The 51,122-nt window shown below is 42.1% G+C and overlaps 4 protein-coding genes across 4 annotated transcripts; all 4 read left to right on the top strand.

Annotated features, from left to right (window-relative positions):
* The first annotated feature begins 11,267 nt into the window (after positions 1–11,267).
* On the top strand, positions 11,268–15,263 carry pthlhb (parathyroid hormone-like hormone b). Its single transcript, XM_085778185.1, has 3 exons — positions 11,268–11,786; positions 11,998–12,116; positions 12,681–15,263. Exons 2-3 carry the CDS (start codon positions 12,013–12,015, stop codon positions 13,069–13,071), a joined length of 495 nt encoding a protein of 164 aa, XP_085634311.1. The 5' UTR covers positions 11,268–11,786; positions 11,998–12,012; the 3' UTR covers positions 13,072–15,263.
* A 755-nt stretch (positions 15,264–16,018) lies between these two features.
* LOC146985291 (galanin receptor 2a) lies at positions 16,019–17,594 on the top strand. The gene is made up of 2 exons (XM_085780533.1): positions 16,019–16,246; positions 16,627–17,594. The coding sequence occupies exon 2, from the start codon at positions 16,649–16,651 to the stop codon at positions 17,570–17,572; it is 924 nt and encodes a 307-aa protein (XP_085636659.1). The 5' UTR covers positions 16,019–16,246; positions 16,627–16,648; the 3' UTR covers positions 17,573–17,594.
* Positions 17,595–33,150: 15,556 nt separating this feature from the next.
* Positions 33,151–36,972, top strand: LOC146985290 (shaker-related potassium channel tsha2-like). Its single transcript, XM_085778216.1, has 2 exons — positions 33,151–35,206; positions 36,472–36,972. The coding sequence occupies exon 1, from the start codon at positions 33,743–33,745 to the stop codon at positions 35,183–35,185; it is 1,443 nt and encodes a 480-aa protein (XP_085634342.1). The 5' UTR covers positions 33,151–33,742; the 3' UTR covers positions 35,186–35,206; positions 36,472–36,972.
* Positions 36,973–38,147: 1,175 nt separating this feature from the next.
* On the top strand, positions 38,148–44,440 carry LOC146985289 (potassium voltage-gated channel subfamily A member 1-like). Its single transcript, XM_085778184.1, has 2 exons — positions 38,148–38,792; positions 39,439–44,440. The coding sequence occupies exon 2, from the start codon at positions 39,703–39,705 to the stop codon at positions 41,170–41,172; it is 1,470 nt and encodes a 489-aa protein (XP_085634310.1). The 5' UTR covers positions 38,148–38,792; positions 39,439–39,702; the 3' UTR covers positions 41,173–44,440.
* The last annotated feature ends 6,682 nt before the right edge of the window (positions 44,441–51,122 follow it).

Below are 51,122 nucleotides of genomic sequence, written 5' to 3'. Positions count from 1 at the left end.
AAGTCAAGTGATAACTGTGTGGGTACATACAAGCAGTCATATGATCCACTTAATATTACATATTGATCAGTGCAGCTGTAAACTGTATCCTTAAACGGAGTAAAAAGCAACATTATTTTTGGGCTGGTGTGGGAATCCCCCTTTCCCTAACGTGGACAGAAATGCCAGCGACCTGTGAAATGAACACATCGCACTTACACAGCCACTTCACTCCCACCATTAACACTGAACTTTAAAGGTCTACAACAGCTCTTTTCCCCCTGTAATCCATCTGCACCACAAAGCTCAACTCTCCTTGGGGACAGTGTAATATAAACATATTCAGCATGCCTCAGTATTTCCAAAGCCACCCACACAAGCCATACCCCATCTGAGAGAAAGGGGATCTAGGTCTGAATCAGTGCTGCTTTATTTACAACTCTTACAAAACAAACTTTTAAAAGCTAATTCCCTTTTGCTCATGCAGTGGGGAGGCAATGAAAGCCCGGCCTTATGTTACAGGGTTGTGAGACCGTGGGCAGCACAAAACAAACAGTTGTGAGCTCTGCCTTCCTTCCTTTGCTTTACAAGGGGATGCAGATTGGAGAAATATGTTGGCTGTTGTGAGCAAATCCGCTTCATGGATTTAGACTGTTGGAAAACCACAGTCGGACAGAAAACAAGCCGCCTGGCCACAGCCCATGTTTGAATTACACTCAGTGTTGATTTATCTCCTGCCCGGAGTATGTAATCGAATGTCTAATGGTCTCACTGTTCATTAGTGAATTAACACTTTTGAACATTTACATCATCAAGGCCGAGCACGTGTTTCCAATTTGTGTAAGAAAAAGTTATTTTAGAGGTTTCGCTCAGAGGGTGGGGATATTTTTCTTTGTATGAACCATTCTTAAAAATATAGAATTACAGAACAAGTTTCAAAAACTACAAAAGGTCAATGCGAGACCACAACAATCTAAAAACTATGCCTTATAAAGATTTAAAAGGAACATTACCAACAACTTTAAGGGACCAATCTGTAATTCTGTGGCCTGCATTTTCAATCTCAAAACTAATCACAGCGCTATTGCATTTACTCACTTCAATGGACACAACTTTATGTGTTACCTTTGAGGGAAAATGTGCATGTCCTTGATCCTCCCTCATTGTGTACAGAGCCACGGATTAACAACTTTTGTTGTTCTTCTAGCGTCTGTTTTTAAGAGACATCATTCTGTTTTTAGATTTAGTTATTTCTGTCATCAAAAAGAAACGCCTGTGCAAATAACCTGAGGATATTTGAAGCGCAAATTATACAGCATTAGTAATAGTGGACACCATTTTTATTTGCTCCTACAAAAGTCCCTTCACATCTAGTTTGGGTCTGCAGAGACATACATAAGTGTCCTCACTCATTATGGTCATTTTTTGTAGTGCTGCTTTCATTTATTGTGTCTCAGAGAAAAAAAAATTCTTAGATGACTGAGCTCATGTTATTTTAAATGTCTGTCTGTCTGTCTGTTTGTCTGTGTTTGGGGAAATCTTCAGCAACAAAAGATGTGGCCTTCAATAAAAGGACGTGATGTCACTGTAAGCCACATTTGACAATTTTAGCTTATAAACCAACTGGAAAGCATTTTCAATAAAATAACAAATCCTCTCTTTGAATATTGCCGATTTAACAGTTCCTTATATAAGGAGAGTTTGGTTAAACGAGACCACATACTGAAACCTACCAATTAATAATAACTTATCAAACATGACATATCCCTTCATTATTTAGCGCCAGTCATTCTGACAATGAAGCGTCTCCCTCTGAAATTTGCTTTGCGACAGTCATAAAAAATTCACTCGTATATCCCATTTGCCACGGCACTGACCCACTTTCATTTCTCTTTTTTTCCCTCCTGGATTCCCCCGTATGATGATTTATCCAAAGGCCACAACAAACTTCTCATAAGCATCTTCAATAGAGCTACGTCTGACAGTTGCTTTCTTAAATTCAATGATTAATTGATTTATTATTTGGTAAAACTGATATCAACATAAAACTTATTTATACTATTAGGAAAAATTGAAGATATTTATACTCTTACATAAGACAAAGGAAAAAATTAAGATTATCACACTAAATATTAAACCATTGATAAACATAATTATTTCTTTTCAAGTCTGTCATTTGAATGACTCTACCGCATGTACTCTACCATCACTCAAATTAAATGTATGTAATTCACTTATTTTCCCCCTCAGTTGGTGAGCTTTTTAAGGCTACACTAAGGTCGAGCCTCCCTATTCTCTGCTTGGCCTTGATATCCTTTCATGGTTGCAGAGCTTTAAAAAGTCTTCAGTGTTCTCCAGTTTTCTTGGAGAAGCAGAAAATTGAGAGGTGAAAACTGAGGCCGGGGAGCGCCGTGCCAGTCACTGTGCCCTGGTGAACACGAAGCGGGTGGCCTCGCTCGGTGCAGGATAAAGCTGTCCAGAGGCTGCCTTCAGCATCCGTGTCTGTCTGCCAAGCGCTGCTAGCATGTCCCAGGGCAGGCCGGGAGAACAAGACCGCTCAACAAGACCTCTGCATTGAGTGCAGTCCATTTAAAATAACCTATGGATAAATAAATAGTGGACCTAAGTTCACTGTACAGTAATTGGTCAGGAAACCAACAGAGACAAGCTCATTTACAGTAAATGGATCAGCTTTGAGTCAGTGAAGTGCACTTGGCTCAGGCCGCGCATTATAACGATTTGGAAATTTCAAGTGAAGCATTTTTTTTCTGTGTTTAAATAGTCACTGAAATGTCTCCTAGATATATTTTTTCACTGGGAAAACAATAATCAACAAGTATCTGTGTCGGAGCAAGTAAATATAGAATGATGTTAAATATAGAAACATTACAGTCAGCGCTTATAGATGATGTAAGAGCAAGTTTAGACTCGCAAGGAAAGTCAAAGAAGTCTGATAATATTACTTCAGTTTCTGTATGTGATGGTTTTTCTTACTTTTCAAGGACATGAAGAAACATGTACACAGAGTTTCTCTCTCTCCTTTTCTCTCTCTCTCTCTCTCTCTCTCTCTCTCACACACACCCACCCACCCACCCACACACACACATACAGTGGTTAGTCTGGCCAACCTTGTTGACCCACTGGCTTAGCTGTGGTTGCACGCTGGACGCAAAGCACTCATTAACGATTTGAGCCTGCTCTTCACTTAAGCAAACAAACAGACTCGGGCCGTCATTACCGTAACACCGTGCGTGTGTGGTCTTCTCAATCAGACCTCTATTGATTCTTCAATTTTCGCCGAGGCTGAGGCAATGCGAAATGGCACGATTTGTCAAGCGAGTTAGAGACGGAGGGAGCACGCAGACTTGTGGCATGTTTCAAAACGGTTAACACGCTGGCAGACACATTTTTCATCGGCCTCAAATACTGCACAGTAGTTGTTGCAGTGGGCAGGAGTCTGTTCCACAGGCAATGCCACGGCATCACCACAAGCCACAAAACATAAAACACCACAGTAGGTTTTATGTCGTGTGTAAAATGCACATCATAACCGAGAGCGCTTACCCTTCTCCGCGAGCTGCGCTTTTCTGCCCCAGACAGAGCTATCTTTACATGGACGAGCAGTGCACGGTCTCCCTGTGAGCCCTGCTGTGTGTGTTGCTTGGCAGCGGGGCAGAAGTTTATGGTAATGTTTTGGGTGATAGGTCAGGGGCAGGAGGGTGGCGGCTATTGGTGGTGGCTGTGTGGTGACTGTGTGGGGTTTCAGTCCGCGTCCAGCTGGCCTGGGGTCTGGCCTCTGAGGTCAGGGGAGTGAGAGGGGGGGCATCAGACATGGGGCAGCTTGTGGTTTGGGTTTGGGGGGTGAGTAAGGAGTAAGGAGCCCCCTCCTCCTCCCCCCTCTTCTCCTTAGAGCCATAGAGCACAGGGCCACTGCAGAGAGGTTGGCCACAGTCAGACACCCCACCATCAACATCTGCCAGGAGCGAAATGCTGATGTGGTGGGCGCTTCATAAGGCCGGGTCAAAGACTCACGCTTTGGACTTGTTTTTCTGCTTTTTGGATCACATCAAACACACGGTTTAATCATAAGACGGACAACATTTGAGGTTTTCACTACAAACACGCTCCAACACTGAATAGATGAGTGTAAAAACACACCATTTCAGATGAGAGCAGAGCTGTGCCAGGCAGGAATCATTTCATCTTAGAAATACATTTTACAGGCAAAAATGTCCAGTGGCAGATATTTCCTGTCTGAAAAATAATGATTTAATGTACCTGTGCTCTAGACTGAGTCTGGACAACATGCTTTTGTCCTGGTAGGACCTCCCCCGACTCACTGTCTCCAGGAGCTTGACATTTATGGTTAACATAAAAAAAAAATCTAGTTGTAAATAAGGAATCAGCCCCGTAGCTGCACCCGGGGTGGATTATCATATATCAAGCAGGAGAAACAGAAACAGACAAATCTTGCTGCTACTTTCAGATCAAATAAATGCGTGACGAAGGAGGCCATGTTTGGGTAACCCTGGGCAGGAATTAGGTAATGTTCAGGATGTACGCCTCTTAAAGTGTGGAGCAGTGACCCTTCTCTGACATCCTGACTAAACTGCCTATTGTGCATTGTGGCTCAAAACCTTAAAGTCCGCATTTACTGCTGGAAACATCAACTTAAAACCTTTGAATTTATACAATGGAGGTGTCAATCTTGTATTAAACATAATGGTTTGAGAAGTGAGAGAAATGCATTCTCCTAGTGATGCCCTGATACCAACACCAAGCATCCATGGCTGACAGGATCATGCCCTGCAGATGGTATACATTATATCAGTCTCACACACATGGCCGACATGTTGTTTTGTTTTGGTGCGTGTTGTGTTGTGTTGTGAGGCGGGACTATACACCACACAGCACACACACACCAGATCACTCACCATGTGTGAACGCTTTTAAGATGATTGGTTACTAGAAGCATTCATTCTGATCTATCAATCACATATTTCTAATGAAAACTGTCTAACAATGATCAATGGACCATTCATCCCACGTTCTCTCAATAGACAATCCTTACAACAACAGTATGAGTGGGATCCAGATTGAACCATGACTAACAACAGTACTGATGTTCTCATTTGAATATTTGAACATTTGAATTATTTGAACCGTATTAACCTGGATCTAATATTTAATTATTTGATTAGCTGATTGATTGATATTTTATTTTAAATTGATTGTTCATCAGTCTTTTGTTGAGTGTTAATTAAGTGCATGTTCATGAGGATGAAAATACAATCAGCACTAATTATTTGTCATATATTTCGTATACATGGTGTCTCCGTATAGTTAACTGAACATTAAGGGGCTGTAGACTGTCTGAAGACGGCACCTTGTAAAGATTTACTGGTCAATGGGGAGCAGCAGAAACACACTGTGAACATATCACCATCTTTCAACCTGGTATGCTAAGCTTTAGCCAACAATTGATCTCCAGTTATGAAGCAACACTACACATTAGTCACCCAAAAATGTCCAATATCCTTTTTTTTTTTTATCCCTGTTTTGGTCTCTACCAACTCCTGAGAAAAATATCTGTTTCATAGCTGACTAGAATGGCACGCAACTCTCCTAAGACCCTACCATTTGTCTGCATGATACAGATGATTGTCTGAACCTAACCAAATTGTACAAAGTCATAGATTTCAGCAGCACTTGTATTGCACAATAAAATAAATAAATAAAGTTCAGCAGTGTAAATATATGACACTGTTTCTTTGCACCACTGGAGGTACTGCTGATGTGGGTGGTGTATGGTTGGTGTCAACAGTTTTGATTGAAAAAAGCTGCTCGTCATGGCTACAATGACCCAATGAGAACTGTGGGAGTCAACTTTAATAGACTTTTTTCTTTTATTTGATTATTGCTGCTTAAATAGATTAAGGGGACTACAACTCTCTTTCATAGATGATTACCTAATTCTGGATGCTACGTTTATTTGGATTAAGTTCCAAACCACAGTGAAACCAAAGCGATCATAAAATATTTGGGAATAAAACTTTTAAAATTTAATCACAGTGACCGTACAAATGTAGACGTAAGTAATCATGACTTTTAAAAACATTTCTATACTTCAATTAGTTCTTTCATATATTCTGTTAGTAAACATAAAATATGTTGTTTAGCCAAAAATCTCAACTCAAAATCCACTAACTAGTTTTTTCCATCTCAGTCTGTTTTGGTCGATATTTCCATTGTCATCATGTGGAATTAAGTGTTTAGTCATGTGACATGTGACCTGAAAATGTGTTTTGATCCCAACAAGTCACAGTTCAGTTTCACCCGACAGATAAATATAGTATGCAACACTTTACAGCCTCTGAATATACAAATGCCTCGCAGCGATTTAATGGAAAGCTCAGACAACTGATTTCCATTTCAGAGCCATCTAACCAAATAATTTACTGTCAGAAATGTCAGCTGGGGATTAAAGCATTCCAACTGCAGTTGCATTAATGTTTACTATATTTCAATGCATAGTTTTACTCTGTCCTATAGTAAATTTGATGAAGAGCCCTCTGTCTTCTGCATACCACTGTCGAAGGCCCGGTTTTAATGCTGCAGTAGCAGCTCTTGAAAAAGTGACACGTTTTAAGCACCAATAAACCACCAACTGAAAAGAAAGCAGAGTGCATCAATTTTAAATTTCGTCTCCTGAGCTTTTATATAAAAATGCTGCCTCAGCAGCTGAGCTGTTGAAAATAGCTGACCCAGAAGAAGGTAAAGGCGAATAAAGAGCATTCCTGGGATGACAGTTATGATTGGTAGGTGTGAATGATTAGCAGAAAACTCTTCCAACTGCCCACAATACGACATTATAAAGCATGCCTCAAATGAACTAACTGAAACAGCCCGTACAGTAACTCGCCGTTAAAAAACCATTAAGGGGGGAAAGTAACTCTGCAAAACCCATTTTTCAACTGAGGTTTTCCAGGATAACAAACCTGAAGTTCTCATGTGAACAAATGGCCAAGCGATCAAAGTCCTGCCTGCATCATAAAGAGACCATTATCAAATACACTGTAAAACCTGAGTCTGTTCTTTGCAGTTAAATAAATGGTTATGGGCGCCATTTGGCCGTTGTCATGTCCAACAGAAACTGCACTGAACTATCTTATTTTAAACAGATATTTGATGTTTTTAGTCTATATGTCGTCAATTTTCACTTTTCTTCAGTGTTCAAAGTTCACTTGGAGAAGTGTTCAGAGCTAAAGGGGAGTGGTGCTGTGACATAGTAATAAAATAATGGAGGATACTGACAACGTCAGAGTGTGACTTGTGTGGGAATTAAAACTGACTTCCTGGCACGAACAGAAGCGTAATGTACACGCCAAGTACACAGTGACTGCGAACGTAACTCCACAACAAAAGCAGGAACTGTTACTGCAACCGAAGCCAGGGTTTATGACATAATAGGGTGGGCACATATAGGGAATTAGTACAACACATCCAAAAATAGATGCTGAACTCTGAATTCAAACATGAAACGAGGGTGTTTCTCTGAATGCAGAGTGTGTATGAGCTGGTTGCTGAGAACAGGAGGGTACAAATTCTTTGAAACGAGGGTGGGTGTGTGTGTATATGGTCTGTACCGTACGTGTGAATGTGAAGTAAGTGCAGTGTGAAAAGGATGAAAAACGGACAGGAATACTGTTCTGTGTTGAGAGTGCAATTTAGCATGAATCAAAAGCAGCTTTCCTGGCTCCCGTTCCATATGCTGCTGTCTGCCAGGAAATGGGATTTTTTTTATATATATATTTTTTCGCAGGTAAAGTCTTTGCAGAATGGAATCAAATGAGGTATTTTTTCCCTACCGAATGTTAAAGTGTTGGAAGTTTGAGGCAGACTCGCTGGAAACAGAAGAAAGCTGAGTTCTGGAGACAGCAAGGGGGTCTGCCATATATTTGTCCCAGCCCCAAACCCCTTCTGGACCCCTTGCTGAATTGAATCATGACTGCTTATAAAATACTGAGCCCTCTATTAAGTAATTTACCACCAACTGCTCTACAGTCTAGCCTAGAGTGATTCTACTAATCATCACAGCTTAGAGAAATAATTTATGAGTTTTATTCATGAGGAGAAATACAAGTTATTCCATCCCGTAATCCAGTGCAAGTAGGTACAGTAACCACAGAAGTGACTCAGGATTTTGAATGGACTGTATTCATTTTAATCAGTGCACTGACAATTTTAACAATGGATCTCTATGACACACTGGAAAAAGACTGTTTTTCAGAATCAGAGAAAACTGTATTATTTCACACGGGAATATGTTACTAATCAAAGTGCAAAGAGAGTTAATATAACAGAAGTACTTTTTAAAAACATGTATTTGTTACAATGTATACCTAAAATTTTAGTCTTTGTGAAATTACTATTAGGATGTGACCAGTAGACACTTCACCAAACAGGAATCACTAATGTTTATAATGTATAATAATGTGTGTATGTGTCACTCTGTATTGTGTATAATTACAAAATATCAGCTATACCAGATATAATGAGTATACATTTCTACAATGTAATACTGAGCTTTCCAGTATTGATTAAAAGACAATCTTAATCAAAAGACTGAATAAACTGAGCCATAACATGAAAAACACTGTAACCTCTATGAGGCTGTACAGGCAGGTTGGTATTCTGAGCAAATTCCTGAGGAAAAAAAAGCATGGCCATAATAATAATGCTAGTATTCATTATTTTTAGTGTAGCATATTATGTTTATGTCATTTATTTGGTGACTCTAACACAAATAGTTCTGCTGCTAAGCAACACCAACACTTTCCTGACCCGCACACTAGTTTGCGACTTTGTCTGCATGTCAAGTGTCCAGGTTTCTCTCCTTCCCATCATCCTTTTTTGTCAACCGGGCATCATTTAATTTGAATGTTATTTCTGGAAATTCACCCTGAATGTGTTAAACAATCCTCCTAACAATCTAGGACAGATAATAGCCTTGAATAGAACAGTAATTAACAGTAACACTATAATGCATGTAGGGTGGAGCGATACATGAAGCTATATGGAAGGTCTCTTGTCCAATCAAATTACTTGGTTGGAACTAAATTCTGTGTGATGCAGTGTTAAAGTTCACTAACAAGGTACAGCTGGGTCTTTAGCTTTGCAGGTCTTTGGCCAGCTAGGGTGAGGGATCAACACAATGACATGTGTACCTGAGGGGAACATAATTAATTGCACAAGATTTCTATTAGGATCCATTTCATTGTTGTTGAGCTATATGTTGAGCAGTGAACCAACTGACTGACTGAGTGACAGGTAGAGCCGCACCGCTAAAAAAGATGAGGTGTTCAGTGTAATAAACTGGGCACTGGTAGTTGGTGCAGTGGCAGAATTTATTCACAAACGCTCAGACTTTATCAGCACAGACTGTTCCATTGTTTTTCAACTGACGGGTCGTGACCCAGAATGAATCACAGGAACATTTAACTGGGCTGACAACAGTCCGCTGCCAAATGTGAACTGACTAACTGCACTGAGAGACTCCCCAAGCACACATAGAGTAATATCCATTTCCATATTAATTATTATCTTTCATTCGAGTCCAATTACATTTTACACAGGGATCACGTTGAACAAACTCACTCAACTCACTCCGAGTGTTGTGGACGGACACGGCCAACTGTGTGACTCAGGATTTCACAGGTGGGACAACATGCAGAGTCTTATATAAGACTTCAGTTTGAAGACATGTTAGCAGTGTGGCTCTAGGGATCGTGGCACTGTCAACTGGATGGTTCTCTTCTCTGGTCCAGCCTGAACAGATGTGGACAGCTGTTGAATGGATTGGACATTCACAGTTCCCATCAGATGAGTCCTACTTGACTTTGGCGATCCTCCGGCTTTTCCTAGAAAACCAGCATGAGCTTGAAATTTGTGGTTTTGAGTGAAGCTTTCTCACTGAATTGATAGCCGCAGATTTTGTTAAAGACATTCATGTCCCTCATGATGAATTGTAATGACTCTGGTGATCCCCTAACTTTCCATCTAGATCCACCAGAAGTTCAAAGTTTGAATTTGTCCGGCACTGCAGCATCAGCGTCATCTATAGACCGAAATGTTAGAAAGCTGATGACCAAGAAGGTGCAAATGCTAAATATCAAACCACAGAATCTGTATTAGTATCAACACTGCTGTGCAACCAATAGCTCCTTTGTCCTGTCAAGTTATGCGGTCAATCATGTGACAGAGCCATTACAAGTCAGTTCCTGGTAACAATAAATTGGTTTAACATGTCCACCTGCAGCCAAGCATTATAACAACTAGAAACGTCTTCAATAACATAGGCTATATCCAAATAACATATTATGTAGTTTCAACATGCATACAATATAAATGCTGAAATCACTACCAAAATTTACATATCTCATCTTAGTTTTAATTAATTAATTAGTAACTAAGTCCATTTAAAAAGAAATTAGCCACATTCAAATGTAAAGCATTACGGTAAATAGATAAAATAACCCATCCACTATAGCATATGGTACTGTACTTGAGTATATAGCGTTCTGTCACTATGATGCTAAAAATAAATACACTTTTAGTCCCAGCACTACCTCCTACATTAGACTACTGACCTTTAGCACGTGATATTTATTACATTTTAGTAAAATTTAAAAAAGTGTGACAAGGATGACTGGGTTCAGTGCCTACACATGAATCTGGGATTGTCTGTGGCCGCCTCAATGCAAAGCTCTCCACTTTCCTTATTAGCTGAATATCAGAGATACCTCAGAGCCCACTGTAACCATTCGGTGGTGAGCTGGTTTGCTGAGGCAGAGTGGAGGTGAATTGAAAGGTCTGCAGTGAGAGGCTGTGGGTTAGGTTTCTCTGAGGTTATGGTCATTCTCCCCTGGGAAAGTGGTTAGGCCTGGCTGTTTACTTTGGAGTAACCCTGCCCCTCCCCTTATACTGTACACTCTCCGCTTGGTAACCCATGATTACCTCCATTGGTGCACACCTGTCATTTCTGACCTCATTATGATGCAGTTATTCACAGACCTTGTTTAGAAACTGGGGCTAAAATGTGGCAAAACTGATTAAAATTACATTTTTTTCCGACCCTCGTGTTCAGTATGCTTTGTTATGTGTTGCTCTGGATGCTGCATGGGCGCCACCTCCTTGTCACAGCAGGTGTGCGTGAGGGGCTGAGGGGCTGGGGGGGGAGGGAGAGAGGCGAGGGCTGGGACATTGGGGAGGGTGTTAGGACTGGACTTAATGGGTAAAGGCTAAGGTAGTGCCTGCATCTTCACCCAAAGAGGAGTTTGACTTTCTCTCTGTGCCTCTCTCAGCCACACTCACTCACACAGGCTCACTCACTGCGCTGGACTGAAAAAGCCTCTCAGCTCTGCTCTCGCTTCTGGCCACCAGAGAAGATGCTTCGCTGTTACTCTTCATGACATTACTACAGGATCGAGTGGAGTGGCAGCTCTGCAGCTGATGGGCTGCTGCTGCTCTTTCTATCTTTATCTCTCTTTTAATTGGGACGCTGGGGAGAAATAAATAGCTCAACACAGACTGTTGGGAGGCAAATGAATGGAGCAGACTGAAGGGGGATTTCCCCAGGCTGCCTTCACACCAATGGATCTGGACACAAGCTTTGAACTGGCCAAATTGTATTTGGCAAAATAATTTTTCTTTTTGCTTTGTAAACCAATTATTTTGCAAGGAGATCGTCTCTAAAGAGCCTGCAGACTGACCTTTTTGTGGATTTTCATTGTTCAAACTCACATCATGTAAGTCTTAAAGTTTCTTCTCGACTTCAATAAAAGTATTTTTTTGGCACAAGGAATGCCACCTGGGAGAGCTTACCTACTCAGGAACTGTCGTTTATCTGCTTGAGATGTAAATTATTAAGAGCAGATACATCATTCAGTATGAATTCATGAGACAAAGTTTTTCTTAATTAAGTAAAGTGACTGATATAATATTTCCTGTGTCCTTCAGATCTTTGGCTTAAGGATGTGCTCTATAGTCATACTTCATCAGTGGAGTCTGGCTGTGTTCTTGCTGTGCTCCCCAGTGACTCTTGATGGGAGTCCAATTGATGCACTTAGTAGCAGAACGTGAGTTTTTTTTTTTTTTTACATTGATTTGAAAAAGCATAGAAAAATAATTCAATGTTATGCAACATGGAACGGGACTAGTTAGTGATTAAATATGATGAAACAAAAATATTCCTGTTTCCTGATTTAGAAAACACAACCACAGTCTACCTGTACGGATTCAACTTGGGTACAGGAGGTTTTCTGTTTCAGCTCTGGCTTTTTTTGGGGTCTTCAGCTCTCAGAAACTTATTTATGCTGCCACCTACTGTACTGAGGTTTCATCGAGCCTGACCTTGAAATTCAGCTGCCAACACTTCTAAAACTGTTCCACACATAAAGTCAACGCCACAGTATCACATGAAATTACAACAGGGGACAAAATGTAAACAAGGAAAGAAATCTGCTTCCTTCAGTGGAAATCAGACAGAAATTTAAAAGAAAGAAGAAAAAGTGCAAAGCATGAACTCAAACAGCTTTTTTTTGGGTGGGAAGCTTGATTCAAATCTAAAAAAGAAGCTTTTACTCCACTTTCTGTGTTTTAGTACATGTTGACTGAGTGTGTCTCCTTTGTTTTGCTTTAAGGAGGAGGTCGGTGAGCCACGCCCAGCTCATGCACGACAAGGGCCGCTCCTTGCAGGAGTTCAAGCGTCGCATGTGGCTGCAGGAGCTGCTGGAGGAGGTGCACACGGCCGACGAGCGGGAGCCACCTGTGCAGAGCAGAACCCAGAGCCAGACCTTCAGCGGGAACGCTCTACACCAGAAGCCCCCGGGGGCCACCAAAAATCTCCCTGACAGGTTCAGGCTGGACAGAGAGGGCCCTAACCTGCCCCAGGAGACCAACAAGGCCCTGGCTTATAAGGACCAGCCTCTCAAAGTGGCCACTAAGAGGAAAAAGAAGGTGAGGCTGGGCCGGCGCAGGGAGAATGACAAGAAGCGGAGGCGGGCGCGGTCCGTCACAACACAGCAGCCATGAAGGACGCGGTACCGGCTGAGAGACTCCTAATAGCCTTCACATGGTACTGCACTAAGACACTGACACAGCTCCAACTGACTGAGGTCTGACAGACTTGAACCACGGCCCGACTCAGTCACGGTTGTGTCGAGGGGCCCCGGCTGTGTGAGGCTGTGCTTGTATGATAATAATTTGCTACGTGTGTATTGTTGTGTTTTAAAAACGATCTCATACTTCCTGGAGTTTCATCATCCAACATCTTCTTAGGTCCATATTTATTTGGAAAATCTTTCTATCTGTGTAACCCTGACTCAAACCAAACCGATGCATATGATATCACCTTTAAACCGTGTGAACAAGCAGAACAACAGGGGGGAAGTATTTATTGCCGGCGTATAATGTAATTTCACAAAAATTGGGATGCTAAAGTGGTCCGCTTGTGTTTAGCTCTGTAAGTGCTGACTGCCATGGACTTATAGTTACAAACAAACTGTTCAATTAACACATCTGTTTGAACTGCTCTGCCATAATTTATTTCACTTTGAAAGTGTATATTTATTTTGTGAATGTATCATGGTGCTGCTGACTAAATTCCATAATGCACTTTAGTTATATCCTGTAAATGTTCTTTTGTGGTTGAGTTTTAATTTGATGTTTCTTTTTGATGGTCCTGCTTTCCTCTCCCACCTTAGATCCCTCATGGACTTGTAACTTATTGGATGCTTCATCAAACCCACTCTCATCATTTTACATTATAGTTTATTTTTATAGAACAAGCCCGCGCCAGGGCCTGTCAGACTCACTTAATGTTCTTCACTTGCACTGAGAACATACTGTACATGTTTCCAGTTAATCAAACATTAAAAATGTAGCCATTAGAAATATTTTGGATTCACAGTGTTTTTGTTTCACCAGTCATATCTGACTGAATTGTGCCATTTATACCACAGCCCGGTTGGTAAGGATCAGTCATTAATGGTGAGGGCTGATGTTCAACTTTAGCTCCTGCTGTCCAGATGTCAAAGTGTCCTTGAACGAGACACTGAACCCAAAACTGCTTCCAATGAAACAGTGTCATTCATCATTTGTTCTGAGTCTTAAACTTGTTTGTTCTTTTAGTGAATTACAGGTGTGTTTTGAGCAGTGGTGGTCTCTGGTGTCACTGAACCTCTCAGTCCTCACTGAGCGGTAGTTTGGAAGAACTACTGATTTCATCCATTTTATTCGAAAAATGTCTTGTTTTAAGAAGTTGTTATGGACTATGGTTGAAACTGTAGATCATTGTCATTATAGATAATCTGCTCGTTATTTTCTGCATTAATTACCAATACAAATATTTGCTACTGGCTCTAAGCACAAAGTACTGGACAGTAGTGCTGAACAAATTCAAATGTTTTTGGTAAAATTCTCATTCTTAGATTATTTTATGTTTACTTTATCTAGTTCATGGTCCAAAACACAGACATATTCAGATCAAGACAAAAGTAGAACTATTGTTTCAGAATAAATGTTTCTGCCAAACCACACAGAAATTTAGATCCATATCTGTCCAGGAGTTGAAGCTCAATCACCACAGATTCAAGTTGTGAATCTAAAAGTGTCTCTAATTTAATATCTGGCTTATATGTCACAGTCTCAGTCCTTCTGTTCCTGAGTTACAGTGCAGAATCAAAGCCAGAAAAGTGTTTTTGCAGACCCTTTAGATGTCACAGTGACATTGGCCTGTGACCTTTTGGATTTAAAATGTCTTTACATCGTTTTATCCTGATGGGTTATGGCCAGAGACGTGTTTTGTGAGGTCAGGATGACCTTAAGCAAAAAGTTATTACTTAATCCTGAAATTTCCCTCAGGGATTTTTAATTCACAAGAATATCACAAGAGAATTTGGAACCAGCTATTGTTTGGGATTATTGCAAGGAAAGCGAGTTTAAAAAATATTCCAAAACAGGGGGCAGTTGATTTTTTTGTTCCTCTACTAATTGATTAAGGGGCATGCTACCTGAGGGGCTAACGATGGAAAAAGCTTAGAAAAAGGCACCAGGATGATGTAATGAAAATGGGCCTGGTAGCAAGTATCTGTCCTGCTGAAGTTTAGCAAATCAATGAAATCAATGAAATGAAACAGGCTTGTCTATTTTTTATCATGATCTTATCCTTTGCTATAAACGAGGCGTTGTCAGCTGCGAGAAAAGATTCAATTATATGGTTCTGGGCAATCTTTTTTTTATTTAGTGCAGCGGTTTTGGGTTTAAACAGTGAAAACATCAATGTTTTTGTTGACTTTTCAGCATGAACAGAGCACAGTGAAGCTGTTAATGTCCCACTTGAGAACATGTGGCATTTTTAACAGCTGCTGACTGAGCGGCACAAAAAAAACTGGTAATGGAGGGGATCGCAAATGCATCAGCATCAGCTATATCCTGTGCTAAGAGCAGCAGTGTACACCAGGGGCCATTAGTTGAGACACGGTCATAAATGCTGTGGAAAGCCTGATAAAGCTGCCGTCAGGAGCCTGCAGATCACACGGAGGAAATCAATCAAACAATGGAGAGAGACATTAATATCTAGAGAGAGGAGGAGGGACACGCAACATAATCAATTGACTGGACTTCTCTCTGTGGGGAGACACCATGTTTTAGTGGTTATAGGGGTGATCATTTAGAATATGATTTATACAATGTAAAATAAATTCCAAAACCATCTCCACAGAGAGAGTAGGAGGTTTACTCTTGGTGAAAAGGTCAGTACAAGTTTTAAAAATCAGCAACACAGTCTTGTTCAGTGGAGTATTTTTAAACCCTAAAATAACAACAAAAGACTGATTTAATACACACAAATATGTCAGTTCAAGATGCTCGTCCAAAGTTCAAAATGATGGAGCTTATGAAAAAAAAGTGTTACTAATGTAAGATACTACAGATGCACATCCTCTCACAATAACAAAACAGCAGCTGGTCAGAGGCCGTTCCTCTTTAAACCTAGTCAACCAGAATCAATGTAAGTGATGTTTGCCTTTCTTTCCTCCACAGTCAGTTATCGTACTTTGTAATGAGTCCTGAGAGGCTACCACCTCTCCCTTCGTCAGCCCAGTTCAACAGGATGGACACCGGTAAAAGACAATACTCCAGGTTAAATTATGAGGATAGGTCACTCGCAAACATGTACTGGAGGATACTGCTTTGAGGACAGACAATGGTGAGTTTGTGAAAATGGCAGATTGTGTTGTAAATGCTCTGAACTGTGCTGGACAGTGTATCCAACAGCAGTCTCTGGATATTAATCAGAAGACATTTTGCTACTAAGTTGACAGCATATTGTTGTTATGTCTTATCATTTAGCAATTCAAAAAAACTTTACACTCTCACTAGGAGAATCAATCACATTTATTATTGATTATTGCTGAGAATTTACTGTTGTTTTGTCAGAAAATGTGTTTAAATAAAAATAAAAATAATTCTTAACTGTCTTCATTGTCACGTGTATTATATGTGCAACGCTGCACCCAGTTTAAGTTTGGGATTTTTGCTGGAAAACCAAACAAGTGATAACAAATCAACTTATTTCCTTTTTTAAAGGTGATGTCCAGCTGGTGATAACATGGCTCTTCCCAATACCTATGGGCTCATCTTTGCCTGTACCTGCGGGGTGATCCTGGGCATTGGGCTCTGTGCCAACTTGCTGGTGTTTTCGCTGTTTGCCAAATACAACACATTACGTAAGAACTGCCTGGACCTCCTCTTACTCAGCATGACGCTGGCCGACTTCCTCACCCTGCTGCTCATCCCCTTCACCCTGCACTCGGCCGTCAGCTTCACCTGGCCGCTGGGCGACACCTCCTGCAAGGTCTACCAGTTCCTGCTGGCCTTCAGCCTGGCCGCCAGCACCTACTCGCTGTGCGCCGTGTCCATGACCCGCGCCATGATCATCACTAACCCGTACCAGCCGCCCACCATGGACCTGGTCATCCTCATGTTTGTTCTGGTGTGGGCCCTCAGCTTCTTCATCAGCCTGCCGCTAAGAATGTTTGCTACTAAAGAGAGCGTGGGCCAAAGCACGGCCAACTTCACCTTCTGCCTTCCAACCATTCATGACCACCACTACCAAGTGGTGCTCAGCCAGTTTGTACTTTACTACTTTATTCCAATGCTGGTCATCGCCTACAACTATGTCCGTCTGGCTCTTTTTCTCCACAAGAGCCCTGTAATGACGGTGTCCAGCGCCAGAAACACCCGCAGAGCCTCCGTCATGGTGTTCTTGGCCGCTGCCACCTTCTCGGTGTGCTGGCTGCCCGGTTACGTGCTGGAGCTGTGTGTGTACCTGGGGCTGTATCGCCACGGACAGGCCTGGGAGATGTTCTACTTTATCTGTACTGTGCTCCAGTACCTGCACCCCTGTGTCAACCCCGTGCTCTATGTGCTGCTGTCGAAGCGCTACCGCCACAGGAGGGCAGCCTGGCTCTTCAACTGCAACAGGAACAGAGTGCAGCCACAGGTCAACAGCGTCACCACAGACAGCTTTTAAATTCTGCTCGCTTCTTCATGCAGCAGGCCGGGAGCTGGCAGCGGACAGGGAGGGACACTTCTCTTTTTTTAATATATCAACCATTTATACAAATCAACTTCTCCTGTGAAAAATAAATGGTGAAATGAATGTGCTTAGTGATTACGTTAATATTTCTCTTCCATAGTTGAGGTATAAATTGAAATAAAAAGTTGAGGATTATTTTTTTCAGCCTCGACTAGAATTTTCTCAGGGCACAAACCATTATAAAATGTTGGTACCTTTACTTGTAATAATTTTAGTGCAGAACAAAAACTAATATGCGCATCCTCTTAATGCTGTGGTTTTCTGTCATTTGAAGCTTCATTCAATTGCAGGACATTGATAAAATACACACTAAATCTGCAGAAGTCTCATTGCTTTATTTATTGCTGTTGCTCCGCACATTTCAGTTTCACATTCAATTTTCACTTCTTGTCACTTTCACTTTTTATTTACAATAACAAGCCTTGTGAAGGACCTTACGGTGCTTGTCTGCTTCTTTCTCAATACATGTTTTCAGCCTTCTCAGACAGTCAGTCTGTCTCTTCACCAATGCCACAAAGTCTCAGACATTGACGCTACAGAACATGGTAGCAGGTCTATCTGAGGGACATACTGATGTACTCCTACACTAGAGCAGAGGTTGTCTATTTCTATTGGCTGTTAAAACGCTCCATAGAGCTGAGCTGCAGTTTCCACCATATTGTAAATCTGAGCGCAGCAAGCTTTACAAAACACGCGGCTGCTCATATAACAAAAAATCTTCTCGGAGCAGTTATCTTTCCAAGATGCCACGAACGGTTCAGTAAGTTTTGTTACCCTGGCAGTGGGCAGCCATAAAATATGAGCTATATGATCCACTAGTATTACACTGCATAACTAGTAATGAAAAACCATGGGGTGACCTGCAACCTCTCATCTTTATGCAGTTTAATTGAGCCATCAATGTAACTCAGCCAAAACATGACACCCAACAAAATGACAAGATCCTGATCTCCAACCATGTAATGATTATTGTTTCAGTGCATCACAGCAAGGTTTAAATATTATTTAGATCTTCTACAAAAGTGGGAAATGAATTGTTGTGCTTTTAATTCTGCCTGGCCTGTATGGACGCCATCCAGCAACAACATGCACATAAGTAAAGAGATGTTGAATAACCATCAAACAGATCAATAATTGTAATGCAGGACCTGAAACTGTAATGCAGGTGTTGTAACTGTAACTCAGGAACTGCACAAAGCTGTGCCTGTACTCTTTTACAGCCGTGATTTCATTTTCTGTTTTAAACTTGAAATTAGGGGCGGTGTGTGGCGCAGTGGGTAGAGCGGCCGCCCCATGTAGAAGCTACAGTCCTCACCACAGGCGGCTCCGGTTCGAATCCCGCGTCGGGCAGCCCTTTCCTGCATGTCATTCCCCCTCTCTCTGCCTCCCCATTTCCTGTCTATCTCTACTGTGATATCAAATAAAGGCAAAAAAAGCCAAAAAATATCTAAAAAAAAAACCTTGAAATTATTTGCAGTTACAATTCTTACGTGCTAAAATTGTCTCAATGGTATGATCAAATTATCCAAGTGTTTTCTCACTTCACCTAATAAAATGCCAGAAAACAGTATAAAATCAAAACAACTCACGATCACAATGTCCCAATGTAATCAGTCTGTGATCACACAACATGAACATCAATTAAATGATTATTGTAATCTCGTGTTTATTACACAATCAAACATCTAAAGTGTTTTAGACACCAGGAAAAACAGGAACAGCACCACCTTTGTGCCATCCACACACACAAGACAAAAGTTCCCAAAAGTGTTCCCACTTTTTCTCAGGCAGCTACAGTACAGGCCTAGTGGAGCATGCAGAGGGCTGTGTAGCAGGTGTATAGTTAGACGCAAAGCAAAGAGATGGGCAAAAGGAAATAACAAGGCAGCTTGAGCTCTGGCGGCCGGTGCAGTAATAGGAGACAAGCTGCCCCTCCCTGTCGGCTCACCCCCTGACTTTTGGCCTTCTCCTTAGTGTACAGCAAGGGCAGCTGGCCTGACTCGTACGGGGCGGTCATCTGTAGCCCATCAGCATGTCGGATATGGTGAAGCAATAAAGAACACGTGCTCAGGCTCATATCCTTTAAGCAGATCTACTGAGTGTAGCACAGACAGTATAGACTGATCCCCACAAACCAAAATGACCCATAAACCATAAAATCACATATCAGACTGTGTAACCTTCACTATTCAAATGACAATCTGTGCTGAAATCAGTTCTTGTTCTCGTGTTTGGCTGCATTTCATTTCTATGTTTCTCAGTCACCTCTACCGAGCTTTCTAAATGTCAATTACGAGCTGACTTTTTTTCTGCGGACGTATGGTGGAGAGACTCTGGTCGTCCAGGCGAGAGGAGGGAGAAAGATGGCAGCTTGATTGGGGCGTAGGCAGAACTAGACATGGAGGCATCTGATCTGATTGGTTTTTGCTTTTCGGAGTGAAAAGCATGGATTGGTCAGAGTTTTGTCAGTCCTGCAGCTGCCACAGAGGTCTGATTATTTCCTGTTTCTTTTTCTGAATCCATAGTGTGTTGAGTCTCAGGAGAGAAGGACCATTTCACACAGTAACAAACGTGTTCCTGAACAGGATTACCAACCATAACTTTAATGCTAAATCAGTGACCATTAGCACCTGTGCTACATGGCAACTGCCCTGTTTTTCAACTGTGAGTTTCTCAACTGTGACCAGTTTATTGTACATAATGACAAACAAACTTACATCATTTCATTTACTTTCCACATAAAACAAAAGGCTATGGCTGGGACCTTATGGTAAATGTGCAAAACTGAGGATGACCTTTAGTGTCGTCATGTATTTGCATTTGTCCTGGTTGTGTCAGCTGGCTATGGCCTTTCATCTCTTTGCTTCTGTCCTCAGTGCTCACATAGTGTTTCAATACACAGCCAATTTTCCAATAAAGCTGTTCTCACTTACATGTTTTTCTGTGTCTGTTGTCAGACAACGGAACAAGTTTGAATTAGTGACTGTAAATGCAGCCCATTAAAACCTCTAAAACATAATTTTAAAAAAGCAGGTCCAGGTTACCAGCTGAGCATAATGCTGGAAAAAAGTATTCATATGATTGGCTTTACTCCAGACACAATATGGTGATGCCACCTGGGGCTGCTAACACCTCCTACAGCCAGATGCTTATGGGCAAAAATTTGGTTTGCGTCAATGTATATGGAAGATTTGTTACATATGTAATATATATCAGCATAAGCTTCCTTAAATAAATGCTGCATTAACTTCAATTTACTGTAGAGCTGAAACATTCATTCATTCAAGCCATTTAGTCGATCATGCAGTTATTTTCAAGTGTAGAAGAAAAAAAACATTGTAGTTGATGGTTCTCAAATGTGAGGATTTACTGTTTTTCTTGGTCTTCAGTGCGGTCACTGTGATATATCTTTTGGACTGTTGGTTGAACAAAACAAGACATTTAAGGCGACAGCCTTGCACTCTGTGAACTTAATTATTGTTAGCTGCCGCCCTAATTTAGTTACAATAAATCCAAGGTGGATCTCAGATGTGGTAGGTTACAGGCCTGTGATTTTCCAGCCCTATCAGATCACAGTCCATTTATTTTGAACTTTGCTCTCTCTGCTACGTGCCTTTCCCTCGTTGCCGGTGATCCTTTCATGCTCATCATGAGGGATTTCCTGCTTGTCATAGAAAATCAATCGGAGGTAGGTGCTCAGTTATGTATTAACATTTCCTGAGGCCCAGTGCAGAGTCTGATAACATATGATGAGGATTAGCTTTGCACAAGCTGATATTTTTACACAATTTCACAGCTATTCTGTTTCACTGCAGTTGATAATAAAGTGATGATCATATGGTGTTTCTGGGATGATGCACACCTCTGTCATTACCTCTGAATACTCTTTAGTATTTATTGTTGGAAGGACCACTGGCTCTGAACTGTAACCTTATAACTCATAACCTTATAAAAAAAATTGGCAAAAACTCAAACTTCTGCATTTTCTTCGCATGTGTGGGAATACAAAGGTGGTGGTGGGGTCATTTTCTATTATCTTTGATACACAGCATCTTCATATCATGTAAATAAAAATCTATGTGCGTAATGCAGGCCCCCAAAAAGAGTTTGTCAAGTCAGCATGTTCCTCGGGAAGAGTTTATAAATTTGATACTTTACGTCAGTATTTTGCCAGCAATACCTCTGAGTCAGAAAACCCAACAAGTCAAACCATTTCTATAATGGTTGGAGACCTTTTTCCAGAGGATCTACGATGGAGCTGCTGCCAGAATGTAATTCAATTACCCTGTCACTTAAAACTCCCTGGCGTGGTCACTATGCATCTACTACATGAAGTAACCTTTTCAGACGGACCTAAATTTATCAAGATGACAGCCATCACACTTTATTATATATTATATTAGATAACCAAGAGTGTGCAATCTACTATGTTCAAAATAGTATAGAAAACGTATAATAATATTATAATAAGTCTTCATTTACAAGTTTTGGTGAGAGTCTGATCACCTGTCATGGTGGCTCTGAATACAAGCCCCCATTGCAACTCTATCTTCACATATGAGTGCATATTATGTATCCACTCATACTAGTGTGTCAGTGTAGGTGCCTAGTTATACACACTACTCTGTCTTTAAGGCACATACAGTAATGTCCACACACAGGAAACAATTTCCCCATTCTCAACAATGCAACTTCTCCCATACAAAATTCATCCAATGAGGAGCTGCAAGGACCAAAGGAGGGATTTCTTCTTATTTGGAGCTGCAACAATTCAGGGCTCCAGGCTGCCTCTAAATGGGGGCTTTTGGCCCCCAAATTTGAGTGTGTGCAAGTAAATATTTCATATAACAGTAAGTTTGCGCATGCAAACAGTAAATTTGCTGTTTAAAAAAAAACAAAACTTTTTAACACTGCTAAAAAGTGGAAGGGTCAACTCAAAATATCTGGTAGAGCATTACATTGGTGTCAGGCAAATGTGTGTGAGGATCATGAATGAAAAGGAAATTTGAATATTTTCCTCGTCAGTCGATTTCCAGTGTGCACCCCTAAATTTTCTCCTTGCACTCCAATTAATGGATAAGAAAGGAAGGTAAATTAATCAGCAAATATTTTGATAATTCACTGGTTTTAGATTCTCAAATATTTGCTGCTTTTCTTTCCCATGTATGACAGAAAATTTAACATCTCTGGGTTACTGCTGGTTAGACAAAAGAAGTACAGACACAACTGTGGGTTTAAGAAATCATACGGCACTTGTTTCACTATTAAAACAGTAATATTGATAATGATTATACGGTAATGATTGATAAAGCAAGACAACAATCATTAGATCAGTCAATAATGAAAATAAACATTTGATGCTTTCATACAATCATTGATAGCTTAATCATATTAATAGGTACACGTGTAGCCTACTTCGACTTTCTCCACTGCTGGATGGCATTTAGAAATCTGCATCGTGCTCAATGAAAAATACGAGCTAATCAGTTCTCCTGCCATCTGTGATAAAAAATTAAATATGAACATGAAAACGTGATGTAATAATGTCAATCTCAGCGGGATGTTTCCAATAGATTATGGACTTTATGCCACAAAGTACTGAAGCAGTTGTAGTAAAAGGATTCATGTGTATGATGGTGCCAATGAAATACCCTGAGTGCACTTCAAAACGCATCAATGCATGCATCAATTGCATGACTTACACAGGCCTCCTACGGGAATATAAAAAGAATATTCTTTACAGGGTCGCACATTGGAGCCATTATTCTGAACAACTTTGAACAAAAGCAGCTATGGGCTCTATGCACAGCTCCACTAGCTACTTCCTGAACTTCAGGCAGCTCCTTTATTTCCTGTCTTACATTATTGGACAATTAATCCAGGTGTGTCATAATGTTCAGACACACCTGGATTAATCAGTTTGTCCAATAATGTAAGACAGGAAATAAAGGAGCTGTCTTACGTTCAGGAAGTAGTGGAGCTGTGCAGAGCACCAGGCTAAAACAAAAAACTTGCCAACTCACTGGTAATATGGATTTGTCAATTGTCCAAAACCCTGCACCGTAGGCTACACAGTGACACTGGACTGCAGAAGGCAAACTTCATTTACACTGACTAACGTTATGACACAAAGTGCATTTCACTAAAGCAAATTAACGAGGTCAGCCGAGCAACTTTATGTTCATTCAGAGAAGTTTGTCACTTACCGGTCAGGTGTCTTCTTTCTTGACACTGCATTTCCGACCATGGTGTAGGTCTTCACGTTCGGGTGTTCACCCACAAACGACTCCAATGACACGGCGAGGCTCTGTCCTGTCCTCGTCCTCTTCTCGTAGACCCGGTCTGGAAGCGGTGATGAGTCCTCTGTCCTCTCTCCATCTCTGCAGCAGGCCACAAAGTCTAACCCCCGCTGCTGCTGCTGCTGCTGCTGCTGCTGCTGCTGCTGCTGCTGCTGCTGCTGCTGCTAGCTTAAAGCTAACTATAACACAACTGCTGTCTGCTCTACATCCGTGAATGCAGTGAACTTCCATAGCGGCGAAAAATAAAAATTAACAACAGACAAAATACAGTCCATAAATATGGCAGCTTCTTTCACTGCTGAACTTATGGGCAGGTCAAAGGCTAAAGTGTCACGGGCCATCACCATAGAGATTAACAGAGGCCCCACCTGTATGGAGCACTGTTTGGTCCAAAACGTGACGTCTTCGCTAAGTCATCAAATTGACCCTTTGTTGGCCTTCTGATTGGTTGCTGATCCACCAATCAGAGCGCTTCTCCCCATGTCACATGTTGCACAACATTCTAAGGTTGGACAACCCTGGAATGAAACCCTATGAAACAAGATAGGTAGACAGCAAGTTTTTCGGCAAAAACTACTTTATAATTTTTCAATATAGTTAAAATGTGCCTGGGGTTCCTGCAGTAGCAACTCACGATATCTGGAACGTATTCATGGAGTCATTTTTATCCCATTCCCCAAACCTAAGACATCAATAAACATGTAGGCTACTGTATACATATTACTTTAACCTTCTGTTATGTATTTAGTTGAGCTTAATAATAGGGTTTGGGGGTGGTCTACTAGGGGGAGCTGTAGACATAGGTCAGGGGTTAACTGCAAAGTTTTGTTTGTTGTTGTGTGCAGTCCTCATGAGAAGTGAGCCTGTTTTTCCCTGGCTGTACTGAAGTGCTATTGAAGCTCATTCATTCTCCAGTCCACTCTCTGGTCGTGTTCATAAACAGAGAAGATCTAATACCTTCAAAGTTATCTAGCAAACGTAACATTACCGCTACTAATGTCTTTTGAACTTTGTGAAGTTTTACGAGGAAAAACGGGAGCTCGGCGGAGATTAGCTTGTAGCTAACGTTAGCTAGCGTCGTTAGCTACTAGCTAGTGAGTGACCAAAACAATGATTTTACCCCATTTTTCGGAAAAGTCAGGTAATGCCCGTTCAATCGCTATTGAGCCACGTCTGTCCTCTATCATGGACACTATTTTTCTGATGTATAAGTTAATTCAAATTTTCCTTACAAGCAATTTAAATCTGCCTAATTTTCAATGGTTTCCAATGGGAGTTAACCCTTCCGTGACCATTGTTTGTCCAACCTAGCAACAGTAACCGTGGGGGGCGGGGCCTTGACAAAGGGTCAATTGATAGGCAACATCGAAAATAACGTCCTTACACGTCAGTTTCTTCTAATGACGACGAGATTTGCTACGTGGAATCATCAATCAATCAACGTTGAACGTGCTCAGGTGTGTAGATTTATTTGGGTGATACCACCTATCAGTTTCTGGGGGGGGGGGGGGGACACCACAGAGAACCCTTCATCCTTCATAGCTGAGTCAATGGGTGGAATCAGTAGAATAAGCTAATGGCAGTAATATTTACTCAACTGCAATGAAAAACACACTTTGAACTACTTATTTTATACTTCTACTCCACAACATTTCAGAACCAAATTGAAAACATAAAAAATTAGGATAAAAAGATAAAAACAAAATGAGTAGGCCTAATGTTACTTTTTTCATAGCCATTTAACCTGTGGATATTCAACTTTTCTTCTTTTCTTTTCTTTTTTTTTGGTTAATTTTTTATTTGGTTTGATCTTTCGTCACCTTTCAGATGTTTAATTGTTTGCATTTGCACAAACTTCTACCCACCTTGAAGAGGCAAACTCATTCAATATTTCACAAAGGAAACAGATCCATGCAACTGCATTAAAGCCATATAGCTACAAATACTGCTCAGACATTCATTTACCAACATAATCTGATAATGTCATATAATATGTAACTGCAAGGGCACAGTCTATACATTTTACATCTTGTACTTCCACCTTTACTCAAGCAGCTTTTTGAATGCTGTGCATAATACATTGTTGCACTTTTCCTCAGGATTTGAAAGCGTTTATCGGCTAACGGTAGTTTATCACTCTGTGTTTTAAATGCTCCCTGGTGGTCAAATGTGGCTTACAAAACTTTTTTGCATTTTAAGTAGGCCTCTATAAGTCAAAAACCTTATTTACAGCAATGCACAGTATTTTGTGCAGTAGTAGTAGTAGTGCTAATTATATGCACAACTTGATAATGTGTCAGTGCTTCCATGTTGACCTATAGATACATTTCCCTTTGCATGCAGATTTTTTTCTTTAAACTGCTGTAAAAGCAATTACCCTGCTATTGCAACATTCATTAAGAAATCAATGTAAAGCCAATGTACCCTATGGGCTTACTAAATTTTGTGAATTCCTTAGAGACCACATTCTTGACACACTCCACAAGTTAAGCAATGCACATAGCTGACAGAAAATAGTTGTGGCTACACACTGTAAGATCAGAGGGCTCTTGCCATGAGCTAATCATTCCATGTGCCATATAGGCAAGTGTTGAAGGAGCGTTGCCTGTTTATTTATAGGAGTCTCTAAGGTTCCACAGCAGAGGGTTGCTCTCTGAGCTGGATTCAATTACAGCTCTGGTGAAAGCTGAAAATACAGCATCTATACAGACACAAACATAAGTATAAATTCTTAATATGGATCTGTAGGCCTAGCTTATTGTGGGTGTGTTTGCAGTAGTGGAAGCACACAGTAGTACCTCCAGAGAAATATAGGTCGTAATGAAATATTAAACATAGTAAAGCTACATTGTGAATCTCCATACAAGCTTCTTACTGCTTGTCTTTGTATGTTGAATCAAATGTAGGGGACTCGTGGAGGATGACTGCTGCAGGCAAATACTTTGTAAATGGAGAAAAGTAATGTATGAATACATAACAGCTAACACGGCAACAGCATCCCCCATGGTTAGTTTAACTCAGCATGTGCTGTCATCATCTCCAAACCAGTTAACCAGCAGCTGTGGGAGGAATGCTTGTGTTAAAAATGAGCATAGTTACACAACTAAAACAAAGAAAAAAATGAATGACTAAAGAAAAAATAAACAAAATCAATTCAGAAAAACAGAGGGAACCCCATGCTTCAAATTGGCTGTGAACATGAGGAAGTAATGAAAGATTTATTAATGAACAGGTAGTTAAAGGATTCCAAGGAACCCCAGGAATTGAGAAATGTTATCAGACACATGGCAGCAACTTGCAGTCCAGATGGTCAGCAATGGCCTCGGCCTGACCTAATATCACGGTTCAACATTCTGTTTATGTTGCAGCGCTCACTGTAACATGTTGTGACATGGCAGGTGAGGCACAAAAAAGGAAAATGTTTGAGTTAACACTGAGTAAACTGAGCTTAAGAACAAGCGAGGCCTTGTGAGTGCCAGTGTAAATATGACTCTTCCTATAAAGAAAATAATCAGAGAAAGGAAAACCTGCACTTACTTCAAATGATTCTTGAAATTATTTTTACAGGCAGAATGTTTTTTTGATGATTTGGCTGAAGTCTTCAAGAGAAACTAGTCAGGAGGTAAAACATAGAAATATACCTGCAGAACAAGTGTTACTGTGTGTGAGACAATGAAAGAAGTGTCAGCAGAAACTGGAAAAAACGAACCTTTCCGAGCTTCTCTGGCTCAACTCGTGTGTGTGTGTGTGTGTGTGTGTGGGGGGGGCATTTACAAATTATAACACAGTTCACTTTGGTCTTGATTGTTTTTGGTGTAGGTGGTTTGTTAAACAGCCTTTTTTTTTAAGTCCAGCAATGCCAGCAGTCTTATAATTCACACATTGTTAAATGGAGTTGGGAATACGCCAAGGTTTATTGTATTAGTAATATTAACCAAACATAGAACTTATTTGTGTGGTGGAAAATCTTTGACTGTAGCTCGTTATCAGTCTCACAGTCGAGTGCTGATGCTGCAGTTATTTGAATTCTCCATTGACCTCCTAGTTGGACTATTTCAATATGAATTTATTGAGTGATTCCTTGTTTAGTCCACAGAGAGCCAACGGTGAAGCTGGAACTTTCTGCACCACCACCCTAATAACTAAACATTCAGCCTTGAAACAGAGCCTCTCTCAGTATGGCACATGACTCACTTACATTAATATGTTTCAGTAAGGACAGTAGTTCTTTGAAAAATCATCAAATATTTATTCAGCACTTTTACATTTTAGAATTTACAATGAACGCCATTTCCCATTAGGCAAATTCCCATAAGGCCATTTCCCAAAATGTGGGTTTCACGGCCTGTATTTTAAAACCCAACGCATGTTTGACAGAGAGAGAGAGAAGCGAGAAATCCTCATGTTTGTCTGATTAATCACTAAAATGATTAGAAGATTATCCTAACGGACGCAGATTACGTCTCTCTGTAAATCAGCCACTTCAGTTCCAGTAGGGTTGTTATAGATATGAATTCCTGTGTATTGTTATTGTTGTGTGAAAGTATTCTGGTTGAGGTTCAGCACTTTTAGAATGAAGACGGTTCAAGCATTGACTCACACTGGGAAACAGGAACACAGTCAGCCTGATGGTGACTGCGCGACCAAATGCCAAGACAGTAGTGTCTGCGAGCAGAATCATATGGACATAAAGTGAGCAATAAAAATTAAACTTTGAGACCTTTGAAGTCACCCCTGATTTATAACGCATGTGTGGTTCTCCTGTAAACTGACCTCCCTCCTACCACCGTCTACTAAAAAAGGGAAAGGCCTGATCAAGGAGTGAAATGATAACCTGAGCAAGACTTGGGATGGGAGGTAATTCCAAGGAACCCTGCCCTCTAAATCTCAGGTATCCAGTTCCATCTCTTGCTACATGCCTCGTTACCTATCAGCAAAAACATGACCATCAACTTCAGATGACAGCGGGCTAAAATTGGTGGCTATCAAAACCCAGGAACTGGCAAGGAGTTTGGTGGCGGTATCTGCTTTCAAGAGTGGAAGCCCTGGGTTCAGACACCTCAGGGTGAGGAGGCTGTGCACACAGCGGGTAATGGGGACGGTATAAACACAGCTTAGGCTCTATTAGGCAAAAACTTTCACACTATTAATTAGTCACAGCTGCACACGCTCCTCACATCACAGCTATATACACTGTCTGATGACTGAAGACTGAGCTGTACGCTGTAATCCATACAAAGTTCACTCAGCAGTATTAGATTTTGTCACCGTTTGATTGAGTCAACATGGACGTTGTCACGTTCCTCTGTAGGTAGGCTACAGCAAAAGCAGAGAAGGGACAAGGTGTAGTAGAGCTTTAGTCTAAGCTGATTTAAGAGCCAGTATTAAATTATTGCAGATGTATTTATCTTATATTTCATAAACTGATAAATAAAAACAAGCTGCAGTATAGAAATCCCATGAGTCCATTTACAAACTGAAAAACAAATGGAAAAGATCCATAAAATAAAAAACAACATTTGTTTATGCTTTTACTAATAAAACTAACTTCAAAATGATAAATGCGGATGAAAAGTAAATATCTTGAGACCATTCTTTTGACAGCACTTCTGTTTTGTGCTAAGCAGTGAAACAAAGTAGTAAAAAACTTCCATCCACACGGATACGTATTTTTTGAATCTGCATAAATATTTTATCGTTTCAGCATCTCATCCAGACAGATAGTGGTGAAAGATCTGTTATTATGTCCAACATTGTAGCCTAATGCATCCCTAATGCAGTCCACCCATCCACTGCTTATCGCTGAAGGTTCGGGGGGTGGGGGGTGGGGGGGGGCTGGAGCCAGTCCCAGCTGACATAGGGCAAGGCTGGGGTACACCCTGGGGTACACCCTTTGGCAAGTCACAGTCTATCACAGAGTCAACACAAACTACACACACTCACTGGCATTACCAATCAACCAAATGTGCAAGTCTGTGGACCGTGGGAAGAAGTCAGAGAACCATAGAGAAGCCACACAGATACAGGGAGATCATGTAAACTGCATCCAGAAAGGCCCCCGGACCGGTAATAGGCTTTATGCACAGCTCTACTACTTCCTGAATTAAGCCAGCTCCTTTATTTCCTGTCTTACATTATTAGATTAATCCAGGAGTGTCTGACCATTGTTGGCAGGTCAGACACACCTGGATTAATCAGTCAGTCCAATAATGTAAAACGGGAAATAAATGAGCTGGCTTAATTCAGGAAGTAGTAGAGCTGTGCATAAAGCCCATTGAACCCAAAACCTTCTTTGCTGAGGCGACAGGGCCAACCACAGTGTATTTTCCAAGCGTTGTAAGTGACAACTGATATCTGTCTGTTTTTGGCCATGTTGCCACAAAGCAGTCTTGACTAGTTAATTGTAATATCACTAATGGAGGCTATAACACACCCAGATCTAAGTAATACCTCAATCATACATGGTATGACAGAATCTGTAGTAGACAAATTGATACTATCACTTGAGAACATCATATGTAACTGTAAGTCTTTTGACCTGCAACACAGCAATTCCCTGCTTCTTGAGATTTTTTCCATCTCAGTCCTAAGTGTTTCTTTCTGTGAACTGTTATTTTACGGGTAAAACATTACTGTCACAGCTTGAATCAGAGGCTGCCCAGATATAGCTTTACCTCTATAGACTCATTCCAGTGTCTGAGACGCTGTCATCGCCGGAGCGTACGTCAGACTGGGTCAAATACCCCCTATTTCATTTCGAGCAGAGTAGTTGGCAGTAGAACGATGTGATCTGAAGGAGCTGTTGACTAGTGGGGCTGACCTTCTAAAAACTCCTCTTTCAATTTATAACACACTCTCACACACACAAACATGATATGCACATGCGTTCATTCACCAATTGCACTGATAGCAAAGCCGGATACACACTTACAGAAATACACACACACTCTGTAAATACTTGGCCTGGGGTATGGGAGGAGACGAAAGCCAAGGGGAGTGGGTGACACAAGTTGGTCCTGTGATTACCTCACGTCTGTAATGGGTTGGGGAGGAAACTCATCCTGTCTATATTTAGACAAAGATGAGCTTCAGAGGATGAAGTGCACTTAATAAAAATGGTAATAAACATTGGCTCCTTTAAAAGAAATTTTGTTTTTCGTTTTCAGAATATCAGAAGATTGTGATATTGTCTCATTATCAGATCTGTCTTTATATTATAATTAATTATTTTTTTGGTAATCGTGACTTTGTATTATTCAACCAACTCATAAACTCATAATGCATCTTTTTCATTGTGTTTTTGTGACAATTACAGATGGTCTGTCTTTAGTGGTAGCTGTGTCTGCTGTCATATTATCATAAATATCATATCAGGGTGTTACTGTCGGCTGAGATCACTGACTTTTTTTTTTTCACTTTACTTTTTTTCTCTAGACCGGTGGGAAAGCAGATGTTTTTCTTGCAGTGGGTGAATCTGCAGTATCTTGTTACCATGGGGGTCTCCTACATTCATAGGTCAAGCCATTAATAACGATGGGAGGTTCCTCGCTGTCAGCATTCATGCACCCTGCAGTCTTTGGGGCTTGTGTCTCCCAGGCTATGTCTCATTACAAAGAGTCACTGTTAAGTATGCACATGCATGCATATCTATACCCACTGTATCTACAAATACATGTATGGATAGAACAAACACACACATGGCAACAGATTATATAATAGTGTTTCCATGTTGTCAAACAATAGGCCTATGACATTAATATTCTGCCAAAATAAAAACAGTTGCACCTATAAAGACGACATTGGATCCCCTATTTATAAGCAGTTTCTGCTTCCCTGGGGTTCCCTTTCATGTACATCTGTCGTAATTGTAAATCTGTAATATATTCTCTCCTGCAAAGTAGGCTACATGTATAAAAATATCTGAATCTGAATCTGAATATACCACTGAGTGAATTATGATTAATTATAACCATAGTTGACAGACTGAAGCTCCTGTAGATCCTGACTGACTGACTGCTCTGGACTTCTTTGTGTTGTTTCTTTTGCTTTTACCAGTGTTTAAAAGAGTCATGCGTCCATTCCTCAACTGGTTTGTTGTTGTTTGTTTCCTTGGATACGGTCAAGGCCTTACATCTCGGCTTGACCCAGACAGCCACTTGGTGAACGCTATATGCTAACACATTAGCAGCAGGCGGCACCGTGTCCTGACACTGACATTTGACTCTGAAATCCAACCCTTAATTCAGGAATGGAGAGACACCTCAAAAGTTGTGCCCCTCTGCTCCTCTGGGGAGTTGTTCTTTATAACCAGACTGTGCAACAACAACGGAAAAAAAAAAGAGAGAGAAAGTCTGACGTGAAAGTTTGTGATGGTATGTTGTACCTGCTCAACATTGCCTGCGTCGATGTAATAATTCAAAGCGTCCAGGCTGGTTTGGTTTCAGTAACACTGATTATCACCCCTGTGCTATTATTGTTATGGTGCAGTGTCTACAACTGCTGTGACTGATATAACTGATACCACGTAATGAAGGCAATGAAAGTGGAAAAAAACAGAGCTATAAATAGACCACAACGCCGCAGTGCACATTATAACTTCAGGCTGTAAACCCCAGGGTACATCTTTTAAACTTGTCATCATCCAATCTTGTGGAGGAGAAGAAAAATTAAACTGTAATGCATCAGAGAATATTCAGTTTAATCCCAACTGCAAGAAGAACAAATAAGACTGGAAGTAGTTGCAGCTGTTTGTTTTTTTTACACACCTCGGTGACCCCAAGGCCAGGTCACTTGTCTTCTGGGGGTCCCCATGTTCCAACATGTTGAATTGAGCCCTTTAAGTGCAATGAACGGCGAATGTTATTTTGGCTAAGACTTCCTGAAGACGCTATCCTCTCTGGCTACTCAAGTGTCAGTCAAGCCAGCAGTTTCCACTGGCCGGGTCCAGCAGGGCCCCTGGTTATACGGCCCTCTGCTTCAAAGCATTCAAGTTATTTCATCTCATTTACCTCAAGACGCATTTAATATGTCGCTGCAGGAAAACAAACATCACTGCACTTTAACAAGCTACATCTATTTATCATGTTCACTTGTTTCTAAAACGGTGGGCTGTGACCCAAAGCAGACATGGGACGGGTCCTGGAGGTTCCCCTTGTGACAAGAATAGCCCCATGATTTCATGAATGAGGGACCTGCTGCTGGGTGACAGCCTCCATTTCTGTGTCTGACTGTGGATCTGAAAACATATGGGACCTTTCTCTGAACAAAACAATACAAAGACTTTGGGATACTTTTTTTTTCTTCAAACATGCAACTTGCAACTCTGATGTAAAAGATTACATGTGTGAGGCTACATCATGTTTACTTGGAAGTCCCTGCAGTGCCACAGTGAAGCCGGTGAGTGTGAGAGGGACAGCAGCAGCAGCAGCAAGTGTCATCTGGTCTTCCAACTTGGGGAGGGCTTTGGAGTTTAAAATGGTGTGAATATGATAGCCATCTCTAACCATCGGTATAGCTTATGCAAGTGGAGATCTGTCTGCACCATTGAAAGTTGACAGTTCAGAGGCACTAATCTGACAAAAGGACGGTGTAAATCAACAACGCGGCGATTTTGGATATCAACAATTGAAAGTGTTGGGACTTTTTTTTTTTTTTTTTTTTTGGGGAGCGACAGAAGTGGGGGGACTCTGCCTGGGTCTGGGGGCGGCTGCATGAGAAAGAGAGTTGGGAGGACGCACGGGCTAAAGGGCAAGAGGAAGGCACCGAGGAGGTGAGTGACGGATTTACCCTCGGAGGGGTAAAAAAGATGACTGTGGTGTCCCAGGAGAACCACGACGAGACTGTGGTCGTTACTCCTTTGTTGCAAGATGCTGCTGACCTGGAAGCAGCGGACCAGGAGTGCAGCGAGCGGGTGGTCATCAACATCTCAGGCCTGCGTTTTGAGACGCAGTTAAAAACCCTCTCCCGCTTCCCCACCACGCTTTTGGGAGACCCGCGTAAAAGGATGCGTTTCTTTGACCCGCTGAGAAACGAATACTTCTTTGACAGGAACAGGCCGAGCTTCGATGCCGTCCTCTATTATTACCAGTCGGGCGGGCGGCTCCGGAGGCCCGTGAGCGTACCTGTGGATATTTTCCTGGAAGAAATCAAGTTTTATGAACTCGAGGAGGAGGCCATAGAGCTGTACCGAGAAGACGAGGGCTTGTCGAGGGAAGAGCCGGACCGCCCGCTGCCAACCAACGAGTTCCAGCGTCAGCTGTGGCTCCTGTTTGAGTATCCGGAGAGCTCAGGACCCGCGAGGATGATCGCAATTGTGTCAGTTATGGTTATTTTGATATCGATTGTTATATTCTGCTTGGAGACGCTACCCGAGTTCAGAGAAGTGCCCCCAGCGCCGGAGAACCACGTCAATGGCAGCGATCATGGCAAAGCGCCCAGCCCGTTCACTGACCCCTTCTTCATGGTGGAGACACTCTGCATTGTGTGGTTCTCCTTTGAGTTCACCATGAGGTTTCTGTCGTGTCCCAGCAAAGCAGCTTTCTTTAAAAACCTCATGAATCTGATCGATGTGGTGGCTATAGCTCCGTATTTCATCACCCTGGGCCTTGATCTCGCAGAGCATCAGGGCAGCAGTCAGCAGGCTGCGTCTCTGGCCATCCTCAGGGTCATCCGTCTGGTCCGAGTTTTCAGGATTTTTAAGCTCTCCAGGCACTCCAAGGGTCTCCAGATTCTCGGCCAAACGCTCCACGCCAGCCTGAGGGAGCTGGGACTGCTCATATTCTTCCTGCTCATCGGAGTGATTTTATTCTCCAGTTCAGTTTACTTTGCAGAAGCAGAAGACCCCGAGTCTGGATTTTCAAGTATACCTGATGCGTTTTGGTGGGCTGTGGTGACAATGACCACAGTTGGTTATGGAGACATGTGTCCCTCCACCATATGGGGGAAATTCGTTGGATCTTTGTGCGCCATCGCCGGAGTACTCACCATAGCTTTACCAGTGCCTGTCATAGTGTCCAATTTCAATTACTTCTACCACAGAGAAAACGAGGAGGAGGAAAATGTTCAGTACGTGCACGTGACCTGCGGGCAGCAGGAACAAATCTCCTTCAATGATTCTGATTCAAAGAAAAGTAACCAGTCGCTCATCTCCAAAACTGAGTCCTACCAGGGGAGCGACGACCTGGACACTCTGACATATCCTAACTTAAACCCACTGGAGACGTACACGGGGAAACTGACAGATGTATAAAGAAGATGGGTTGTTTTTATGGTGAGTTATCTTCCACTCAACATGAACACGCAGCTTAGGCCTCTCCATGTCGGATGCTGCAGGTGTTTTACGCACGACGTTATGTAAGATTTCCCAAACGTGGAGTCCCAGATATTCGCACCAGTGGGAATTGGCTTCATTTCACTCCAACTTAATTCCCCAGATGAGAAAACCATTCCTCCCACTGCTACAACTTCGTATGTTTTCTCATGTGGGGCTGCTGCTGGTGAAGTACAAACAATAAGTGGGAAGCAGTGAACTAAAGCATTATACTCGGGAAACCTCGGTGAAAACATTTGGGAACCCCTGCGGTTCACAATAAAACGCACATGGAATATTTTGAAATACAGCAGCAACGTCAGCGGTATTTGATCCATATGAAAAGTACATAGTTGACAGGGGCAGAGGGGTTTCCTTTTGTTTACCCACAAAGACATGGCAGCACGAGCCACGCGTTTTTCCAATGCCAAGGCCTTGGATAAAAGCTCAGCCATGCGTCAAAGTGCCAGTGACGCAAAAGCCATAAGCTGCTCTCTGCACCCATAGCGCATGGCGAACGTATAGGAACACAGACATATAGACTGACAAGATGTTCAGTGTTCCCACTGTTGTTGCCACGAGCAGCCTGGCGCTTGTTTACTTCTCACACTGAACGTGTCCTCGTGCGTAAACACATGGGCTTTTGCCACCGTGCAGCATGGCGTCACCCACACACAAGTGGATATGTAAACTTATTTTGCCCAAAAAACAAAAGTTGGAGTCGGGTTAAGTTTTTTTTTTTTTTTTTTAAATCGTTCCTCTCTGCTCTCATTTCTGATTGCTGCAGCACTCAGGACATTATGTTCAGTTTGACCTGTTTTTCATAATCAATCAGATCATAAATATTTTTTCATTACAGGATTTTTTTTTCTACTCACAATTATGAAAATGCCTATAGTCATAATAATGCATAAAAACCTTCTATTACTATTCTCGGGGCTTGTAATACAGCAGACAGGATAAGTGAGCAGGGAGCGCCACTCTGTGGATGATTAACTCCTCTGCTCTGGATCCACGGTGTGTAAAATTAACACTTGAGCTGGAGTATCTCCGCGCTGTTGCAGCTGGTCCTGACTGATTTAGGCTTAATCCTCCGAGGCCGTGCTCTGTGACTCACTGTGTATCCGGATGCTTGTGATAGTGAACTAAGCTCAGCGGGCGCTTGACTGCTTCCTCTCACCTGCTAATGTTCACACAGTGAGATCTGTTTTCTGCTTAACTTGCAGGAGGCAGGCGATTAAATGAAGCAACAAAATACAAGTGTGGCATTCTCTTCTTCTCCAGACTGTTGGATCATTTTCTTGAATTGCCAGTGATGTAGCCTACAGAGACCTCACGGTGGAGACGCATTGTGTGTATGGACAGTGTGTATCATCAGTAGAAAAAACAACAACATTCTTTGTGTAGGCTTTGTAAATGACCACGCTTTCCTTGTATAAAAAGCCTTGTGTACATACTGCGTTTTTGTAAAAATCTGTATTTCCCCTTTTCTTATGCAGCTTATAATGCAAAGTTGGAAAAGCAACTTACCTCCGTGTTGTTACAAACATTCAGATTTGACTGCGGCTCGCTGTAAACAACATAGCCAGAAGCATTATAGTGCAATGTCTGCATGACATGGATTCATTGTGAATTTTAAATGTAATGAAATATTTATTTTTCTAATTTAAACATGTATGTGAACTTAACTTAATCCTTTTTATAAATAAATTACGAATCAGAAAACATATACCAGTGGTTGTGTGTTCATTCTCAGGGTAACACAGATCAGACCGAGGCAGCAGCAGGTCATACTGTACTGTATGTGGAAGAATTTCAAATTCAGGTCCATTAGTCTAATTAGCTGAGTACATTATATCTGTGGTGCTGTGGATGATGAGAGTCAGGGCACAGAAACAGAGCTGTGTTGTGACAGAAGTAGTGAAGTTAATTAAATGCTGTGGTGATAAACAGAGGGAGAGGGGGCTTTATTTACGTTTACCTGGAGGCAGAAGTCTGATGTGTGTTTTTCAGTCATTCAGACACACACACACACACACACACACACACACACACACACACACACACACACACACACACACACACACACACACACACACACACACACAAATAAGCAGCATAACAGCTTCTTATGATAATGTGTTGTAATTGTAACAACTTATTGTCTTTAGAGGTGTGTGTGGTTTTGTGACTCTGTCCGTGGTGCTGAAACTGACCCCGCGGCCTCTGCAGAGCATCAGCCCACTCAACACAAAGTTACACCAAAGTCACCGTTTGTCTCATCATCATCATCCTCATCCAGGCCTCTGTGGACAAGAGTAGTGATGAAGGCGCATTGGGAGAAAACGCTGCAACTCAGTCACTATTAAAGATATTGGACATTTAGACCTGCACGTGCGAGCTGCTCTGCAAACACAATGATGACGTTTAAAAAAAAAAAAAAATCTGTCTGCTCATTAGTAAAGTTACTGTAGAGATTCAGACCTGGTCTCTCTCTGGCGCATATCATTCCCTCACACACCCAGTGTTCCCTCAGTGTGGGAGTGATGGGATGGAGAGGTGATTGTTTTCATCCTCTCGGCTCGCTGATGACGGACTAAAAGCTTTAAAAGGAGAGAACATCTCAGATGCTGCATAGTGTGGATTGAGAGGTTTTTGTTACCAATTGTCCTTTGCAGTGGAATTGCGCCAGTGCTGGCACACAAGCGCTCTTGTTTTTGTGGTGTATATGGAGAACTTCTGGCGGCGTGCTTTAGTAGAGCCGGTCTGCATTGCGTCGAAACCCTCCAACTCCTCCTCCTCCTCCTCCTGCTGCCCTCCCTCCCTCTCTCCCTCCCTCTCCTCTCTTCTCCACTCCTCTCTTTCCCCTCACCTCCCCTGCACTCGCATGTAAAATGCACAGCAGAACATGCTTGACGGTGTGGAGAAAACATTTGGACCTCGCTGCTGCTGCTGCTCCTCCTGCTGCACTTGACTGTCTCTCCACTATCCATTTTGATGATCTTTTTTCTATTCCGCTCTCCGAGCCGCTCTGAAACACATTCAGCTCATCATCTTGTCTACTCGCAAAAAAAAGAAAAAGCAGTAGATTTTCTGCTGATGCAGTGATGTCTGGAAATGACAAGGGCTCGCTTGTTGCCCCCTTAATGTATCTCCCCCCCTGAACTGCAGCGCAAGATTTCCTCCTGCGGTAAACTGGAGGCTGTTCACACCACCGTGCCGCCGCGCAAGCAGCTACCGACGCTGCAGCTTTGCAAAAACCTCTCTATCTCTCTCCTTTCTTCGCCCCGTTTCCATCTCAGGCTTTCCTCACCACACTCACCTGATTTCCATCTTTGTTTTATCTCGTCTTGTTTCATCGTCTGAGGGCGCTTTCATTGTGACGGACACAGTTGGGATGGTGAAGAGCACAGCAAGGCTCTAGGCTTTTTTTTTTCTTAGTAGGTGCAATGTGAAGTTGCCACATGACACCCACTGGTGCCCCGCTGTTGGATGATTTTACCCGAGGATAAGAGGCATTCAAGACCTTTCAAGAACGACCTATACGGTAAGCCTCTAAAAAAAAAACCTGCTGATTTATACAACAGATATCCGTTAGGTGACTATTTTTCATCGACAGCTGCTCTTCACCTAAAAGATAACACTCTACTGCTGCATTGTTTTCTCTCTTTCTTAAGGCTGGATCGTGTCTGTTCTGCAGCGCATTAGGCCCATAGACAGAGAACATGTAGAAAACATCAGTTGCCATAATATCAGTATCAAATGTTATGCGTCATATCATAATTCAGACTGGAGAGAGTGGCGTAGGACAGATCCCTGCCAAGCTCCTTTAAGACACAGAGACACTGCAGTTCTATGACAAACTAACGTAAACATCCATATGAATGTCAGAGGAGACAACCAGGAGATAAAATATGTACTGAATTACTTATAGGGATTTTAAGACAAAGTGAAAAAAAAAAAAAAAAAACTATACAAGAAGATGACTAGAGAGCTTTTGCCTTTACCACTGGGTGATTGCACTAATTGCAGGCTGGTTGAAGTAAACAAATAAATAAATAAATGAAGTGCAGAAAATGCTGAGCAAGCAAATATCTTGGCAGTTTGATCCTATTATTTCCTCCCTCTCCCTCTCTCTCCCTCTCTCTTTCTCCCTCCCTCTCTCTCTCTCTCTCCCTCTCTGGGTGACAGAGGCAGCAGCAACAACAGCAGCAGATGCACTGGAGAGCAGCAATGGTCAAGTCAGCGAGAACCGCAGTGGAGCCGCACTGAGGCAAAGCAGCCAACCAGCCCCCTCATATCAGGGGACGTCTCCAACAACTGAAGGGGTGTGGGAAGCTGAGGAGTGGAAAATTTCCCCCCGAACCTGAATGCCTGTTCAGTCAGACTAACCGACATCCCGACACAACTCCTCCTCCTCCTCTTCCTCTTTTCCTCTTCCACCTCCTCCTCCCAAAATGACCGTAGTAGCGGGAGATAACATGGACGAGACCTCGGCTGTCCCTGGCCACCCTCAGGACACCTACCCTCCAGACCACGGCGACCACGAATGCTGCGAGAGGGTGGTCATCAACATAGCCGGTCTCCGGTTTGAGACGCAGCTGAAAACTCTCTCCCAGTTTCCAGAGACGTTGCTGGGCAACCCCAAAAAGAGGATGCGGTACTTTGACCCTCTGAGAAACGAGTACTTCTTTGACAGAAACCGCCCGAGCTTCGACGCCATCCTCTACTACTACCAGTCTGGGGGTCGGCTGAGAAGACCAGTGAATGTTCCTTTGGATATGTTTTCAGAAGAAATAAAATTTTACGAGCTGGGAGTGGACGCGATGGAGAAGTTTCGTGAGGATGAGGGTTTCATCAGGGAGGAAGAGCGCCCTTTACCCGAGAAGGAGTTCCAGCGTCAGATTTGGCTCCTCTTCGAGCATCCAGAAAGCTCTGGCACCGCCAGAGGGATTGCCATAGTGTCTGTGATGGTGATTCTGATTTCAATAGTCATATTTTGTTTAGAGACTTTACCACAGCTGAAAGAGGACCCAACACCTAAAATCGTGGGGAACTCTACCATTTATATAAAGCCAAATATTCTCACTGACCCCTTCTTTGTCATTGAGACACTCTGTATAATCTGGTTCTCCTTTGAGTTGATAGTACGCTTTCTGGCATGCCCAAGTAAACCGGCCTTCTTCAAGAACATGATGAACATGATCGACATAGTGGCCATCATCCCTTACTTCATCACACTTGGCACCGAGCTGGCTGAAGACCCAGACAGCGAAGTGGTGGGGGAGCAGGCAACATCTCTGGCCATACTCAGGGTGATCCGTCTGGTCAGGGTGTTTAGGATCTTCAAGCTGTCACGACACTCCAAAGGACTTCAGATTTTGGGGCAGACCCTCAAGGCCAGCATGCGAGAGCTGGGGTTACTGATCTTCTTTCTGTTCATTGGAGTCATCTTGTTCTCCAGCGCAGTCTACTTTGCTGAGGCAGAGGAGCAAGGATCCTACTTTGGCAGCATCCCGGATGCGTTTTGGTGGGCTGTTGTGTCCATGACAACTGTGGGCTATGGGGACATGGTCCCAGTCACTATAGGAGGCAAGATCGTGGGATCTCTGTGCGCCATCGCCGGAGTGTTGACAATTGCGCTCCCAGTGCCTGTCATTGTGTCCAACTTCAACTACTTCTACCACAGGGAGACCGAGGGAGAAGAGCAGGCCCAGCTGCTCAACGTCAGCAACCCCAACATCCCGTCCGAAACCAACTCCAGCCGCCGTAGTTCATCCACCGTCAGCAAGTCAGAGTACATGGAGATTGATGGAGACATAAACAATAGCATCGACAACTTTAGGGAGGCAAACCTCAGAACTGGCAATTGCACTATAGCCAACCAAAACTGTGTAAATAAAAGCAAGCTGCTTACAGATGTTTAGACACTAGTTAGGAACTTTGGGATCTCTATGGGACTGTCATATGTGGAGTAGACCATCAGTTAGGAATGCTTCATTTACCTCCCCAAAGCGCTCTATGGCATTAGGCCTACAACTATGCTCAGCTATATAGAACGGAAACCGAAAAAACAAAGCTGTTAGAGTATATGACAGGTAGATAGAATAATTAATTCTTCTGATCCTACAAATATATAGGTATATCCAAAAGAAAACACTGACTCTTACACATCAACATGGCTCCCTGGAGGATGCAGAGCACACACTGTCTTATCAGAAGACGGCGTGATAATTAAAATCTTATGCATGGAGTACAGATAACATTTCAGCAAGTTGCACAATGCACCAGAAAAGTCTGCAGAGACATGCAAGCATCTGCAGCCGAGTGGTAAGCGCCAAGAAGTTAGGTGACACCCCCCCTCCCTCCCCCCTCCCCTCTCCTCTCTCCCTACAAAGGATCTACTATTCAGCAAAGCACCTTATAGGAGGAAGACTGATCTCTCTTGTTTGGATGTAAACAGACGGTGATCTACTCGCTTCACGGACATCCGCAATGCTGCTGTTTTCCAGCAGATGCTGTAATTGTGATATCACCAAGTGATTCAATGCCATGCCCTTTAGATGCAACACAGCACAATGATAAAGTGAGCTTCACACGAGCATGATTAGAGACTTTCCATTTTGATATCGGCATGCATGAGACATATCTCACATAATGGAAAGGATGTTCTTTTGAATATCTGCCTCCATCCCCCCCTTCTCATCTGTTTTCATACTGAGTGCACTGGATGAGTTTTTAATTTGAAATGCTAATCATTTAGAAGTATAGAAATTGAATGTTAAATCTTAAGGGAACAGTACATAAATGAGATCATAGCATGAAAAAAAGTAACCTGCATTATGGTCTACTGACTAAGGTACTTTTGTATCCTGGTATATTTAATGCATGACATGAGTATACAGCTTGTTGCAATTCAGGCACTGCTGCAGTGCCCTACTGTCAGGGAAACTAAGGAAATCAAATTCTGGATGTTTCTGAATTGCGATCAAATATATCCAAACCCACCTTGAGGATGCAGAGTTTCTAATTTAAGAGTAGACAAAGAAACTGAATAAATATTATCAAAAATGCATATAATCATAATAAGCACCAATTACAGTATTACGTCTCAATAGTGCAGTGCATGGACCTTCTTTGAACAAGAAAAGTTAACATATTATGAGTCATGCTTCCATCTCCACCTCAAATTTTAGTACATTTTGTTCTGGATTCCACTGAAAAAGATCATTACCCAAATTTCACTTCACATCACACAGAATTTTTCTGACATTAGTTGCTAGTGCCTTTATCCCTTTCACCAACAGGACCAGTGAAAGTGCCTCTGTGTACAGTGGTATTTGTGAGGTTGAGCAGAGCTGGTTTACCTTCTGTTTTAGTGTTGACACACAGTTGGTTATGATGTTAATGATGCCAGATAAACAAGGCTGAAATAGCAGATGATTGTGGTAAAAAAAAAAAAAAAAAAAAAAAAAAAACATAAACAAAAAGATGATCCATGGCCGTCATGCACAACCCAGTTTCCATGCACTTAATTATGCCCTTAAGCAGCAATGTATTGTACTCTGCATGTTTACCAATCCACTTCAAAAGGGAATATCCATCAGTTTTCAACATATTTGATTTCTGTTTGTTGTTTTTGTTTGTGCACCATGCATCCTTTCAGGGTCTCTACCTCAGTGAGGTCATTGCAAACTTGCTGCAGAGCTGCAAGCTTCAATGCAGGGCTTCCTATACCATAATGCAAAATGGAACCTTAAGTGTAATCTGCAGTCATGCAATATTGAATGTGAGAGTCCCAAAAACATAGCCTTTACACAAGCACTTAGGACAAATAGTGAACCAGAATCCCGCTCCTTTCATTCACTTAAAGCTACGCACAATCAGAACATTCATTTTGAGAGAGTTTATAGGGATTGCTTGACTCTCCTGGCAGGACGAGCTCGACTGTTTTCTATGTTTGTTTCTTTGAAACAATGGTATATGAAGGTTACTGTTGTGTCACAGAAGCACGCTAATGTGTTTCCGCATGTGTGTAGGAGAGAGCAGAGAAGTTTGATATGGTTTTTGAATTTGTCATACTGCGATCCTTGGGCATTATGACGCACGCCAAAGTGCAGCCCGTCTTTTTTGCACAATCGTTTTTGTTCTGTTCTGCTCGTGCCATTTCTGCTTGTTTCTCCTCCACTGTGCTCGCTCATACGTAATGCATCGTTTCTCTGCACCTTGTCCCACACAGGCTAACTGCAGATAGAGAGACTGGGACAAATTGTAATGACTACTTGAAAATCTACAGCTACTGTACATCAACCTACACTCAGTATTGAGATGAATTCATTCAAATGATAGTAAGATTTTGTACTGTATGCTATTCTTTTTTTATTTAGCACTCTCCTGATAGGGTCCTGTGAAAAAAAAAGCTCCACTGCAGTGTTACTTGAATGTCACAGTTGTTTCTGTTGGTGCAATGGCTATACTTTGTGGTGCTAGTACAGGACTACCCTTGTTGTCTTGTCACACCATCACATGTTACCTGAAGCTGAAGCCTTCATTGATTGTTTTGGACAAGACTTCCTCCACTCTATGATTCTTGTTCCTACCCGTTTTGTTATTGGTGGCTGGTTGGTTAGTTTAGGGCACTGTTTGTTATTTTATTTGGAACTGATCTTTGTACTGTACTGCTGAAGAGTGTCTGCCTCAAGTGAGGTAAATATTCAAGAGCCTTGCTAGATGTCAGTAACTTATAATGAGAGCAAAAAAGACACATGTTTGTGTCAGGGATCTTCAACTTGTATAGGGTTTCTTGTACAGAAGGATGCCAGTAATACCCAATACCATATATTTAATACCTTATATAGGATGACACGAGGAAATTATAGTTGTTGTCTCATAATTGCAGCTATCAGGAAACCGTTCGCTTTAGTCACAACTTCCTTGAATGACTGACGCTTGAGAGTAGTGATGTGTGTAACATGTCCCGCATGCAACGGTTCAACGTGAGGTGAAGAAAATACAAATGATACCCCTCACATAAGCAGCGCTGTTGCCACTCTCGCCGTGAGGGCATGTATGGATGGTGCTATGCATTCAATTACCCAACAGAAACATGCATTCTGAACAGCAATAGAATAACAGATAACCTGTTTCTTAGATGCTTTTTTTTGTAAAAAACTAAAACAAAACCAAGAAAAACAAATCTATTTTGAATGTCAGTGGAACTGCGATCACTTGACAGATACTCACAACAGGGCTGTTTATGTACCAACCTCTTACCCTCTGTTCTGTGATTTTGTAAGGTCAGTGGGGTCAAGTGTAGAGGCTGACATTTTGCTGAGAGAAACCCGTGGAAACAAGACCCAAACATAGGCTTTGTAATAGTGGTAGTCCCCATTAACCACCCAGGTTGGACTCGAGCTGTTTTGCAGTCAGGAACAAAGGCTGGACCTTATAACGCAGTCCCAGAAGAACAGCCCATAATGCACTTAGAGAGGATCGAACATCAGTTCACTGGACTGATCAGTTGTGTGAGTGAAAGTTAGAGAAGGTGCCTAAATAGTTTATTTTTTATTTTTTATTAACATATTCATTTGTTTTGCTTACTGTCAGGTGTTAATGCTTCTGCAAACAAACACAAGTGAGAAGATCTAAAAAAAAAAGAAGAAAAGAAATAATGACGTAAATTCAATTAAACTAACAAAAAACATGAAACGTCACGAGAACAAACTGCAATTTAGCTACAATAAGATAGAGAAAAGTAACCACTATATACTGCAATTACGTATGAAAAACAATCTTGATGTGTGTGTGTGTGTGTGTGTGTGTGTGTTTTTTTTTTTCCTTTTTTTTCGGTGGCACTGTAACATGACTGATTTAGGAAGAACATGCCATATACTGGAATATCAAAGACAATATGTTCCTCTGGCAAGCCATGATAATGAAACTACTGTATTATGATCAATTGCTATACACTAAATGATATGGACAAGAAGTGTACTATGAAAAAAAACAACAACAAAAAAACAAAGAAAAAACCCAAAAAATATGGTTTGTTTTTTTAAGTTCCAAGAGAAAAAAAAGACAGGATTCATTCAAACACCATGTTCACATTTTCCTCACTGCTGAACCTACTGCTATGATGTATCTCTACAGAAACCTACTGATCGCAAAAAACTGCATGGTCGATGGAAGACTGCATGAGCTTTGCCTTTCAAACTGTGGATCAACTATAATACAGTTGCATCATTTAAAAAAAGAAACCCTTGCTTTCATCTGCACCAAGGCTACGTGTTAACGGCCCTGTTCAGAAGGTGTTGTCTATCTGAAGCGTGTCCTCTGCTGGATTTCTCCAAAGCACCTTAGCGCTGACCTCATCACCGAGACGACGCGGGGTATCCGAGCCGTGCCCGGCGTCTGTGCGTGATGTTCAGGTTGTGCTCGCTTAGGCTCTGAATGTTAGCAAGGACATCAAGGGCTAGTTTTCTCAAACTTTATCTCCTTTCTAGGACTGAATCTCTCACTCAAGTGACATTTTGCTCCATTCTCGTCTCAGTCTAGACTGTAGTGATACTGTGTTGTGGGAAACCTGCCTGTCATGTCTCAACAGGGCCTGTGCCACACATCCTCCTCTGTACCACATTGGTTTTTAAGGCATTCTTGTTTGCTAAAAAGGAAAAAAAAGAAAGAAAAAAGGTCTCGATACTGGACTGCTTTCTGCCTACTGAGGAGGCTCTGAACAGGATCAAACGTTGGGATTTTTGTGTACCTCGCTCGCCAAAGGTGACTGTCAGTGAGAAGATCTGGTTTGTGTTTGAAGCGTGATGGCTTTGAGTTTGTCTTTTCTGTCAAGAACGCACATTTAATTGCCAGTAGGGAAGTTCTGGGGCAAATTGCAAAAGGAATGTTGAACTCTTCTGCTCTTCTTTTCATCCACAAGCAAACCAAACTCTGATTGTGTTATCTAATCCAGCCGTCATTGTCATGTTGTGTTTACTGAGGATTATGCTACAAATGTGTTCAGTTTGTCAGATGATGACAAAGGCATGGTCTGTGATCTATGCAAGGGTTGTTTGTTGTTTCTTTTCTTATATCACTTATGATTTCATCTAACATTAACTTCAATAAATTTTTAAGGATCTGCTGGTGTATGCTCATTTTGGCGTGGGGGATGGGGGATTTAAACCATCTTCTGCAGAGCGTTGTCAGAGCCCTGTCTGTGCTGCACTAACAGGAGAAATATGCCGCAGTGTTACAGAACTCAAAGTCTCAATCTAAATGTGTCCTGCCTCAGTACTACCCTCTCGCTGAAGCCATTAGCAGTGATTCACGAGGCTAAGGTAATGGTTCACACTAATCCTCCATCCCAGGAGAGGCCCGCTTACCTCTGTCGCTCCCTCAGTTGTTACGCACCTCGGGGGCCTGAAGAGCTGAAGAGCTCCCTTCACTCCGGTTTCCTCCTGTGTTCACTTGGACACGTGGATAAAAACCACCAGACGGACTCTTGAGGCGCCAGGCGCTGTCTGAGGGTGGAATAACAAACATATCTGGGTTATTATTATTTTAATTGTAGATTAATGATGAGTTCACAATCACATGAGACAAAGAAGAGCTGCGAATCGTCACATCTGAAAAGCGCAGACAAGACAACGTTTGGTAACTCTGCTTCAAAGATTAAAGTAAAAAACAAACTAACATCTTTTCTGTTGCTCAACTAATGGACTTAATTTTAAAAAGTTATCTCTTCAGAGTAGCTTCGACATTCTGTGCAAGCCTATAAATAGTGTGCCAGAAATAAAATAAGGTAACTGTTTCTGAACCCTTTTGGATACAAACGTAACCCTGGTTTCCATTTAAAAGGCTAACTTTTGAAATTTTACAACCAAGAAAGAGAATAACAGAAACTGAACCACAGTGACAGAGGCCTTTTTTGCCTCTGAATAAAAAAGGCGTGTAGTAGTTTTAGAGTGAAAAAACACAAGTCTGATCCAATCCTGTGTGAACATCTGTTGCAGTGATGTGGGGGTCCTACAATGCTTCCAGACAACATGTAATTAGTCCCGGCTGAGTGAAGATGCAGTCTGGTGCAGACCATAGCCCACCTGAAGCAGAGCTGCTGATGCCAAAGCGTCCTCCAGGTGGGGGGGGGGGCTTAGTTTCAGCCGTCCAATTTCTTATATTATAACCTTTTTAAACCTTTTAAATCTAAAATCTCTTGTATCTGAGGGTGTGATTTTGAAAGTCTGTCAGTAGCTGTGAGAGAGCCAACAAGCGTCTAATCATAGAACAGTCAAATGAAAAATCAAGCAGTGACACTGAAATAAGTGGGTGTAGCTTTTTGGGGTGTGAAGATGATCCTGTCCTCCGATGACGTGAAGCTGAACATTCGACAGCAGTGGAGGCTTGGTGGTGAATACTGCAGCTCATCTGTCCCTCCTTCTCCATATATCTGTCCATCTGTGTCTCTATCTGTCCATCTGCGTCTCTCTACGTGTCTCTGTTCCTCTCGGCTTCTCTGGCCCGCCGCAGGCTCTCTCTTTCTGTGTTTGCTGTATCGTGACCTTAACAGAAGTGAGTCTCTTCTTCCTTGTCCTCTGCATTGCCCTCAGGAAATGCAGCACTCCTCACTCTGCAGGCAGCAGCAGTAAGGGTGGGGTGAGCTGGCGCCGGTCCCACTCTCCTCGCACACTTTCTCGCTCTCTGTCCATCTTTCCCTCTCTCTCTCGCTCTCGCTCCCTCCTTCTCCTGAGTGCTGTGAAGCTCCACTGGACGGTAATAGCACAGAGCATCGCACAGGAGAGGGAGCTCAGTCACGGTGGAGATCACACCTGCTTTTCTCCGTTTTCTCTCCATTGGCGTTAGTTGTCTTTCACCTAACATACATGCCAGCCACACACATATACACACACACCACAATCTAGTTGATGTTTACCGTGTCATCCATGACCATTGATTTAGTGTTGATTTATACTGTATATGGACCAGGGCTGTTGCTAGGAATTCTGGGCCCCCTGAAAGAATACTAAAGTGGGCCCCTACCCCCTAACTTTTCCAGTTTTTTTTCTTAGACTACATATGTATTATCATTTTTTATTTAGCCTACTTTGTTTTGATGCTAATGCAGCATTACTATGAGTATTAGTCAGGGTCTTATGCAGAATAATTCAGTCATAAAAAGATTAGACTACTGGGGTTTTTTGTGGGCCCTACTGGGCTCTGGGCCCCTAGAATTATCATCACCTTTCTCCCCTAGACAACGGCACTGATATGGACTACGGTGGCCCTGAGAGCTCAACTCACTGCATCCTCAGAAAACACATGCAGAGACAGAAATGATCATCAATTCAACAACACGTGTGTTGCAGAAAGTCACAATACAACAGAACAGTTTCCGGGGACACAGATTCTGACGCGTTTTTTTGGAGCACATGTGTTAATGAAGTTGTTTTCAGTTCAGAATGTTGCATTTTTGTGTTTTTTTGGGGGGGCTTTTCGTGCCTTTATTAGATAGAACAGTTGAGAGAGACAGCAAATGTGGAGGCAGAGAGAGGGGGGGGGGGACAACATGCAGGAAAGGGGATCCTCGATGCGGGATTCAAACCAGGGCCACCTGCAGATAGGACTGTAGCCTCGCTTAACCTCCTGCACCACTGCCCTGCATTTTTGTGTCTTTTCATGTGTTTTCTTAAAGGGATAGTTCAACATTTTGGCAAATTGGCCCATTGCCCTATAATCCCTATAGTCTTAGGAGTAGCTTCGTTACCTTTAATTGTCAGTGCAAGCTATTTTTAGAATAGCGGAGCAGAGCCGTGAGCTGCTCAGAGATAGGCTACGGAGGCTCATGGGATTTCTTGGTTTCCCTCATCAAACTCATCAAATACACAATCCAACAACTCCAAAACTCCCTATTGGACAAGTTGTGACCAGCACATTCACCACGCTATGAGATAATAACAGAACATTACGAGACAGAGTTGTTTTAGAGGTAAATTCATGCAAAACCACTGATATGCATACCTGTCGGGGGAAGTTTTTGGCAAGCAGTCTCTGCATTTGCCTCTAAAACAACTCTGTCTTGTAACGTGCCGTTATTATCTCATAGCGTGGTGAATGTGCAGGTCACAACTTGTCCACCAGAGCGTTTTGGAGTAGTTGGATTGTGTATTTGATGAGTTTGATGAGGGAAACCAAGAAATCCCATTAGCCTCCATAGCGTAGCTCTGAGCAGCTCACGGCTCTGCTCCGCCGTTCTAAAAATAGCTTGCACCGACAATTAAAGGTAACGAACCTACTGCTTTGACTATAGTGATTATGGCAATGGGCCAATTTGCCAAAATGTTGAACTATCCCTTTAAGGTGCTGTGTGTTGAGCTCTCAGGGCCACCGTAAAGGACAAGTATATAGCATAAATCTATACAACATACCGTAGCATTTACAGCCAAAGCTAATGTTCGCCCCCTAGATGGACCTCTATATAAAAGAGTCTAAAATAATGACTCAATTAAATGACAAAGACACTCAGTGACTCCATGACTGATCTCTCTTCAATTACTGTTTCCGTTTGAGCTATAAATGATCTCAGTCACGATCCACTGTGAGTTCTGTGGGTAAGCACTTCCACACTTTGAGCCCACAAACGGAAAAATGCAAATGAGGATTTATGTGTTACCGAGCCAGTCCCGCAGAGGAAGCACCAGGAGGCTGAGCAAAGTACGAGCCTGGTTTTAGGTGTTCATAGACAGATGAACAGAGATTAAAATGCATAATGAAATAATCAATTTAACATATCTAACTAATAGTTACTGGTGACAAACCCCAGGAAAACACCAACAATCAAAACAGTTTTGATCCACCTATCAGTCTGTTTTACCACCTCCAAAACTCATTGGTTCCTACTGAAGACATGTATCACAAATACAAACAACATTAATTTCCCTGATGAGATGAATAAAGTTATATCCATGCATCTCTGTATCTAACTCGTCTTTTCTTCTACTGATAGCATGCTAACTAGCTAGCCTTGGCCTGTCTTGTCAACTTTTGATTCCCGTACAGTGACTCACTGTAATCTTCCAGTCTGCCCTGAAGCTGTGGAGCTACAAATTATAAACTCTTGTCCTTTAAAGTCAAAATTGACCAACGCTCCTCAAGCAACCATCACCACCAGCACCTGCTCCTGCCCAGAAACCAAGTTCTGTCACGGTTTGGAGGAACCGGATCCAAATGCAGACATAGATGAAGAGGACAGGTAGCCTACTGTATGGTGGAATGACGAAAACAATATTTATGTAACTTGCGGGGACACAAAAAACATGCTGGTAGGAACACAAAAAACATGCTGGCAGGAACACAAAAGAACCCGCAGGAGCAACACAGGCATGAATCCAGAAACAGTGGGGATGAACACAGACAGAAAACAAAGGGCAGACACTGAGGTGAAACTACATGAGGGAACAAGACACAGGTGACGCAATCGAACACAGGTGCAATAAATGAGGTAATCACAGGAGGGAGAGCACAGGAAGGCAGGACACAGGGATTTCACAATAAAACAGGGCAAACAGGAAACAGGAAGTTTGGTGGTAGTAGAAAACTTCTAACAAATTCCTTTAGCCCAGTGGTTCCCAACCTTTTTTGGCTTTTGACCCCATTTTGACATCATACATTTCTGGCAACCCCCACCATCACATGATCATCGCAGCTGTCAATCAAGATGCCAATTTATATTTGAGAAAGTGAAAGTTTAGAATACAGTTATTTAAGATTGTGTGTGGTTTTAATCATAATTTTAAAAAGAATAATAATTAGTTAAAAAAATATTTATTTTAAAGCAGAAGTAAGCGATCCGGTCGTTTTGGCTAACTTCTTGTCAGCCGATGGAGTT

This window comes from Trachurus japonicus, chromosome 6 (assembly GCF_045865225.1).
Source record: "Trachurus japonicus isolate A0001 chromosome 6, Traja_1.0".
Taxonomy (NCBI): domain Eukaryota; kingdom Metazoa; phylum Chordata; class Actinopteri; order Carangiformes; family Carangidae; genus Trachurus; species Trachurus japonicus.
This window is presented reverse-complemented; position numbering and strand designations above follow the sequence as displayed.

Bases quoted from the DNA above. Each gene is read 5' to 3' on its own strand.
- LOC146985290 (XM_085778216.1), top strand. From the start codon at position 33,743: ATGACTGTGGTGTCCCAGGAGAACCACGACGAGACTGTGGTCGTTACT.
- LOC146985289 (XM_085778184.1), top strand. From the start codon at position 39,703: ATGACCGTAGTAGCGGGAGATAACATGGACGAGACCTCGGCTGTCCCT.
- pthlhb (XM_085778185.1), top strand. From the start codon at position 12,013: ATGTGCTCTATAGTCATACTTCATCAGTGGAGTCTGGCTGTGTTCTTG. The intron at 12,117-12,680 runs GTGAGTTTTTTT...TTTTGCTTTAAG, and splicing joins GATGCACTTAGTAGCAGAAC to GAGGAGGTCGGTGAGCCACG.
- LOC146985291 (XM_085780533.1), top strand. From the start codon at position 16,649: ATGGCTCTTCCCAATACCTATGGGCTCATCTTTGCCTGTACCTGCGGG.